Source organism: Arachis ipaensis, chromosome B8 (genome assembly GCF_059453495.1).
Source record: "Arachis ipaensis isolate K30076 ecotype BB chromosome B8, ASM5945349v1, whole genome shotgun sequence".
Taxonomy (NCBI): domain Eukaryota; kingdom Viridiplantae; phylum Streptophyta; class Magnoliopsida; order Fabales; family Fabaceae; genus Arachis; species Arachis ipaensis.
In genome coordinates, this window is record NC_142443.1 from 92,931,883 (window position 1) to 93,003,971 (window position 72,089).

Sequence of the window (72,089 nt, forward strand, 5' to 3'; positions counted from 1 at the left end):
CACACCCCTGATAAGCATGTTCACATAATAAATGGTGGATTCGCAGGAGGAGGGATCTCTAAGTCATCCCGTAAAAGACACCTCAAAGAGGTATACCATGTTGGAGGAGGGGACAGGTCATCCGACCTTCCCACTATTACTTTTACCCCAGAAGACGCCACAGGCATCATCCCAAGGCATAATGATCTCATGGTCATTACCATCATACTCACCAATGCTAATCTCCACTGAACATTGGTAGACCAACGAAGCTCCGCAGACATCTTGTTCAAATCCACCTTCGACAAGCCCGGCCTGCAAGATAAAGAGTTCAGAGCATATCCAAATAGCTTCTTCGGACTTGGAAACACCCCAATTCAACCACTAGGATACGTCTCACAGCATACAACCTTTGGAAAAGAAACTAGGTCAAGGACACTAAACATAGACTACGTCGTAGTCAACATGAGCTCAGCTTATAACGCCCTTATAGGTCGAATAACGCTGAACCAGCTCGTCGCAGTAGTCTCCACTCCACATATGTGCATGAAGTTCCCAACTCCAGAAGGGATCGCCACGATAAAAGGAGACCAAATTTTGTGCGACGCTACTACAACAAAAGTCTGAACCTCAAAGGCAACCCCAGAGGAGAGGAAATCAACACCATCGAACTCGGGAGAGTTCGAGCTCGCAAAGAACTTCATCCACAACCTGAGGGTGAGACCAAAGAAGTCCAGATCGGGGATGCCCAGGATAAAATAACAAATATAGGGGCAACCTTAAAGGAAGACTTAAGGAGCCACTGATACAGTTCCTAAAGGATAATGCCGATCTCTTTGCATGGAAGGCTGCAGACATGCCCGGCATAGATCCCAAGTTAACGTGCCATAAGCTGGCTGTGTATCCTGGATCTCGGCAAGTGCAACAGAAGCACAGGAAGCTTGGCTCAGAAAGGTCCAAAGCTGTGGAAGAGCAGGTACAAGCCTTACTGGAGGCAGGGTTCATAAGGGAGATCGAGTACCCATTATGGCTAGCCAATGTCGTCTTGGTAAAGAAGTCAAATCGAAAGTGGCGAATGTGTACCGACTACACCGACCTCAATAAGGCTTGCCCTAAGGACCCCTATGGTGCACGAAATTGTGATCATCACTGGCGCCAACAACTTGGTACGCACAATTGTAATCTCAACTCTTTGTCACAACTCCACACAACTAACCAGCAAGTGCACTGGGTCGTCCAAGTAATAAACCTTACGTGAGTAAGGGTCGATCCCACAGAGATTGTCGGCTTGAAGCAAGCTATGGTCATCTTGTAAATCTCAGTCAGGCAGATTCAAATGATTATGGAGAATTGATAATTAAAATATGAATAAAATATAATATAAGATAGAGATACTTATGTAATTCATTGGTGAAAATTTCAGATAAGCATATGAAGATGCTTTGTTCCTCCTGAACTTCTACTTTCCTATTGTCTTTATCCAATCATTCATACTCCTTTCCATGGCAAGCTTTATGTTGGGTTTCTCTGTTGTCAATGGCTACCTCCCATCCTCTTAGTGAAAATGGTCCAAATGCACTGTCACCGCACGGCTGATCATCTGTCGATTCTCGATCATGTTGGAATAGGATCCATTGATCCTTTTGCGTTTGTCACTATGCCCAACACTCGCGAGTTTGAAGCTCGTCACAGTCATCCCTTCCCAGATCCTACTCGGAATACCACAGACAAGGTTTAGACTTTCCAGATCTCAAGAATGGCCGCCAATAGTTCTAGCCTATACCACGAAGGTTCTAATATGAGATTAGAAACCCAAGAGATACAGATCCAAGCTTGTTTGCATGTAGAACGGAAGTGGTTGTCAGGCACGCATTCATAGGTGAGAATGGTGATGAGTGTCACAAAATCATAACATTCATCATGTTCTTGAGTGCAAATGAATATCTTGGAGAAGAAATAGGCTTGAGTTGAATAGAAAAACAATAGTACTTTGCATTAATTCATGAGGAACAGCAGAGCTCCACACCTTAATCTATGGTGTGTAGAAACTCCACCGTTGAAAATACATAAGAACAAAAGGTCTAGGCATGGCCGAATGGCCAGCCTCCCAAAGAGGGTTCAATCATCAAAACATGATTAAAAGATAGATTGAAAGATAAAAATACAATAGCAAAAGGTCCTATTTATAGAAAACTAGTAGCTTAGGGTTTACAGAAATAGGTAATTAATGCAGAAATCTTCTTCCGGGACCACTTGGTGTGTGCTTGGGCTGAGCATTAAAGCTTTCACGTGTAGAGATTTTTCATGGAGTTAAACGCTAGCTTTGGTGACAGTTTGGGCGTTTAACTCCAGCTTTTATGCCAGTTCTGGTGTTTTTGACGCCAAAAATTTTATGCTGACTTGGAACGCCGATTGGGGCCATCAAATCTCGGGCAAAATATGGACTATTATATATTGCTGGAAAGCCCAGGATGTCTACTTTCCAACGCAATTGAGAGCGCACCAATTGGCCTTCTGTAGCTCCGGAAAATCCACTTCGAGTGCAGGGAGGTCAGAATCCAACAGCATCTGCATTCCTTTTTCAGCCTCTGAATCAGATTTTTGCTCAGGTCCCTCAATTTCAGCCAGAAAATATCTGAAATCATAGAAAAACACAAAAACTCATAGTAAAGTCCAGAAATGTGATTTTTATTTTAAAAATAATAAAAATATAATAAAAACTAACTAAAATATACTAAAAGCAATGCAAAAAAGCGTATAAATTATCCGCTCATCACAACACCAAACTTAAATTGTTGCTTGTCCCCAAGCAACTAAAAACAAAATAGGATAAAAAGAAGAGAATATACAATAAATTTCGAAAACATCTATGAAGATCAGTCTTAATTAGATGAGCGGGGCTATTAGCTTTTTGCTTCTGAACAGTTTTGGCATCTCACTTTATCCCTTGAAGTTCAGAATGATTAGCTTCTATAGGAACTCAGAATTCAGATAGTGTTATTAATTCTACTAGTTTAGTATGTTGATTCTTGAACACAGCTACTTTATGAGTCTTGGCCGTGACCCTAAGCATTTTGTTTTCCAGTATTACCACCGGATACATAAATGCCACAGACACATAACTGGGTGAACCTTTTCAGATTGTGACTCAGCTTTGCTAGAGACCCCAATTAGAGGTGTCCAGAGCTCTTAAGCACACTCTTTTTTGCTTTTGGACCACGACTTTAACCGCTCAGTCTCAAACTTTTTACTTGACATCTTCACGCCACAAGCACATGGTTAGGGACAGCTTGGTTTAGTCGCTCAGGCCAGGATTTTATTCCTGTGGGCCCTCCTATCCACTGATGCTCAAAGCCTTGGATCCTTTTTATTTTACCCTTACCTTTTGGTTTAAAGGGCTATTGGCTTTTTCTGCTTGCTTTTTCTTTTTTTTTTGCCTCTTTTTTTTTCTTCGCATATATATTTTTTCTGCAAGCTTTTCACTGCTTTTTTCTTGCTTCAAGAATCAATTTTTTTATTTTTCAGATTATCAATAGCATTTCTCCTTTTTTCATCATTCTTTCAAGAGCCAACAATTTTAACATTCATGAACAACAAATTCAAAAATATGCACTGTTCAAGCATTCATTCAGAAAAACAAAAAGTATTGCCACCACATCTAAATAATTAATCTGTCTTAAAATTCGAAATTCATGTACTTCTTTTTCTTTTTGCAATTAAAAACACTTTTTATTTAAGAAAGGTGATGGATTTATAGGACATTCATAGCTTTAAGGCATAGACACTTAGACACTAATGATCATGTAATAAAGACACAAACATAGATAGAACATAAAGCATTAGGAACAAAAAACAGAAAAAAAAAAGAACAAGGAAATTAAAGAATGGGTCCACCTTACTGATGGCGGCTTGTTCTTCCTGTTGAAGGTCCAATGGAACGCTTGAGCTCGTCAATGTCTCTTCCTTGCCTTTGTTGCTCCTTCCTCATGGCTCTTTGGTCTTCTCTAATTTCATGGAGGAGGATGGAATGCTCTTGGTGCTCCACCCTTAGTTGTCCCATGTTGGAACTTAATTCTCCTAGGGAGGTGTTAATTTGCTCCCAATAGTTTTGTGGAGGAAAATACATCCCTTGAGGCATCTCAGAGATTTCATGATGAGGAATTTCCTCATGCTTTTGTCTATGAGTGGGCTCTCTTGTTTACTCCATCCTTTTCTTAGTGATGGGCTTGTCTTCATCAATGAGGATGTCTTCCTCTATGTCAATTCCAGCTGAATTGCAGAGGTGACAAATGAGATGAGAGAAGGCTAACCTTGCCAAAGTAGAGAAATTGTCCGCCACCATGTAGAGTTCTAGGGATATAATCTCATGAACTTCTACTTCCTCTCCAATCATGATGCTATGGATCATGATAGCCCGGTCTATAGTAGCTTCAGACCTGTTGCTAGTAGGAATGATTGATCGTTGGATGAACTCCAACCATCCCCTAGCCACGGGCTTGAGGTCGTGCCTTCTTACTTGAACCGGCTTCCCTCTTGAATCTCTCTTCCATTGAGTGCCCTCTTCACAAATGTCTATGAGGACTTGGTCCAACCTTTGATCAAAGTTGACCCTTCTAGTGTAGGGGCGTGCATCTCCTTACATCATGGGCAAGTTGAATGCCAACCTTACATTTTTCGGACTGAAATCTAAGCATTTCCCCCGGACCATTGTAAGCCAATTCTTTAGGTTCGGGTTCACACTTTGATCATGGTTCTTGGTGATCCATGCATTGGCATAAAACTCTTGAACCATTAAGATTCCGACTTGTTGAATGGGGTTGGTGAGAACTAACCAACCTCTTCTTCGAATCTCATGTCGGATCTCCGGATATTCACCCTTTTTGAGTTTGAAAGGGACCTCAGGGATCACCTTCTTCTTGGCCACAACTTCATAGAAGTGGTCTTGATGCACCCTTGAGATGAATCTCTCCATCTCCCATGACTCGGAGATGGAAGCTTTTGCCTTCCCTTTCCTCTTTCTTGAGGTTTCTCCGGCCTTTGGTGCCATAAATGGTTATGGAAAAACAAAAAGTAACGCTTTTTACCACACCAAACATAGAAGGTTTACTCGTCCTCGAGCAAAAGAAGAAAGAAAAGAGTAGAAGAAGAAAATGGAGGATATGTAAGGGGTTTTGTGGTTCGGCCGAGAAGTAGTGTGTATGATGTGTAAAAATGAATGAGTGAAGATGGGTTTATACAGGAGTGGAGAGAGGGGTAGGGTTCGGCCATGTATGGGTGGGTTTGGGAGGGAAAGTGGTTTGAATTTGAATGGTGAGGTAGGTGGGGTTTTATGATGGATGGATGTGGATTGGTGAAGAGATTATGGAGAAGAGGGTAGGATTTGATAGGTGAGGGGATTTTTTGGGGAAGAGGTATTCAGGTGATTGGTGAAGGATATTTGGGGAATGTATGAAGAAGAGAGAGAGGATGAGGTAGGTGGGGATCCTGTGGGATCCACAGATCCCGAGGTGTCAAGGATTTCTCATCCCTGCACCATGTTGGCGTGTAAACACCCCCTTGATTGCTAATCCTGGCGTTAAACGCCAGGTTGCTGCCCATTTCAGGCGTTTAACGCCAGCTTTTCTCCCCTTTCTGGCATTTAAACGCCATCTTTTCTCCCTTTTCTGGCGTTAAACAGTAGTCTGGTGCCCATTTCTGGCATTAAACGCCCAGAATGGTGCCAGACTAGGCGTTTAACGCCCATTCTGCTACCCTTACTGGCGTTTAAACGCTAGTAAGTTTCTCCTCCAAGGTGTGCTATTTTTAATACTATTTTTCATTCTATTTTTGCTTTTTCAGTTATTTTTGTGGCTTCACATGATCATCAACCTACAGAAAATATAAAATAACAATAAGAAATAGATGTAATAAAATTGGGTTGCCTCCCAACAAGCACTTCTTTAATGTCAATAGCTTGACAGTGGGCTCTCATGGAGCCTCACAGATACTCAGAGCATGATGATGGCCTCCCAACACCAAACTTAGAGTTTGAATGTGGGGGCTCTATTTGACTCTGCATTGAGAGAAGCTTTTCATGCTTCCTCTCCATGGTTACAGAGGGAGATCCTTGAGCTTTAAACACAAGGGAGTCATCATTCACTTCAAGGACCAATTCTCCTCTGTCAACATCAATCACAGCTTTTGTTGTGGCTAGGAAGCGTCTACCAAGGATGATGGATTCATCCATACACTTCCCAGTGTCTAGAATTATGAAATCAGCAGGGATGTAGTAGCCTTCAACCTTTACCAAGACATCCTCTACAAGTCCATAAGCCTATTTTCTTGAATTGTCTGCCATCTCTAGTGAGATTTTTGTAGCTTGTACCTCAAGGATCCCTAGCTTCTCCATTATAGAGAGTGGCATGAGGTTTATACTTGACCCCAGGTCACACAGAGCCTTCTCAAAGATCGTGGTGCCTATGGTACAAGGTATTGAGAACTTTCCAGGATCCTGTCTCTTCTGAGGTAATCTCTGCCTAGTCAAGTCATTAAGTTCTTTAGTGACCAAGGGGGGTTCATCCTCCCAAGTCTCATTACAAAATAACTTGGCATTTAGCTTCATGATTGCTCCAAGGTACTTAGCAACTTGCTCTTCAGTAACATCTTCATCCTTTTCAGAGGAAGAATACTCATCAGAGCTCATGAATGGCAGAAGTAAATTCAATGAAATCTCTATGTCTCAGTGGGAGCCTCAGATTCCCATGGTTCCTCATTAGGGAACTCCTTGGAGGCCAGTGGACGTCCATTGAGGTCTTCCTGAGTGGAAATAACTGCCTTTTCTTCCTCTCCAGGTTCGGCCGTGTGGGTTATGTTGATGGCCTTGCACTCTCTTTTTGGGTTCTCTTCTGTATTACTTGGGAGAGTACTAGGAGGGAGTTCAGTAATTTTCTTACTCAGTTGACCCACTTGTGCCTCTAAATTTCTAATGGAGGACCTTGTTTCAGTCATGAAACTTTGAGTGGTTTTAATTAGATCAGAGACTATGGTTGCTAAGTCAGAGTGGCTCTGCTTAGAATTCTCTGTCTGTTGCTGAGAAGATGATGGAAAAGTTTTGCTATTGCTAAACCTATTTCTTCCACCATTACTGTTGTTGAAGCCTTGTTGAGGCCTCTATTGGTCCTTCCATGAGAGATTTGGATGATTTTCCCATGAAGGATTATAGGTGTTTCCATAGGGTTCTCCCATGTAATTCACCTTTTCCATTGCTGGGTTCTCAGGATCATAAGCTTCTTTTTCAGATGAAGCTTCTTTGGTACTGCCTGTTGCTGCTTGCATTCCAGATAGACTCTGAGAAATCATATTGACTTGCTGAGTCAATATTCTGAGCCAATATGGCATTCAGAGTATCAATCCCAAGAACTCCTTTCTTCTGATTTGTCTCATTATTCACAGGATTCCTTTCAGAAGTGTACATGAATTGGTTATTTGCAACCATCTCAATGAGTTCCTGAGCTTCTGTAGGCGTCTTCTTCAGATGAAGAGATCCTCCAGCAGAGCTGTCCAATGACATCTTGGACAGTTCAGACAGACCATCATAGAAGATACCTATGATGCTCCATTCTGAAAGCATGTCAGAAGGACACCTTTCTAATCAGTTGCTTGTATCTTTCCCAAGCCTCATAGAGGGATTCACCTTCCTTTTGTCTGAAGGTCTGGACTTCCACTCTAAGCTTACTCAATTTTTGAGGTGGAAAGAATTTGGCCAGAAAAGCACTGACCAGCTTTTCCCAAGAGTTTAGGCTTTCCTTAGGTTGTGAATCCAACCATATTCTAGCTCTGTCTCTTATAGCAAAGGGAAAAAGCATAAGCCTATAGACCTCGGGATCAACCCCATTGGTCTTGACAGTGTCACAGATTTGCAAGAATTCAGCTAAGAACTGATGAGGATCTTCCAATGAAAGTCCATGAAACTTGCAATTCTGTTACATTAGAGAAACTAATTGAGGCTTAAGCTCAAAGTTGTTTGCTCCAATGGCAGGAATTGAGATGCTTCTTCCATAGAAATTGGAAGTTGGTGTAGTGAAATCACCAAGCACCTTCCTTGGATTGTTGTTATTGTTGTTATTTTCGGCTGCCATGTCTTCTTCTTGTTTGAAAATTTATGTTAGGTCCTCTACAGAGAGTTGTGCTTTAGCTTCTCTTAGCTTTCTCTTTAAGGTCCTTTTAGGTTCAGGATCAGCTTAAACAAGAATGCCTTTGTCCTTGCTCCTGCTCATATGAAAGAGAGGAGAAGAAAGTATGGAATCCTCTATGTCACAGTATAGAGATTCCTTGAGGTGTCAGAGGAAAAGAAGAATAGAAGGAGAATGTAGAGATGAGAATTCGAACTTATAGAGAGAGAGTCCGAATTATTGATAGTGGAGGAGTGTTAGTTCTTAAATAGAAGAATGTGAAAAGAGGGGAAGAATTTTCGAAATTAAATTTAAAAAGATTTTGAAATAATTAAAAGAAATTTTAAAAAAATTGATTGATGATTTTCGAAAATAAAAATTGAGAAAGTAATTAAGTGATTTTGAAAAAGATTTTGAAATTTGAAATAAAAAAGATATGATTGAAATAATTTTTGAAAAAGATGTGATTGAGAAGATATGATTGAAAATCAATTTAAAAAAAGAAGTTTTTAAAATTAAAGTTGATTACTTGACTAACAAAAAATTAAAAGATATGATTCTAGAATTTAAAATTTGATCATTTCTTAATAGGCAAGTAACAACTTGAAAATTTTGAATTAAATCATTAATTGTAGCAAGGATTTTCGAAAATAAAATAAGAAAAAATGGAAAGGATTTAATTTTGAAAAGATATGATTGAAAAGATATAACTTAAAAAAGATTTGATTTTGAAAAATTATGAAAATTTAAAAAATATTTGATTTAAAAACAAAATCTTCCCTCTTGTGCCATCCTGGCGTTAAACGCCCAGAATGGTATCCATTCTGGCGTTTAACGCCCAAAATACTACCCTTTTGGGTGTTTAACGCCCAGCCAAGTACCCTGGCTGGCTTTTAAATGCCAGTTTTCCTTCCTCACTGGGCGTTTTGAACGCCCAGCTTTTTCTCTGTAATTCCTCTACTGAATGTTCTGAATCTTCAATTCTCTGTATTAATAACTTGAAAAGACACAATTTTGAAATTTTTTTTTGAATTTTTAATGACGAAAAACAACAAAATAAAACTAATCATGTAAAACTAAGATCAAATAAACAATGCATGCAGGACACCAAACTTAGAAATTTTTATATTAGATACACTAACAAATTGAGAATGCATATGAAAAATAACAAAACACACAAAACAAGAGAAATTAAAGATCAGAGCAAGGAAATCATCAAGAACAACTTGAAGATTAATAAAGAACAAAATTCATACATTCGAAAAATGTAGGGAATTAAATAAAATATGCAGGACACCAAACTTAAAAATTGACACTAGACTTAAACAAGAAACACAAATTATTTTTGGTTTTATGATTTTATTAATTTTTTTTTGCAATTTTTCGAAAATTAATTTGGAAAAAGAAAAATAAGGATTTCAAAATTTTTAACAAGAATTCCAGGAATCATGCAATGCTAGTCTAAAACTCCGGTCCAGGAATTAAACATGGCTTACTAGCCAGCCAAGCATTCAGTGAAATTAAGCTTCGGTCCAAAACACTAGACATGGCCAATGGCCAGCCAAGCTTTAGCAGATCATTACTTTCAACAGCAAGATTGATAGAAATCAACAAGCTCTTGTGATGATAAGTTGAAACCTCGGTCCAAAAATTTAGACATGGTTTCACAACCAGCCAGACTTCAACAGATCATCATGAAACTCTAGAATTCATTCTTAAAAACTCTGAAGAACAGAATAGAAATATTTTTCTTTTGAAATTTTTTCGAAAATAAAAAGTAAAAAGCTTAAACATAAAATAAAATTACCTAATCTGAGGAACAAGATGAACCGTCAGTTGTCCAAACTCGAACAATCCCCGGCAACGGCACCAAAAACTTGGTGCACGAAATTGTGATCATCAATGGCGCCAACAACTTGGTACACACAATTGTAATCTCAATTCTTTGTCACAACACCGCACAACTAACCAGCAAGTGCACTGGGTCGTCCAAGTAATAAACCTTACGTGAGTAAGGGTCGATCCCACGGAGATTATCGGCTTAAAGCAAGCTATGGTCATCTTGTAAATCTCAGTCAGGCGGATTCAAATGGTTATGGAGAATCGATAATTAAAATATGAATAAAATATAAAATAAGATAGAGATACTTATGTAATTCATTGGTGAGAATTTCAGATAAGCGTATGAAGATGCTTTGTTCCTTCTGAACTTCTGCTTTCCTATTGCCTTCATCCAATCATTCATACTCCTTTCCATGGCAAGTTTTATGTTGGGTTTTACCGTTGTCAATGGCTACCTCCCATCCTCTCAGTGAAAAAGGTCCAAATGCGTTGTCACCACACGGCTAATCATCTATCGGTTCTTGATCATGTTGGAATGGGATCCATTGATCCTTTTGCGTCTGTCACTACGCCCAACACTCGCGAGTTTGAAGCTCGTCACAGTCATTCCTTGCCAGATCCTACTCGGAATACCACAGACAAGGTTTAGACTTTCTGGATCTTAGGAATGGCCGCCAATAGTTCTAGCCTATACCACGAAGGTTCTAATCTGAGATTAGAAACCCAAGAGATACATATTCAAGCTTATTTGCATGTAGAACGGAAGTGGTTGTCAGGCACGTGCTCATAGGTGAGAATGATGATGAGTGTCACATAATCATCACATTCATCATGTTCTTGGGCATAAGAACAAAAGGTCTAGGCATGGCCGAATAGCCAGCCTCCCAAAGAGGGTTCAATCATCAAAACATGATTAAAAGATAGATTAAAAGATAAAAATACAATAGCAAAAGGTCCTATTTATAGAAAACTAGTAGCCTAGGGTTTATAGAAATAGGTAATTAATGCAGAAATATTCTTCCGGGCCCACTTGGTGTGTGCTTGGGCTGAGCATTAAAGCTTTCACGTGTAGAGACTTTTCTTGGAGTTAAACGCCAGCTTTGGTGCCAGTTTGGGCATTTAACTCCAGCTTTTATGCCAGTTCTGGCGTTTTGACGCCAGAAATTTTATGCTGACTTGGAATGCCGGTTTGGGCCATCAAATCTCAAGCAAAGTATGGACTATTATATATTGCTGGAAAGCCCAGGATGTCTACTTTCCAACGCAATTGAGAGCGCGCCAAATGGGCTTCGAGTGCAGGGAGGTCAGAATCCAATAGCATCTGCAGTCCTTTTTCAGCCTCTGAATCAGATTTTTGCTCAGGTCCCTCAATTTCAGCCAGAAAATACCTGAAATCATAGAAAAACACAAAAAATCATAGTAAAGACCAGAAATGTGATTTTTATTTAAAAACTAATAAAAATATAATAAAAACTAACTAAAATATACTAAAAACATACTAAAAACAATGCAAAAAAGCGTATAAATTATCCGGTCATCACCCTACCCGCTCCCGAATATAGACACTCTAGTGGATGCCTCTTCCAGATACAAGTACCTCTCTTTCATGGATGTTTATTTGGGATACAACCAAAATCCAATGTATCCACCCGACCAAGAAAAGACCTCATTCCTAACTCCAAAGGCAAATTACTGTTACATAGACATGCCATTTGGACTCAAAAACGCAGGAGCTACATACCAAAGATTGATGAACAAAGTCTTTGCTGACCACATCGGGAAGCTAATGGAGGTTTATGTAGATGACATGCTGGTAAAAACACAAAGCGAGGAATTGTTGTTATCCGACCTCACTAAAGTGTTTGACACCATAAGAAAGCATGGCATGCGACTTAACCCCGCAAAGTGCACCTTCGCGGTAGAAGCCAGAAAATTCTTGGGTTTCATGGTCACCCAAAGAGGAATCGAGGTGAAACTGGATAAATGCCAGGCTATACTCAACATGAAAATTCTGACCTGCGTCAAAGAGGTACAACAGCTCAACGGAAGACTAGCAGCCCTATCCAGATTTCTAGCCGGATCAGCTATAAGATCTCTCCCTTTTTATGCAACATTAAGGAAGGAAAAGATGTTTGAATGGACTCCAGAGTGCGAACAAGCCTTCCAAGATTTCAGGAAATGTCTGGGGAAACCACCCATCCTTACCCGACCACGGGAAGGTGAAGAACTCATAATATATCTCGCTGTAGGAAGTCAGACAATAGCATCGGCACTAATCAGAGAAGACGAAAGTGGCCAACAACCCATATACTTCATTAGTAAGGCTCTACATGGGGCTGAAATAAACTATCAAAAGATAGAAAAATTTGCTTACGCCCTCATACTCACTTCTCGACTACTCCGCCCCTACTTCCAGGCTCACACTATCAGAGTACGCACCAACCAACCTATTAAACGCATCTTACAAAAAACAAATATGGATGGAAGAATCCTACAATGGGCAGTCGAGTTATCCAAGTTCAACCTCAAATATGAAGCACAGACAGCTATTAAATCACAGTACCTGGCCGACTTCATCGCAGAGTATATTGACACCTCGGGTACCCCCTATAGAATGGAATCTATATGTAGATGGCTCCTCAAACAAAACCGAGAGTGGCGCAGGCATAATTATAGAGAGTGACCAGGGGACCCAAATTGAGCTCTCTTTAAAGTTTGAGTTCTCTGCCTCAAATAATCAAGCTGAATACGAGGCACTATTGGCTGGTTTAAGGCTGGCTAAGAAGGTAGGAGTTCAAAAGCTTAAAATCTTTAGTATTCATAAGTAGTCACCTAACAAATAGAAGGGAGTTACCAAGCTAAAGATCCCACCATGAAAAAAATACCTGGACAAAACCAGAAAATAGTTCGGACAATTCGGGGGATATGAGGTCCGACATATACCTCGGGAACATAATGTCCGAGCTGATGCACTTTCAAAACTAGCCATCACCAGACCAAGGGGAAATAATAGAAGCCTCATCCAAGAAATACTGCAAAGCCCATCAATCTCGGAAGAAGAAAAGATCCTAACCATATCAGGTCAGGATCAAGGATAGATGACTCTCATAATCAACTACCTCAAGTCTGAGACATTTCCCACAGATAAAAAGGAGGCAAAAAGGCTAGTACGAGAAGCATAGTACTACACCATAGTGGGCAACATCCTATATAGGAGAGGGATTTCAACACCCCTCCTAAAATGTGTGCCGACCTCCAACACAGGGGAAGTCCTGGAAGAAGTACACAGTGGTATGTGTGGCAACCACCTTGGGGCGCGAGCTCTTTATAAGAAGGTACTCCGAGCCGGCTTTTACCGGCCGACCTTGCAAAAGGAAGCAACAGAGTTTGTCAAAAAAAAGCACCATGTTAGAAACACGCCAATTTCCATGTGGGACCACCTGAAGAGCTCATCTACGTTACATCACCCTAGCCATTCACAAAGTGGGGACTCGATCTCCTCGGACCCTTCCCCTAGGGTTCAGGGCAAGTCAAGTTCCTCATCGTAGGCATAGACTACTTCACGAAGTGGATTGAAGCAGAGCCATGATGGGTGGAAATCTGATTTCCACACCAAACTCACCGGCAAGTGTACCAGGTCGCATCAAGTAGTAACAACTCACAAGAGTGAGGTCGATACCACAGAGATTGATGGATCAAGCAACTTTAGTGAGTGATTAGTCTAGTCAAGCTAACATTGGTAAATTGGATGAAATGTAGCCAACAGAAGGTAAATGATAAGAAATTTAAAGTTGCAGAAAGTAAATGACAGAAGCTTAGAGAGTAAGGAATGTAAATTGGCAAAATCTTAAATGACAAGAAAGGTAAATTGCATGAAATGTAAAGAGGGCTGGGTGTTGGAAAATTAAATGAAAGCAGTAAAGCAAGCAATTGAAGAGATCTTGAGAACAAGTGACAGGAAATTTAAAGTGCAGCAAAATTAAATTCAGATCACAGTACCTCAAATGTAAAGTGCAGAGGAACAAAAGTTCAGGAAAATAAATTTGGAGCAACAGGAACAGAAAGTAAAAATCACAGAGAAGGAAATTGTAGCAGAAAAGTAAATCAGCAAGAAGACTTAGATCAATTCTAAAATCTCAAAGAGAAATTAACAATTTCAATGAAATAGCAAAAACAGAAAGAGAGCCAAAAGCTCAATGCTCTCTCGATCAAAATAGAAAGGAAATTGTAGAGGAAGGGAAATGAAACAAAAAAGAAAGGAAATCCCAAATCTCAGTTTCAATTCTCAAGTTCACAAAGGAAAATTTAAACAAAGAGGTCTCTATTCTACTCCTACTCCTATTGCTCTCTAGCAGAGCCAACCTTTCTTTGAAAATGAAACAGATGCCTTTATATAGGCTTCACAAAAAAATGAAATTAAAATTGAAAACAAATTACAATTAAATGAAATTCCTAATCTAACTGATCCTTATGCCTTTGAGTGATGTCAATTGGGCCTTGCTTGCTTTGGATTTGAATGAGAATGGATCCTGATTGCTTGGTTCAAGTGGCATGGGTCAGGGTGCATTTGGTTGAATTTTGGTTGGAGGCATGCTCCAGTGGAGCGCTCCATTGAGTTAGTGAACTTAGCATTCACTCTTTACATGCTTTCCTTGTCCCAGGTTCCTTGGTGTAGCGCTCAGTGAAGAGATGCGAATGTAGCGCTTCCTTGGTGCGTGGTTCCCTCTTCGAGCCTTGGTTGCTCCCCTTTATGGGTTTCCTTGTATAGCGCTCAGTTGGAAGTTTGAACGCTATGCCTTTGATTGAGCGCTTGGTCTTTGTTTCTTTGATAAAGAAGCCCGAAAGTGCTCAAATTATTGAGCGTAGCGTTCCATTTAATGAGTGCTCATTGTTCCTTGTTTTAATGTAGCTCTCCCTTGCATTAATGAACGCTGGGCCAATTGGGCATTACTAAGTAAATTTCATGCATGCTTTCATTGGTTTAATTAATTAGTAATGCCAATTAATTCATTTAACGCCTTGGTTCATTCATTGGCATTACTAATTAAATGTTTCATGCATGCATGCTTATATTTATTTTATTATACTTACTTAGTAATGCATTAATGTAGCTTGATTTGCCAATTGGCATTAGTAATGAAACTTTCATGCATGCATGCTTTATTACTTTATTAGTAATGCCAGGTAATGTAGCATTCATTCATTCTTAATTGGCATAGTAATTAAATGCATGCATAAGGCAATCATGCATGCTGTATCATGCCATGGCTTCATGGTCATGGGCCACGCTTTTAAAAGTGTGGCCTAAGGTTTCAAAGCGTGCCAAATCTTCAAAGTGTGCCCAAAATTTTTCTTTTCTTCTTTTTAGCTTATTTTGTGCTTTTTTTGCTTCTTTTTCTTCTTATTTCCTACAAAGTTTATAAAATCAAAAGATCAAGGAAATATACCATTTAAGCCCAAAAGAATGCAATATTTAAGCACTAATCATCAATTTCTTGTATGAAAAAGCATATAAAAATATGACATGATGACATGTCATCACAACACCAAACTTGAACCTTGCTTGTCCCCAAGCAAGAAAAGAATCATGCAATAAAGATTGACAATCCAAGGTAAGAAGAATAGCAACTCAATGTTCTTGGTTGGCTAGTTTTCTATGCACGCTACAATCACAAAAGAAATGTAAATGACTGATGCTTCTATCAAGGTCAATTTATGACTGATCCAGGCATAGGAAATAGAGACATTGTGATTGTAAACCTAAGAGGGTGTGCATGATACATGGCATAAAAGATAAGTGGCACACTGATAAACCCATTTTTTATGACATATATTGTGCTCAATTCAAGAGATTTATTCAATCCTTCACTCACTTATTCATGTAAATTGCATGGTTTTACTTTCCCTTCCTTATTATGTGATATATGTAAAATACATGTTTTCTATGCTTTGAAATTATTTATTTCAATTACCATTTATTACCATTCGATGCCGTGACTTGTGTGTTGAGAAGTTTCAGATCCTTTTAGGCAGGAATGAGTTAAAAGATGGAAAGCAAACATACAAAAATGGAAGAAAGGCACAAAATAGAGTTTTTGAAGAAACTGGCAGCGACGCGAACGCATGGACGACGCGGCCGCATGCCCAGCGCGAAAAGGCAGCGACGCGAACGCATGACTGACGCGGACGCGCGCCTTAAGCAGAACACAGATGACGCGGATGCATGACCGAAGGGAACGCGTGACAAGGAAAACTCCAGATAACGCGACCGCGTGACCCACGCGGACGCGTGACAGACGCCACGCACCAGAAATTACAGAAAACGCTCCCAGCAATTTTTGAAGCCCTTTAATTTGGCCCAGATCCAAGTCCAGAAAGCACAGATTAGAGGTTATAAACTGGGGGAATGCATCCATTCAGAGGAGGTCTTCAATTATTCATTTTTTATGGTTTAGATGTCGTTTTTAGAGAGAGAGGTTCTCTCCTCTCTCTCTTAGGTTTTAGGATTAGGATTTCTTATTATTTCAGGTTAAGTATTCCAACTCTTTATCAGGTTTAATATTCCCTTTTATTATTTTCTCAAATTTAATTTATGAATTCTTCCATGTTACATATAATTCTCTTAATTAATGTTATTTGAAGTATTTCAGTTTATGATTGCTTTCTTTTATATTTATGTTACTATTGCTTCCAATCTGAAGACATTTTTATTCGAGTAAGTTTATTTTTTCCCTTTTGGCTTTGGTTAAGTAATTGGTAACTCTTGAGTTATCAAACTCATCGTGATTGATAATTGTTATTTTTGCTAATAGAATCGAATTCTAATAACTCTAGTCTTTCCTTAAAAATTGACTAGGACCTGAGGATCAAACTGATTAGTCCACTTGACTTTCTTTTGTTTAGTAAAGGTTAACTAAGTGAGATTAAACTCAATTCTCATCACCATTGATAAGGATAACTAGGATAGGACTTCCAAATTGTCACACCTTGCCAAGAGTTTATTTTATAGTTATTTATTTATTTTACTTGTCATTTAATTTACTTGTTCCTTACTTTTAAAACCCCCAATTTACAAAACTCATAACCAATAATAAGAACATACTTCCCTGCAGTTCCTTGAGAAGACGACCCGAGGTTTGAATACTTCAGTTATCAATTTATTTAGGGGTTTGTTACTTGTGACAACCAAAACATTTGCACGAAGGGATTTCTGTTGGGTAGAAACTACATCTACAATGCGACTATTTTTATAAAATTCTTTACTAGCAAAAGTCCTAACGTCACACACCAAACTTAGTGTGACACTTTTACTTGGAATTGATGCAAGTATCCAGTAAAGATTGGAAGCAAATTTTTGTTGCATAGCAACACCAAACTTAGAATGCAATCCTATGTCAATTTATTTGAACTAAAACTAAGCAAATGAAACTGTTATATGTTAAGTACAATCACTGAGCCAAGAATCTGTCATGAATAAGGATCTCTTGGTGATGTATTAACAAAAACAGTTAATAAGAGAAAGCATTATAAACAAGTAAATGACTAAAACAAAGAGAAAACTAAAATTGTCTAACTAAAAGAAAGATAATACTGCAAAGGGCATTATGATTATGCAGACAAGTGGTGTTGCTTAATGAATTGCATAGAGAATTAAGTGGCACACCAAACTTAGTATCTTAGTGTGACACTTTCAATTAGAATTGATGCAATCATCCAGAGGGATTGAAAATAATTTGTTGCAGGGCAACACCAAACTTAGAATGTAATCATATGCCAATTTATTGAAATTTAAACAAAGCAAAGAAAGAAAATAAACCAAGCAGAGAAATCAAATGTTACCTAAGGTTGGGTTGCCTCCCAACAAGTACTTTTTTAGTGTCATTAGCTTGACATGTTGTTCTTCACTTTCTTCCTCTTCTTCCAGTTTGTTAAGAGGAATGACCTCGAGAGGGAAGAAGACTCAGCTATTGTCCCTTGTATTGGCCTCTCCTCAGCAAGCTTCCTTTTGTAAATGGCTTGATTGAGCTTGCTTGCTGGATCAGGGACAGGATTGGTGCTTTTGTTAGTTGCCTTCACTTCTTGGATATCAATACTTGACGATTGTGTGATGGTTGGAGCATTATCTTCATCAAACGCCCTTTGGATTGGTGGTTCAATGAGCCCTTCATCTATGTAATTCCCTGCTTCACTTGAGTTTGGATTTTGTTGATTGTCTTCCTCACTTTCTTGTTCTTCCATTTCCTCTTTTTCATTCAACATTTGTGTTAATAGCACTTTCATAGAAGAGGTTTGTTGTTCTTCCCATGATTTCTTCATCTTCTCTTCATATCTTTCAATCATAGATTCAAGTGTTGAGCATCTTTGGTTCAGGGAAGTTTGTGAGGGTTGTGAGTTTTCATGTTTCCTTGTCATCTCAAGTGGCTTCCGTGGATATGCATGTTTAGGTTCAAATATTTCCACCACCTCTTCCTTCTTCACTAAAAATTCACTTGACATAGTAGCCTCTTCCTCTTGCTCTTCTACTTCCTCATTCACATCAACCCAGTAGTCTTCATCTTCCTTGCTTAGCAGTTTTGATTGTTTCCTTATTTTCTCTAAGTGCTCATCCATCTTCTTGCAGAGGGTTTTTTGTTCTTTCCAAGAGTCTATGGATGTTTGTAGGTATTGTTCAAATGCTAGCTCAAGGGATGAAGGTTGAGAGAGATTTTGTGGGCATGGATATGTTGTGGTGATGTTGTTTTGAGTGGTATGGAATAAATCTTGTGAGTTATGGAATGAATTTTGTGAATGTTGAAATGAGTCTTCTGTGTAGTGAAATGAATCTTGTGGTTGGTGAGGTGAGTTATATGGATCTTGAGGGAGGCTTTTTGTTGAGGTAAAATCAAGTGATGAAAATTTTTCAAGTGAAAAACTGGGAGGTGAGGTTGGACAATTTGGCATGAATGAATTGAAGGTTTGCTCAAGTGATGATGGCTCTTGATGAACAAAGTATGGATCATCAAGATTCCTTTGATTTTGCCACTCCCAGTCATAATATGAGTGGTTGTTATTGCAGTACGAGTCATCTTATGGCTCTGGGAGGTGTTCATACTCTTTCATTCCTTAGTGATACTCCCAGCCACCATTAGAATAATGATTTGAATCATTTTGTGGTGGTGGGAAGTATCCCATATGATTCTCTTGCTCATCTTATGGTTTTGAGACATATCTCCATGGATTGTAGTGCTCAGGATCTGTAATTTGTTGGTGATATTCCCAGCCATCATTAGAAATTGGTGATGGTGGGTAATATCCCATAAAATTTATTTGATCATAAGATGAGTTGAACTCCATTTGAATTTTTTAAACCACAACACCAATGAAAATTGAAATTCATATCTCAGAGAAGAATTTCTTAGTGAGATAATAACTCAAACACCTTGGTGTCAATTTAAAACAGAGAACAAAACAAAGAAAATGCTTAATCTAGACTTCTCACCCACTTAATCATTGTTGATCTAAATCAATCCCCGGCAACGGCGCCAAAAACTTGAAGGGTGGAAATCTGATTTCCACACCAAACTCACCGGCAAGTGTACCGGGTCGCATCAAGTAGTAATAACTCACAAGAGTGAGGTCAATCCCACAGGGATTGATGGATCAAGCAACTTAAGTGAGTGATTAGTCTAGTCAAGCTAACATTGGTGACTTGAATGAAATGTAGCCAACAGAAGGTAAATGACAAGAAATTTAAAGTTGTAGAACATAAATGGTAGAAGCTTAGAGAGCAAGGAATGTAAATTGGCAAAATCTTAAATGACAAGAAAGGTAAATTGCATGAAATGTAAAGGGGGCTGGGTGCTAGAAAATTAAATGAAAGCAGTAAAGCAAGCAATTGAAGAGATCTTGAGAACAAGTGACAGGAAATTTAAAGAGTAAGAAAATTAAATTCAGATCATAGTACCTCAAATGTAAAGTGCAGAGGAACAAAAGTTCAGGAAAATAAATTGGGAGCAATAGGAACAGAAAGTAAAAATCACAGAGAAGGAAATTGTAGCAGAAGAAGACTTAAATCAATTCTGAAATCTCAAAGAGAAATTAACAATTTCAATGGAATAGCAAAAACAAAAATAAAGCCAAAAGCTCAATGCTCTCTCTATCAAAACAGAAAGGAAATTGCAGAGGAAGGAAAATGAAACAGAAAAGAAAGGAAATCCCAAATCTCAGTTTCAATTCTCAAGTTCACAAAGGAAAATTTAAACAAAGAGCTCTCTATTCTACGCCTACTCCTATTGCTCTCTAGCAGAGCTAGCCTTTCTTTGAAAATGAAACAGATACCTTTATATAGGCTTCACAAAATAAAAATGAAATTGAAATTGAAAATAAATTACAATTAAATGAAATTCCTAATCTAACTGATCCTTGTGCCTTTGAGTGATATCAATTAGGCCTTGCTTGCTTTGGATTTGAATGAGAGTGGATCCGGATTGCTTGGTTCAAGTGGCATGGGTCAGGGTGCATTTGGTTGAATTTTGGTTGGATGCATGCTCTAGTGGAGCGCTCCGTTGAGTTAGTCAACTTAGCGTTCACTCTTTGCATGCTTTCCTTGTCCCAGGCTCCTTGGTGTAGCGCTCAGTGAAGAGATGTGAACGTAGCGCTTCCTTGGTGCGTGGTTCCCTCTTCGAGCCTTGGTTGCTCCCCTTTGTGGGTTTCCTTGTATAGCGCTCAGTTGGAAGTTTGAACGCTATGCCTTTGATTGAGCGCTTGTTCTTTGTTTCTTTGATAAAGAAGCCCGAAAACGCTCAAATTATTGAGCGTAGCATTCCATTTAATGAGCGCTCATTGTTCCTTGTTTTAATGTAGCTCTCCCTTACATTAATGAACGCTGGGCCAATTGGGCATTACTAAGTAAATTTCATGCATGCTTTCATTGGTTTAATTAATTAGTAATGCTAATTAATTCATTTAACGCCTTGGTTCATTCATTGGCATTACTAATTAAATGTTTCGTGCATGCATGCTTATATTTATTTTATTATACTTAGTAATGCATTAACGTAGCTTAATTTGCCAATTGGCATTAGTAATGAAACTTTCATGCATGCATGCTTTATTACTTTATTAATAATGCCAAGTAATGTAGCGTTCATTCATTCTTAATTGGCATAGTAATTAAATGCATGCATAAGGCAATCATGCGTGCTGTATCATGCCATGGCTTCATGGTCATGGGCCACGCTTTTAAGGTTCCAAAGCGTTCCCAATCTTCAAAGTGTGCCTAAAATTCCTCTTTTCTTCTTTTTAGCTTATTTTGTGCTTTTTTTGCTTCTTTTTCTTCTTATTTCCTACGAAGTTATAAATCAAAAGATCAAGGAAATATACCATTTAAGCACAAAAGAATGCAATATTTAAGCACTAATCATCAATTTCTTATATGAAAAAGCATAGAAAAACATGACATGATGACATGTCATCAAGCCACTAGCTACTGCTACCACCCAAATAAGTCGGAGATTTCTATATAGAAACATTATCACAAGGTTTGTGGTTCTTTACTCCATTACCACAGATAATGGTACTCAGTTCATCGATACAGGTTTCAGGAACTTGGTAGTTGACCTGAAAATAAAGCACTAATTCACATCTGTAGAACACCCACAAGCCAACAGACAGGCAGAAGCTGCCAATAAAGTCATACTGGCTGGGTTAAAACGGAGGCCACAGGACGCAAAGGGAGCTTGCCTAGATGAGTTATAAGTTTTAGAGTATGGATCATTAGCTTGCCTAGATGAGTTTTCAAGGTAATTAGCTTCCTCCCAGTTAACTCCTTCTTCAATGTCCAAATTTCCTTGAGGTGATGATTGAGTGTGGTAGCTGCAGCCTGATTCTTCTCCATTTGCTTGGTCAATTCAGCCAGTTGCTTCGTGATCATCTTATTTTGGGCCAGGATTGCATCCATATGGTTTAATTCCAAGACTCCCTTGTTATTGCTTCTGTCTGAGGCATAAAAATACTCATTGTCAGCCACTGTCTCTATAACATCAATGACTTCTTCAATGGTCTTCTTCTTGTTTAAAGAACCTCCAGATGAGTGGTCTACAACTTTCCTTGATTCACAATTCAGCCCTTCATAAAAGATATGAAGTTGCACCCACTCATTAAACATATCAGGGGGGCATTTCCTTGTCAAATCTTTGAATCTCTCCCAGGCTTCATAAAGAGTCTCACCATCCTGCTGTCTGAATGTCTGCACTTCAGTTCTTAGCCTGTTTACTTTTTGTGGAGGGTAGAACCTTGTTAAGAATCTATTCACTACATCCTCCCAGATGGTCAAGCTTTCCTTGGAAAATGATTCTAGCCATTTTGATGCTTTGTCCCTCAAAGAAAATGGGAACAATAGCAATCTATAGGTGTCAGGATGCACACCATTAGATTTAACAGTGTCACATATCTCTTGGAATTTGGTGAGATGCTCATTAGGATCCTCTTGGACACTTCCTCCAAAAGAACAATTGTTTTGCACAAGAGTTATGAGCTGAGGCTTCAATTCAAAATTCTTAGCATGGATAATTGGCTTTTGAATGCTGTTGCCACAATTTCCTAGATTTGGATTTATGTATGATCCCAAAACTCTCCTCTCTTCTCCAGCAGGGTTGGCTCCACTTCTTCTGGCATGATTGTTCATCTCTCCTTCATGATGGTTTTCCATATCATCCTCCATGGCTATATCCAAGTCTTCCTCCTCTTCTTCTGCACCAATAGCCCTCTTTCCTCTTGCTTCCCTCCTTAATCTCAAGAAGGTTCTCTCCGGTTCACTCTCAAAAGAGGTTGAAACCTCTCTTCTACATGTCATACAAGTAGCACAACAAGTAGTAACCAGCAAGTGAAGAATTTCACAATTAATGAAAGAGTGTGGTTAGAGCAATTGAGGCAATTAATCAAACAGTTAATGAGTTAGTGGGTTAGTTTTGCTGGAAAGTAAAGAAGTAAGAGAAATTAAAGAAAAATAACTAAAAAAAGTTGTAGAGAACAAAAATGAATAACTGAAAGTAAAGTTGAATTAATCAAACGAAAAGAAAAGTGCTCAATCTAGTTATCCTCTAATTTAATAATTGTCAATACAAAACCAATCCCCAGCAATGGCGCCATAAACTTGATTCATGAAAATTGCCTCTCAACAAATTTCCTACCGGCAAGTGTACCAGATTGTCGTCAAGTAAAAACTCACTATTGAGTGAGGTCGAAACCCACAGGGATTGGTTGGTTGATCAATGTTAATTGGAGAATTATACTAGTTGAGCGAAATCAGAATTTAATTAGGATTGCAGAAAGTAAATTGGCGGGAGACTTAAATTGCAAGAAAGTAAATGAACAGAAATTAAATTACTGGAAATTAAATGACAGAAGCTTAACTTGCAAGAAATTAAATGGGAATGGGGATTAAGCATGAAATTAAAGAAGCGGAATATAAACAGAATGGGTAGATCAGAGATGGGGATTCATTGGGCTTTGGGAGATATTGAACTCTGCGGATCAAATCAATTTCATCTCTTCCTCAATCAATGCATTCATTGACATTGCTTGGCCATCTTAGATGATTGGATCCCAATGTCTTGGCTCACCAATCTCTCTAAGCATGAACATTTGCCCAATGTTTTGATTTAATTGCTCATGGGAAGAGTTGAAGTTCGGTCACTAACTATACCACACAAATTCATAGATCAAAGTATTGGTAGGATTACATGTCACTATATCCATCCAACCCCCAATCTAATCCAATGTGAGAAAGCAATTCTAGCATGAATTCTTCATCCCTCTCTCAAAGATCTGAAGAATTCCAATTATGAATAGCTTCTTTGTCAAGACAACTATCCAATTGAATTAAAATCAAAAGCTTTCTAACAAAAATCAAGAGAAAAGAAAGAAGAAGAAGATGAAAACTACTATTGATCCATTGAATTACAATAGAGCTCCCTAACCCAATGAATGGGGTTTAGTTATTCATAGCTCTCAAAATGGAAATTCGAATTGAAAGATACATTCTGGAATTTGAAATGAAAGCCAAAAATGAAGTAAAAAGTCTTCCGTGAGAAAAAAGGGGTTTTTTCTAACTTAAATTCTAAGCTATTTATATACTTTCTTCCATTGATCCTCAATCTCTAAACTGGGCTTTTGGCCTTGATGGAATTGGATTGAAATAGCTCCAATTGGTTTCCCTTGCTGTTGAGAAGAGATCTGTTTGAATTGCAAGTTCTGGTACTTCAAGTTGGAGTCAATGTTTGATGGCCAATGTTGACTCAAACGCCTTCTTAAAAACCAGATGAAGTTGCTGTCATTGGCGTTTGACTCAACATTAGAAAGCCAACATTTTTCTATCCACGCGTACGTGTGCCTGGCGTGTTTGCGCCCATGGGGTAAAAATGCTCATCCACGCGTGTGCGTGCTGCACGCGTGCGTGTGGATGCAAAAATATCATTTTCCAGTTTGAAACAATAGTAGAAGGGTATTGGCCTCAGTGTTGGACTGGCAATGTTCCCTCCAACATTGGCCAATCCACGCGTGTGCGTGCTGCACGCGTGCGTGTGGATTCTTTAAAAGCTATGCCTACGCGTTGCGCGTTTTTAGTTTCAAAATTTTGAGATCAACATTGCGGACGTTGTCCAAGAATGTTGGAGGTAGCGTTTGGGGTCCAACGTCACCCACCCACGCGTGCGCGTCAGCTGCGCGTGCGCGTGGATTGTCAAAATTTCAAATCCACGTGTGCGCGTACAGCACGCGTACGTGTCGCTACAGTTTTTCAGAATTTCCAGAAAGCTCATTTGTTCACAACGTTGGGGGTAACATTGGATGTCCAACGCTCCCTCCAACGTGAGCATCAGCAAATTATGCAGACAATTGCTCTGCCTCCCCTTCAACGTTTGAGGCAATCTTGGTGGTTCAACTTGGCCACCAACGTTGTTTCTTCTTCATCTTTTCCAGGCTCCTTCTTCAACTTTCCTCCAAGCCTTCCTTCACCTGTCATGAACCAATACATACACCAAAATCTTGCTAAAGTCATGAGAATTCTCATCATTCTTAGCACACAAGTAATTATAGCAGAATTCTCATGAAATTGCATCAAATTAACCATGGTTAGATGAATCTAGGTATGTATGAATTTTCACCCAATTTGCTTACTTATAGCTCAAGAAAGTGCATAAAACCTATTAAAAACTCAGAAAAAGGATAGTGAAACTAGCCTAAGATGCCCTGGCATCATAACACCAAACTTAAATCGTGCTTGTCCCTAAGCAAGTACTGAATTATTTGAGAAGAAAGGATGAAACAAAAAATGATGTTTATATCAGCAAGTCATTATTAGTAGCTCATGGGGTTTTATGAAGACAATGCAGCAGCTCACTTTTTATTGATCCTTAGGACTAGAATGTCTCCTTTAAGCATCAACTAATATACTGCTATGACCTGTTATTATTCACTCATCCTTGGTAATTGCTTTTCTTTATTTTTCTTTTCCTGTGAGCTTATTTCTCACTTGTAGCTTAGTGTCATGTGTTGTAGCTACTTCTTAGCTCATTTTCACTTAACACATACTCACTGCAGACACTTAGCTCATAATTCTTCTTAAGACATTGATGCCCAGCACCTCTTTGGGTTACTAAATGCCTTGTAACTAAGTTGCTCTTGATAATGGATTTTCGGTTGATAATTCCGGGTTAGTTAACCTAAGTTACCAAGTGTTAAAGCACTCCATAGAACCTAATCATCCAAGCAAATCCTAGTACAAAAACACCACAGGCATATGTCCTAAGGTCCAAGCTATTGCTGTCTAGCCTTATTCTTTTGCTTTCTTCTGTTTTTGTTGCCACTTTTGGCTTTTCTTTTTCTTTATTTCTATTTGTTTTTCTTTCAGCCAAGGACTTTTATTAGCTAAGATTCATAGACAGCATGCTAGTTTACACTAAAAGGGGAGCAGATTATCCTTTTATTCACTATAAGTGAGCTACTACATAATCAAACATATATACCACCACTTACTGTTATTTCAATTCTTGCTAAAAAGGAACTATTCCACTTATGTTCAACCATTACTTTTACTCAAATTGAAAAGACTCAGGGGACAACACAAGCATTTAAACAAGTGAAAGTGAACACACACACCTAGGCTACACACTTTATTGCAAAATTAAACACAACGGAATGCAAAATGACTTAAACTAAAGGTTAACTATCAATAGGGGCACCCTCAGACTTCCTATTTGCACATTCCAAAATAGAAATAGTTAAGTAACAATACAACCTCTTAAAGTCCAGTTGCTTCCTCTCTGTCATCACCATCTTTGGTTTTTGAGTCCTTCTTTTTCTTCTTATCTGATGGTGTGTATTCCTTCCAAGAGATTGGTTGAATTCCTGCAAGTGATTGGAAGTTGCTTGTTCCCCAAGCACTTGAGAGATTGTTAGCATGTATGCATGTTTGTAGGCTTTTGAATTTAGATTGGTGTGTGAACACCAAACTTAGTTTCTTGCCTACTTCTATATGCAGCAGAGTAAATTCATGCATAGAACCTCATGTGCTTTTATTAAGAAAACAACTATGAACTAGAAATACAAACTATGAACTAGTAATTAAACTATTGTTAAGTAATTTCCCTGCTTGGTTGGAGCTAGTGACTAGTCATGCTGAGGGTTACGATGTGTTCTTTAATTAAATCTTTGGTGGAACACCAAACTTAGAATTACACATTCACCTTTGGATTGTTTTGGTGTGGAACACCAAACTTAGCTCCTTGTAATACAGAGAATCTACTTAACTCTTTTATTGAATTTAACTTGGGAAAGAGAACTACCTTTGGTTGGGTTGCCTCCCAACACGCGCTCTTTTAACGTCACTAGCTTAACGGTTAACTCTCTCAGTCGAGTCTGTATTTTGTCTTAGGCTTTTCCTTCATATCACCCAAATAGTGCTTGAGCCTTTGTCCATTTACAGTCAAGGTCTCCTGTGATTTTTCTTCCATAATTTCTATATGTCCATAAGGAGAAACCTTGGTGATAAGAAAAGGGCCTGACCACCTTGATCTTAATTTCCCAGGGAAAAGTTTCAATCTGGAGTTGTAAAGCAGCACTTTCTGTCCTTTCTCAAAGCTTCTTGGTGCCCTCTTGAGGTCATGTTTTTCCTTTGCCTTCTCCTTCTACATTTTGACATTTTCATAGGCTTGGGATCTGAATTCTTCCAATTCTTTCAGTTGCAAGAGCCTCCTTTCACCAGCAGCTTGGCTATCAAAATTCAACAACTAGAGAGCCCAGAAAGCTTTGTGTTCAAGCTCTAATGGCAGGTGACAAGCCTTACCATACACCAGCTGATATGGAGACATCCCAATTAGTGTCTGATGAGCGGATAATTTATACCCCTTTTGGCATTATTTTTACATAGTTTTTAGTATGTTTTAATTACTTTTTATTATATTTTTATTAGTTTTTATGCAAAAATCACATTTCTAGACTTTACTATGAGTTTGTGAATTTTTCTGTAATTTCAGGTATTTTCTGGCTGAAATTGAGGGACCTGAGCAAAAATCTTATTCAGAGGCTGAGAAAGGACTGCAGATGCTGTTGGATTCTGACCCTCCTGCACTCGAAGCAGATTTTCTGGAGCTACAGAAGCCCAATTGGCGCGCTCTTAATTGCATTGGATAGTATACATCTTGGGCTTTCTAGAAATATATAATAGTCCATACTTTGCCCAAGATTTGATGGCCCAAACTGGCGTTCAAACGTCCACCAGAGACCCTTTTCTGGCGTAAAATGCCAGAACTGACACCAGAACTAGAGTTAAACGCCCAAACTGACATCCAAGCTGGTGTTTAACTCTAGAAAAGGCCTATACACGTGTAAAGCTCAATGTTCAGCCCAAGCACACACCAAGTGGCCCCGGAAGTGGATTTCTGCACTATCTGCACTTAGTTACTTATTTTCTGTAATCCCTAGTAACTAGTTTAGTACAAATAGCACTTTTTACTATTGTATTAGGGAGCTTATGCCATTTTTCACATTTTGAGAGGCTGGCCATTCGGCCATGCCTAGACCTTTTTCTCTTATGTATTTTCTACGGTGGAGTTTCTACACCTCATAGATTAAGGTGCGGAGCTCTGCTGTTCATCATGAATTAATGCAAGTACTATTGTTTCTTTTTCAATCCACGCTTACTTCTTCTCCAAGATATAATCTCGTACTTAATTCAGTTAAGTCAGAATGAAGGGGTAACCCGTGACAATCACCCTCTATCTTCATTACTCGCTTAGCCAAGATCCGCGTGCCTGACAACCACAAGTGGTCTACATGATGTTCAACGTAGTCATTGGACGACAGCCGGAGTATATTCTCTTGGGTCTCTAATCCACAAACTGAGTTCGTGAGATTAGGATCTTCGTGGTATAGGCTAGAACCAATTGGCAGCATTCCTGAGATCCGGAAAGTCTAAACCTTGTCTGTGGTATTCTAAGTAGGATCTGGGAAGGGATGACTGTAATGAGCTTCAAACTCATGAATGTTGAACACAGTGACAGCGTGCAAAAGGATAGAGAGATCCTATTCCAACGCTAGTGAGAACCGACAGATGATTAGCCGTGCAGTAGCTGTACCAGGTATTTTTCATCCGAGACGAGCAATTCGACAGTTGATTATCCGTGCAGAAACCGTACCTGGTATTTTTCATCCGAGAGGATCATACAGCTTGCCATGGAAGGGAGCACGCATGGTTGGAATAAGACAATAGGAAAGCAGAGGTTCAGAAGCAACAAAGCATCTCCAAACGCTTATCTGAAATTTCCACCAATGAATCACATAAGTATCTTTATTTTATTTTATGTTTTATTTATCTTTTAATTATCAAAACTCATAACCAATTGAATCCACCTGACTAAGATTTATAAGATGACCATAGCTTGCTTCATGCCGACAATATCCGTGGGATCGACCCTTACTCACGTAAGGTATTACTTGCACGACCCAGTGCACTTGCTGGTTAGTTGTGTGGAGTTGTGAAAAGTGTGATCACAATTTTGTGCACCAGTGTCTTAAAGGCTGTCCTATATGCCCAAAGAGCATCATCCAACTTCTTCGACCAGTCTTTTCTTGAAGCTCCCACCATCTTCTCCAGGATCTTTTTAGCTTTCTGTTGGATACTTCTGTCTGGCCACTTGTTTGGGGGTGATAGGGTGTGGCAACCTTGTGCTTCACCCCATATCTCAGGAGGAGGGTTTCTAATGGCTAGTTGCAAAAATGGCTTCCTCCATCACTGATGAGTGCTCTGGGAACTCCAAACTGGCTAAAGATATTCTTTCTGAGGAAGTTCAGGACCACCTTGTTGTCATTTTTAGGGGTTGCAATGGCCTCCACCCATTTGGACACATAGTCTACTGCCACCAAAATGTAGTTGTTTGAGTATGAGGTTGGGAATGGTCCCATGAAATCAATCCCCCATACGTCAAACAACTCAAGTTCCAAGATGAATTGCTGTGGCATCTCATTTTTCTTGGGCAGATTTCTAGCCTGCTGATATTCATTACAGTTCTTCACTAGCTCTCGTGCATCTTTGAAGATGGTGAGCCAAAAGAACCCGCACTGCAAGACTTTTCCTGTGGTTCTTTCTCCTCCAAAATGGCCTCTATAGTAAGAACCATGACAATTCCATAAAACTTCCCTTCCTTCCTCCTCTGAAATATATCTTCTGAGCAATCTATCCGAGCATTTTTTGAATAAGTATGGCTCATCCTAAATAAAATACTTTGCATCATTGATGAGTTTCCTCCTTTTATGCTTGTTGATCATTGAAGGAACTTTCCCGACAGCCTTAAAATTAGCAATATCCGCAAACCAAGGTGCCTTATGAACCAGCATTAGTTGCTCATCAGGGAAGAATTCATTGACACTTGATTTGTGGGTGCTACCTTCTTCACAGGGAATTCTGGACAAATGATCTGCTACTTTGTTCTCCACTCCCTTCTTGTCTTTAATCTCAATGTTGAATTCCTGCAATAGCAAAATCCACCTTATCAGTCTTGGTTTTGACTCTTATTTTGCAAGTAAATATTTTAGTGCTGCATGATTAGTAAAAATAATAACTTTAGATCCAATGAGATATGATTTAAACTTGTCAAATGCAAACACTATTGCCAGTAGTTCCTTCTCAGTAGTGGTATAATGATGAGCGGATAATTTATACGCTTTTTGGCATTGTTTTTAGTATGTTTTTAGTAGAATCTAGTTGCTTTTAGGGATGTTTTCATTAGTTTTTATGCTAAATTCACATTTCTAGACTTTACTATGAGTTTGTGTGTTTTTCTGTGATTTCAGGTATTTTCTGGCTGAAATTTAGGGACTTGAGCAAAAATCAGATTCAGAGGTTGAAGAAGGACTGCTGATGTTGTTGGATTCTGACCTCCCTGCACTCAAAGTGGATTTTATGGAGCTACAGAACTCAAAATGGCGCACTTCGAATTGCGTTGGAAAGTAGACATCCAGAGCTTTCCAAAAATATATAATAGTCCATACTTTGCCCAAGTTTAGATGACGCAAACTGGCGTTCAACGCCAGCTCTCTACCCAATTCTGGCGTCCAGCGCCAGAAACAAGTTGCTAAGTGGAGTTCAACGCCCAAACTGGCACAAAAACTGGCGTTCAACTCCAAGAATGACCTCTCCACGTGTAGACTTCAAGCTCAGCCCAAGAACACACCAAGTGGGCCCCGGAAGTGGATTTATGCATCAATTACTTACTTCTGTAAACCCAAGTAACTAGTTTATTATAAATAGGACTTTCTACTATTGTATTAGATATCTTTGAATCCAGGATTGTATCTTTGGATCATCTTTGGATGCCTAGTTCTTAGATTAGAGGGGCTGGCCATTCGGCCATGCCTGAACCTTTCACTTATTTATTTTTAACGGTAGAGTTTCTACACTCCATAGATTAAGGTGTGGAGCTCTGCTTTTCCTCATGAATTAATGCAAAGTACTACTGTTTTTCTATTCAATTCAACTTATTCCACTTCTAAGATATTCATTCGCACTTCAACCTGAATGTGATGAACGTGACAATCATCATCATTCCCTATGAACGCGTGCCTGACAACCACTTCCGTTCTACCTTCGATTGAATGATTATCTCTTGGATCTCTTAATAAGAATCTTCGTGGTGTAAGCTAGATAGATGGCGGCATTCATGAGAATCCGAAAAGTCTAAACCTTGTCTGTGGTATTCCGAGTAGGATTCTGGGATTGAATGACTGCGACGAACTTCAAACTCGCGAGTGTTGGGCGTAGTGACAGACGCAAAAGGAGGGTGAATCCTATTCCAGTATGATCGAGAACCTCAGATGATTAGCCGTGTTGTGACAGAGCATTTGGACCATTTTCACAAGAGAATGGGATGTAGCCATTGACAACGGTGATGCCCTTACATAAAGCCAGCCATAGAAAGGAGTAAGACTGATTGGATGAAGACAGCAGGAAAGCAGAGGTTCAGAGGAACGATTGCATCTCCATGCGCTTATCTGAAATTCTTACCAATGATTTACATAAGTATTTCTATCCTTATTTTCTTATCTATTTTCGAAAACTCCATAACTATTTTATATCCGCCTGACTGAGATTTACAAGGTGACCATAGCTTGCTTCATACCAACAATCTCCGTGGGATCGACCCTTACTCACGTAAGGTTTATTACTTGGACGACCCAGTGCACTTGCTGGTTAGTTGTATCGAAGTTGTGACAAATTATGAATTAAGATTAGAGCACCAAGTTCTTGGGGCCATTACCAGGGATCACAATTTCGTGCACCAAGTTTTTGGCGCCGTTGCCGGGGATTGTTCGAGTTTGGACAACTGACGGTTCATCTTGTTGCTCAGATTAGGTAATTTTCTTTTTGTTTTATTTTCAAAAATTTTTCAAAAAACTTTTCAAAAATTTCTCCTTTGTTTTCGAAAAAAAAAATTTCTTTTCAAAAAAAAATTTTAAATTATTCTATGGCTTCAAAACTTTCAAGAATGAATTCTAGAGTTTCATGGTAACATGTTAAATCCTATCTGGCTGTAAAGCCATACCCAAACTGCTTTGGGATTGGTCTTCAACTAATCACCACAATGCATGTAATTCCATCCTAAGCTGACTGGCTATTAAACCATGTCCAACCCTTTGATTGGAGCTTTGGGCTAATATTGAAAGATTCCTGGAATTCTTCTTAAAGATTTTGGAATCCTTATTTTTTCTTTTCCACACTAATTTTCGAAAAATATAAAATAAAAATACAAAAAAAAATTAAAAAATCATAAAAAATCAAAAATATTTTGTGTTTCTTGTTTGAGTCTTGAGTCAAGTTGAAAGTTTGGTGTCAATTGCATATACATCTTGCATTTTTCGAAAAATTCATGCATTTATAGTGTTCTTCATGATCTTCAAGTTGTTCTTGGTAAGTCTTCTTGTTTGATCTTGATGTTTTCATGTTTTGTGTCTTTTCTTGTTTTTCATATGCATTCTTGCATTCATAGTGTTTATACATGAAAAATTTCTAAGTTTGGTGTCTTGCATGTTTTCTATGCATATAAAAATTTTTAAAAATAAGTTCTTGATGTTCATCTTGACATTCAAAGTGTTCTTGGTGTTCATCTTGACATTCATAGTGTTCTTGCATCCATCACATACTTTGATCCAAAATTCTCATGCATTGCATCATTTTTCATGTTTTCATCTCTCATCATTAAAAATTCAAAAAAATCAAAAAAATATCTTTCCCTTTTTCTTCTCATAAATTCGAAAATTTGGATTGACTCTTTCAAAAAATTTTAAAATCTAGTTGTTTTTATGAGTCAAATCAAATTTTCAATTTAAAAATCTTATCTTTTTCAAAATCTTTTTCAAAAATCAAATCTTTTTCATTTTTCTTAGTTATTTTCGAAAATTTTAAAAATATTTTTCAAAAATCTTTTTCTTAATTTTATATCATAATTTTCGAAAATAACATCATCAATTAATGTTTTGATTCAAAAATTTCAAGTTTGTTACTTACTTGTTAAGAAAGATTCAAACTTTAAGTTCTAGAATCATATCTTGTGATTTCTTGTGAATCAAGTCATTAATTGTGATTTTAAAAATCAAATCTTTTTCAAAACTAATTTCAATCATATTTTTTCAAAAATATCTTCTTATCTTATCTTTTTCAAAAATTTGATTTTAAAATATCTTTTCTAACTTCCTAACTTCCTATCTTTTCAAAATTTGTTTCAACTAACTAACTAACTTTTTGTTTGTTTCTTATCTTTTTCAAAATCACCTAACTAACTCTCTCTCTCTAATTTTCGAAAATATCTCCCCTCTTTTTCAAAATTTCTTTTTAATGAACTAATTATTTTAATTTTTTATTTTAATTTTCAAAAACTACTACCCTTTTTCAAAAATAATTTTTGAAAATCCTTCTCCCTCATCTCCTTCTAATTATTTATTCATCTACTAACACTTCTCTTCATCTCACATCACTGCTCCTATCCTTACCCTTGTGTTTGGATTCTTCATTCTTCTTCACCCCTATTCCTTTTCTTCTTCTACTATCAATAAGGAACCTCTTTATTGTGACATAGAGGATTCCTCTTCTTTTCTTGTTCTCTTCTCTTTCTTATGAGCAGGAACAAGGAAAAAGGCATTCTTGTTGAAGCTGATCCAGAACCTGAAAGGACTCTGAAGAGGAAACTAAGAGAAGCTAAAATACAACAATCCAGAGACAATCTTATTAAAAATTTCGAACAAGTAAAGGAGATGGCAGCCGAACCCAACAACAATAATGCAAGGAGGATGCTTGGTGACTTTACTGCACCAAATTCCAATTTACATGGAAGAAGCATCTCCATTCCTGCCATTGGAGCAAACAACTTTGAGCTGAAACCTCAGCTAGTTTCTCTGATGCAGCAGAACTGCAAGTTTCATGGACTTCCATCTGAAGATCTTTTTCAGTTCTTTACTGAATTCTTGCAGATATGTGATACTGTTAAGACTAATGGAGTAGATCCTGAAGTCTACAGGCTCATACTTTTTCCTTTTGCTGTAAGAGACAGAGCTAGAATATGGTTGGACTCTCAACCTAAGGATAGCCTGAACTCTTGGGATAAGCTGGTCAAGGCTTTCTTAGCCAAGTTCTTTCCTCCTCAAAAGCTAAGCAAGCTTAGAGTGGATGTTCAAACCTTCAGACAGAAAGAAGGTGAATCCCTCTATGAAGCTTGGGAGAGATACAAGGAACTGACCAAAAAGTGTCCTTCTGACATGCTTTCAGAATGGACCTTCTTGGATATATTCTATGATGGTCTGTCTGAATTAGCTAAGATGTCATTGGATACTTCTGCAGGTGGATCCATTCACCTAAAGAAAATGCCTGCAGAAGCTCAAGAACTCATTGACATGGTTGCTAATAACCAGTTCATGTACACTTCTGAAAGGAATCTTGTGAATAATGGGACGCCTATGAAGAAGGGAGTTCTTGAAATTGATACTCTGAATGCTATATTAGCTCAGAATAAAATATTAACTCAGTAAGTCAATATGATTTCTCAGAGTCTGAATGGAATGCAAGCTGCATCCAACAGTACTCAAGAGGCATCTTCTGAAGAAGAAGCTTATGATTCTGAAAACCCTGCAATAGCAGAGGTAAATTATATGGGTGAACCTTATGGAAACACATATAATTCATCATGGAAAAATCATCCAAATTTCTCATGGAAGGATCAAAAGCCTCAACAAGGCTTTAATAATGGTGGAAGAAATAGGTTTAACAATAGTAAATATTTTCCATCATCCACTCAGCAACAGACAGAGATCTCTGAACAAAGTACCTCTAATTTAGCAAACTTAGTCTCTGATCTGTCCAAGGCCACTGTAAGTTTCATGAATGAAACAAGGTCATCCATTAGAAATTTGGAGGCACAAGTGGGCCAGCTGAGTAAAAGGATCACTGAAATCCCTCCTAGTACTCTCCCAAGCAATACAGAAGAGAATTCAAAAGGAGAGTGCAAGGCCATTGAATTAATTACCATGGCCGAACCTGTGAAGGAAGGAGAGGACGTGAATCCCAAGGAGGAAGACCTCCTGGGATGTCCAGTGATCAATAAGGAGCTTCCCTTTGAGGAACCAAAGGAATCTGAGACTCATCTAGAGACCATAGAGATTCCATTAAACCTCCTTATGCCATTCATGAGCTCTGATGAGTATTCCTCTTCTGAAGAGAATGAGGATGTTACTGAAGAGCAAATTACCAAGTACCTTGGTGCAATCATGAAGCTGAATGCCAAATTATTTGGTATTGAGACTTGGGAAGATGAACCTCCCTTGTTCACCAATGAACTAAGTGATCTGGATCAACTGAGATTGCCTCAGAAGAAACAGGATCCTGGAAAGTTCGTAATACCTTGTACCATAGGCAACATGATCTTTGAAAAGGCTCTGTGTGACCTTGGTTCAAGGATAAACCTCATGCCCCTCTCTGTAATAGAGAAACTGGGAATCTATGGGGTGCAAGCCACTAAAATCTCATTAGAGATGGCAGACAATTCAAGAAAATAGGCTTATGGACAAGTAGAGGACGTGTTAGTAAAGGTTGAAGGCCTTTACATCCCTGCTGATTTCATAGTCCTAGATACTGGGAAGGATGAGGATGAATCCATCATCCTTGGAAGACCCTTCCTAGCCACAGCAAGAGCTGTGATTGATATGGACAGAGGAGAATTGATCCTTCAATTAAATGAGGACAACCTTGTGTTTAAAACTCAAAGATCTCTCTCTGTACCCATGGAGAGGAAGCACAGTAAGCTTCTCTCATTGCAGAGTCAACCAGAGCCCCCACAGTCAAACTCTAAGTTTGGTGTTGGGAGGCCACAACCAAACTCTAAGTTTGGTGTTGAAATCCCATATCCAAACTCTAAGTTTGGTGTTGGAGAGTCTCAACAATGCTCTGAACATCTGTGAGGCTCCATGAGAGCCCACTGTCAAGCTATTGACATTAAAGAAGCGCTTGTTGGGAGGTAACCCAATTTTTATCTAATCTCTATTTTTATTGTTTTTCATGTTTTATTAGGTTCATGATCATGTGGAGTCACAAAATAAATCAAAAAAATTGAGAACGGAATCAAAAATAGCAGAAGAAAAATCACACCCTGGAGGAAGACCTTACTAGCGTTTAAACGCCAGTAAGAAGCACCTGGTTGGCGTTCAACGCCAGAACAGAGCATGGTTCTGGTGCTGAACGCCCAAAATGGGCAGCATCTGGGCGTTTGAACGCCAGAAATGCACCCTGGAGAAGAGCTGGCGCTGAACGCCCAGAACAAGCATGGTTCTGGCGTTCAACGCCAGAAATGAGCAACAAATGGGCGTTCAACGCCCAGAACAAGCACCAATCTGGCGCTGAACGCCCAGAGTTGTGTGCAAGGGTATTTTGCATGCCTAATTGGGTGCAGGGATGTAAATCCTTGACACCTCAGGATCTGTGGACACCACAGGATCATCTCAGGATCTGTGAATCCCACAGGATCCCCACCCACCTCACCCTCTCCCTCTCCATTCATGGTCATCCCTTCTGTTTTCCATTCACCACTCACATCCATACACATATCCCTCCATCTCTTCCATATCTTCTTCTTTTACTATTCTTTCTTCTTTTGCTCGAGGACGAGCAACATTCTAAGTTTGGTGTGGTAAAAGCATTAGCTTTTTATTTTTCCATTACCATTGATGGCACCTAAGGCCAGAGAAACCTCAAGAAAGAGGAAAGGGAAGGCAATTGCTTCTACCTCTGAGCCATGGGAGATGAAAAGATTCATCTCACAAGCCCATCACTAAGAAAAGGATGGAGCAAGCAAGAGAGCCCATTCATGGAGCTCAAGAAACACATGGGGAAGCTCATCATCAAGAAATCCCTGAGATACCTCAAGGGATGCACTTTCCTCCACAGAATTTTTGGGAGCAAATCAACACCTCCCTAGGAGAATTAAGTTCCAACATGGGACAATTAAGGGAGGAACATCAAGAGCACTCCATCATCCTTCATGAAATAAGAGAAGATCAAAAAGCAATGAGGGAGGAGCAACAAAGACAAGGAAGAGACATAGAAGAGCTCAAGGACATCATTGGTTCCTCAAGAAGGAAACGCCACCATCACTAAGGTGGACTCATTCCTTGTTCTTATTTTCTGTTTTTTGTTTTCTATGTTAAGTGCTTATCTACGTTTGTGTCTTCATTACATGATCATTAGTATTTAGTAACTATGTCTTAAAGTTATGAATGTCCTATGAATCCATCACCTCTCTTAAATGAAAAATATTTTAATTCAAAAGAACAAGAAGTACATGAGTTTCGAATTTATCCTTGAACTTAGTTTAATTATATTGATGTGGTGACAATGCTTCTTGTTTTCTGAATGTATGCTTGAATAGTGCATATGTCTTTTGAAGTTGTTGTTCATAAATGTTAAATATGTTGGCTCTTGAAAGAATGATGACAAGGAGACATGTTATTTGATAATCTGAAAAATCATAAAAATGATTCTTGAAGCAAGAAAAAGCAGCAAAGAACAAAGCTTGCAGAAAAAAACATAGGCGAAAAAAAATAGAAAGAAAAAGAAAAAGCAAGCAGAAAAAGCCAAAAGCTCTTAAAACCAAGAGGCAAGAGCAAAAAGCCAATAATCCTTAAAACCAAAAGGCAAGGGCAAATAAAAAGGATCCCAAGGCTTTGAGCATCAGTGGATAGGAGGGCCTAAAGGAATAAAATCCTGGCCTAAGCGGCTAAACCAAGCTGTCCCTAACCATGTGCTTGTGGCGTGAAGGTGTCAAGTGAAAACTTGAGACTGAGCGGTTAAAGTCAAGGTCCAAAGCAAAAAAAAGAGTGTGCTTAAGAACCCTGGACACCTCTAACTGGGGACTTTAGCAAAGCTGAGTCACAATCTGAAAAGGTTCACCCAATTATGTGTCTGTGGCATTTATGTATCCGGTGGTAATACTGGAAAACAAAGTGCTTAGGGCCACGGCCAAGACTCATAAAGAAGCTATGTTCAAGAATCATCATACTGAACTAGGAGAATCAATAACACTATCTGAACTCTGAGTTCCTATAGAAGCCAATCATTCTGAACTTCAATGGATAAAGTGAGATGCCAAAACAATTCAAGAGGCAAAAAGCTACAAGTCCCGCTCATCTGATTGAAGCTATGTTTCATTGATAGTTTGGAATTTATAGTACATTCTCTTCTTTTTATCCTATTTGATTTTCAATTGTTTGGGGACAAGCAACAATTTAAGTTTGGTGTTGTGATGAGCGGATAATTTATACGCTTTTTGGCATTGTTTTTAGTATGTTTATAGTAGAATCTAGTTGCTTTTAGGGACGTTTTCATTAGTTTTTATGCTAACTTCACATTTCTGGACTTTACTATGAGTTTGTGTGTTTTTCTGTGATTTCAGGTATTTTCTGGCTGAAATTGAGGGACTTGAGCAAAAATCAGATTCAGAGGTTGAAGAAGGACTGCTGATGCTGTTGGATTCTGACCTCCCTGCACTCAAAGCAGATTTTCTGGAGTTACAGAACTTAAAATGGCGCACTTCTAATTGCTTTAGAAAGTAGACATCAAGGGCTTTCTAGAAATATATAATAGTCCATACTTTGCTCAAGTTTAGATGACGCAAACTAGCGTTCAACGCCAGTTCTCTGCCCAATTCTGGCGTCCAGCACCAGAAACAAGTTGCAAAGTGGAGTTCAATGCCCAAACTGGCACAAAAACTGGCGTTCAACTCCAAGAATGACCTCTCCACGTGTAGACTTCAAGCTCAGCCCAAGCACACACCAAGTGGGCCCGAAGTGGATTTATGCATCAATTACTTACTTCTGTAAACCCTAGTAACTAGTTTATTATAAATAGGACTTTCTACTACTGTATTAGATATCTTTGAATCCGGGATTGTATCTTTAGATCATCTTTGGATGCCTAGTTCTTAGATCAGAGGGGCTGACCATTCGGCCATGCCTGAACCCTTCACTTATGTATTTTTAACGGTAGAGTTTCTACACTCCATAGATTAAGGTGTGGAGCTCTGCTGTTCCTCGTGAATTAATGCAAAGTACTACTGTTTTTCTATTCAATTCAACTTATTCCACTTCTAAGATATTCATTCGCACTTCAACCTGAATGTGATGAACGTGACAATCATCATCATTCCCTATGAACGTGTGCCTGACAACCACTTCCATTCTACCTTCGATTGAACGATTATCTCTTGGATCTCTTAATCAAAATCTTCGTGGTGTAAGCTAGATAGATGGCGGCATTCATGAGAATCTGAAAAGTCTAAACCTTGTCTGTGGTATTCCGAGTAGGATTCTGGGATTGAATAACTGTGACGAACTTCAAACTCGCGAGTGCTGGGCGTAGTGACAGACGCAAAAGGAGGGTGAATCCTTTTCCAGTATGATCGAGAACCTTAGATGATTAGCCGTGCTGTGACAGAGCATTTGGACCATTTTCACAAGAGGATGGGATGTAGCCATTGACAACGGTGATGCCCTTACATAAAGCCAGCCATAGAAAGGAGTAAGACTGATTGGATGAAGACAGCAGGAAAGCAGAGGTTCAGAGGAACGATTGCATCTCCATGCGCTTATCTGAAATTCTTACCAATGATTTACATAAGTATTTCTATCCTTATTTTCTTATCTATTTTCGAAAACTCCATAACTATTTTATATCCGCCTGACTGAGATTTACAAGGTGACCATAACTTGCTTCATACCAACAATCTCCGTGGGATCGACCCTTACTCACGTAAGGTTTATTACTTGGACGACCCAGTGCACTTGCTGGTTAGTTGTATCGAAGTTGTGACAAATTATGAATTAAGATAGAGTACCAAGTTCTTGGGGCCATTACCAGGGATCACAATTTTGTGCACCATATAATTCCTTTGAGTTTCATTCAAAACCTTGCTGGCATAATATATAACATGCACTAAATTGCCTTTCCTTTGTCTAAGCACTGCCCCAACAGCAAAGTCTGATGCATCACACATCAGTTCAAAAGGCAAATTCCAATTAGGTGGGGCAATGATAGGTGCTGAGAAAAGTTCTCTTTTCAGTGTTTCAAATGCTAGTGTGTATTTTTGATCAAACACAAAAGGTGTATTAGAGACTAATAGGTTGCTCAAAGGCTTTGCAATTTTAGAAAAATCTTTAATAAACCTTCTGTAGAAAGCAGTATGGCCTAAAAAACTCCTAATTGCCTTGACATTACTAGGTGGAGATAATTTCTCAATTAATTCCACCTTGGCTTTGTCTACCTCTATGCCTTTTTCTGAAATTTTATGGCCAAGGACAATCCCCTCTGTCACTATAAAGTGGAATTTCTTCCAGTTTAGAACTAGGTGCATCTCTTGGCACCTTTTTAACACTAAGGCAAGATGATTAAGGCAATTGGGAAAGGAATCTCCAAAAACTAAAAAATCGTCCATGAAGACTTTAATGAATTTTTCAATCATGTCTGAGAAAATAGACAACATGCATCTTTGGAAAGTTGCAGGGCAATTGCACAATCCAAAAGGCATGCGCCTGTAAGCGAAAACTCCATATGGACAGGTGAATGATGTTTTTTCTTGATCTCTTGGATCAACCACTATTTGATTATAACCCGAATATCCATCAAGAAAACAGTAGTATGTATGTCCTGCCAATCTTTCCAACATCTGATCCATGAAAGTGAGTGGAAAATGATATTTTCTAGTTGCCTCATTGAGTTTTCTATAGTCAATGCACATCCTCCAGCCTGTTACTGTTCTTGTGGGGATGAGTTCGTTCTTCTCATTGGGTACAACTCTGATCCCTCCTTTCTTTGGAACCACATGGACAGGGATCACCCATGGGCTGTCTGAAATGGGATATATTAATCCTGCCTGCCATAGCTTCATAACCTCTTTTTGGACCACTTCCTTCATGACAGGATTCAATCTTCTTTGGGCTTGAATGGAGGGTTTGGCATCATCTTCCAGCAAGATCTTATGCATGCATATGGATGAGTTTATCCCTTTTAAGTCAGCAAGGGTCCATCCAATGGCATCTTGGTGCTTTTGCAACACCTTGATTAATTCCTCTTCCTGTTCTTGACTAAGGGCAGAATTGATGATCACTGGGTAACTTCTATCACTTCCCAAGTATGCATACTTGAGAGTAGGAGGTAGTACTTTTAGCTCCAGTTTGGGTGCATCTTTCTCCTTTTTCCTCTCCTCCAATGTGCTTGGAATAGACATTTCAGCTGAGTTGGCATCAGCAACCTCAACACTTAACATGGAATCACCCTCTGTCAATCCTTCAAGTGCTTCTTCAAAGGTTTCTTGCACCACAGTTCCCACTGTATCTAGCCTCATACACTCCCCTAGTGACTCTGGTGGATAGCTCATGGCTTTGAATACATTAAATACCATTCTCTCCTCATGTAGCCTAAGGGCAAGTTCACCCTTTTGGACATCAATGATGGGTCCAGCAGTAGCTAAAAATGGCCTCCCTAAAATTATTGAAGCCTTAGCTTTTTCCTCCATATCCAACACCACAAAATCAGTAGGGAAGATGAAGTCTCCCATATTCACTAACAAATCTTCCACTATTCCATGAGAGAATTTGAATGATCGATCTGCCAATTGAAGGGCCATTCTTGTTGGTTTGGCTTCCTCAATATTCATTCTTTTCATCATAGTTAACGACATCAAATATATACTAGCTCCCAAGTCACATAAGGCTTTTTCAACTGTTATTTCCCCTATGATGCAGGGAATTTAGAAGCTTCCTGGGTCCTTCAATTTTTAAGGCAGCTTGTGTTGAATGATAGCACTATATTTCTCAGTTAATACCATAATTTCATCATTCCTCCAGCTTCACTTCTTGGTCATCAATTCCTTCAGAAACTTAGCATAAAGTAGCATTTGCTCTAGTGCTTCTGCAAAGGGAATGTTGATCTGAAGTTTCATAAAAATCTCCAAGAATTTGAAGAATTGGCTGTCCTTTGCATTCTTCATTACGCGCTGAGGGTAAAGAGCCTTTGGGACATATGGCTTTAGCACTTCTTTTTCTTTTGATGAAGTGGGAGCAGGTGTTTGTGCTTCTTCCTTGTCATCTAAACTATCCTCTGCTTTCTTCTCTTGAGTCTACTTTGAATTTTCTATCAATTCCCTTCTAGTTCTGAGGGTAATAGCTTTGCATTCCTCTCTTGAAGTTGTTTTGGTGGCATTACCTGAACTGTAGCCAGGAGCTTGCTTTGACACATATCCAATTTGTGCTTCAAGTTTTTGAGTAGCAGCATCTTGGTTTTGTAAATTGGATATCACTTCCTCTTGGAATTTCTTCATGTCTTTAAACTCCTTGCAAAGGTTTGCAAGCATAGCTTCCATTTTGGCCATTCTGTCTTCATCATGTGGTGATAATTGGTTGAAATTGGAGTGTTGAGAGTGGTTATTGTGGCTTTGGTATAGTGGCTGTGAATAAGTATTTTGTGTGGTCTGGTATGGTTTTTGGTTGGAGTTTTGGTGAGTGGAGTTGTTATACTGGTTAGGATTATGGGGTCTGTGGTCTTGGCCTTGGTTTTGTTGGTTCCCCCACCCAAAGTTTAGGTGGTTCCTCCAACCAGAGTTATAAGTTTTAGAGTATGGATCATTAGCCTGCCTAGATGAGTTTCCAAGGTAATTAGCTTCCTCCCAGTTAACTCCTTCTTCTATGTCCAAATCTCCTTGAGGTGATGATTGAGTGTGGATATTTGTAGCTTTATTCTTCTCCATTTGCTTGGTCAATTCAGCCAGTTTCTTGGTGATCATCTTATTCTGGGCCAGGATTGCATCCATATGGTTTAATTCCAAGACTCCCCTGTTGTTGCTTCTGTCTGAGGCATAAAAATACTCATTGTCAGCCACTGTCTCTATAACATCAATGACTTCTTCAATGGTCTTCTTCTTGTTTAAAGAACCTCCAAATGAGTGGTCTACAGCTTTCCTTGATTCACAATTCAGTCCTTCATAAAAGATATGAAGTTGCACCCACTCATTAAACATATCAGGGGGCATTTCCTTGTCAAATCTTCGAATCTCTCCCAGGCTTCATAAAGAGTCTCACCATCCTACTGTCTGAATGTCTGCACTTCAGTTCTTAGCCTGTTTACTTTTTGTGGAGGGTAGAACCTTGTAAAGAATCTATTCACTACATCCTCCCAGGTGGTCAAGCTTTCCTTGAGAAATGATTCTAGCCATTTTGATGCTTTGTCCTTCAAAGAAAATGTGAACAGTAGCAATCTATAGGTGTCAGGATGTACACCATTAGATTTAACTGTGTCACATATCCTTTGGAATTTGGTGAGATGCTCATTAGGATCCTCTTGGGCACTTTCTCCAAAAGAACAGTTGTTTTGCACAAGAGTTATGAGTTGAGGCTTCATTTCAAAATTATTAGCATGGATAATTGGCTTTTGAATGCTACTGCCACAATTTCCTGGATTCGGATTTATGTATGTTCCCAGAACTCTCCTCTCTTGTCCAGCAGGGTTGGCTCCACCTCTTCTGGCATCATTGTTCACCTCTCCTTCATGATGGTTTTCCATATCATCCTCCATTGCTATATCCAAGTCTTCCTCCTCTTCTTCTGCACCAACAGCCCTCTTTCCTTTTGCTTCCCTCCTTAATCTCAAGAAGGTTCTCTTCGGTTCACTGTCAAAAAAGGTTGAAACCTCTCTTCTACCTGTCATACAAGTAGCACAACAAGCAGTAACCAACAAGTGAAGAATTTCACAATTAATGAAAAAGTGTGGTTAGAGAAATTGAGGTAATTAATCAAATAGTTAATGAGTTAGTGGGTTAGTTTTGCTAGAAAGTAAAGAAGTAAGAGAAATTAAAGAAAAATAACCCAATGAATTACAATAGAGCTCTCTAACCCAATGAAAGGGGTTTAGTTGTTCATAGCTCTCAAAATAGAAATTCGAATTGAAAGATACATTCTGGAATTTGAAATGAAAGCCAAAAATGAAGTAAAAAGTCCTCCGTGAGAAAAAAAAAGGGTTTTTTCTAACATAAATTCTAAGCTATTTATACATTTTCTTCCATTGATCCTTAATCTCTGAATTGGGCTTTTGGCCTTGATATAATTGGGTTGAAATAGCTCCAATTGGTTTTCCTTGCTGTTGAGAAGAGATCTGTTTGAATTGCAAGTTCTGATTCTTCAAGTTGGAGTCAACGTTTGATGGCCAATGTTGACTCAAACTCCTTCTTAAAAACCAGATGAAGTTGCTGTCATTGGCGTTAACTCAACATTGGAGGGCCAACATTTTTCTACCCACGCGTGCCCGAGCTGCACGCGTGCGCGTGGATGCAAAAATATCATTTTCCAGTTTTAAACAAAGGTAGAAGGGCGTTGGCCTCAGCATTGGACTGGCAACGTTCCCTCCAACGTCTGCCAATCAACGCGTGCGCGTGCTACACGCGTGCGCGTGGATTCTTTAGAAGCTACGCCTGCGCGTACGCGCCATGGTCGCGCACGCGTCATTGCGCATTTTCAGTTTCAAAATTTTGAGATCAACATCGCGGACGTTGGCCAAAAACGTTGGAGGTAGCATTTGGGGTCTAACGTCACCCACCCACGCGAGCACGTCAGCTGCGCGTGCGCGTGGATTGTCAAAATTTCAAATCCACGCGTACACGTACAGCATGCGTGCGTATCGCTACAGTTTTTCAGAATTCCTAGAAAGCTCATTTGTTCACAACGTTGGGGGTAACGTTGGATGTCCAATGCTCCCTCCAACGTGAGCATCAGCAAATTATGCAGACAATTACTCTGCCTCCCTTTCAACGTTTGAGGCAACATTGGTGGTCCAACTTGGCCACCAACGTTGCTTCTTCTTTATCTTTTCCAGGCTCCTTCTTCAACTTTTCTCAAAGCCTTCATTCACCTGTCATCAACCAATACATGCATCAAAGCCTTGCTAAAGTCATGAGAATTCTCATCATTCTTAGCACACAGGTAATTATAGCAGAATTCTCATGAAATTGCATCAAATTAACCATGGTTAGATGAATCTAGGTATGCATGAATTTCCACCCAATTTGCTTACTTATAGCTCAAAAAAGTGCATAAAACCTATTAAAAACTCAGAAAAAGGATAGTGAAACTAGCCTAAGATGCCCTGGCATCACAGGTCGGCACCCAAAAGGACATAACCTAAAGGGACAAATACGACCTCGACAAGAACAAGTGAAACTCCAAAAAGGTTAAAAAATAACTTAAGGCTCAAAGGTGCTTAGCTAAAAGGGATACAACTTCGCTCAAAGAAAGCACGATCTCAAAATGAGGCTAAAAAGTCGTCCAAAGCAAACTAGAAAGGAACTATACCTAAAAAGTTATAAGGACTTGACTAAAAAGCCCGGACGGCAACCTAAGAGGCAAACTCAACTAAAGAGCCCGAACAGCTAGGAGTAAGATAGCTGACCAAAAGGATCAGACAAGTCAAACTTCCTCCAAGCAAAGGTTGCAAAACAACCTCCAAATATATACATCTCAACACAGATAAAAATCATCAATTAAAAACATTAAAAGACTCATGGGCCCTCCAAAAGGGAGCCCAAAGAGTTTAAAAGTGTCTTGTTTTTAAAATAAAAGTTGCTAGGAAGCAACTAAAGTGTCAAGGAAATCATCCACAGAAACTTACAAAACAATAAGTTTATCAAAAGTCCACAGATCGGACTGTACAAATACATGAACATAATAAAAAGTCATTAAGGATCCGAAGTCTCTTCGGCAGCTACATCTTTTGGAGAGGGAGGCCTAGTTGCAAGAGGGGTGGCATTGACAACTCCATCTGGGACATTTAGTATTTCCACATAAGGATCGGAGCCAGGCGAAACCACCTCGGCAGAAGGAGTCGAAGAGGCTGAAGCTGCAGAAGCCTTGGCTGGCGGCACAGGAGGATGACCCTCATCTTCATCATCTGGGGCAGGCACGATCTTGCCGTCCTCCACTACATTATCCAGACTGAATAAAGTGAGGTCGAGCTCAGGGGCAAGAACCCGGACCTAGGCCTTCAAATTTTCATATGCATCGGTCACACTGTCTACCATGTGACCCTGGAGCTCGACGTAATAAGCCTGGGCAGACTGAAGCCTCTCGTTAATTTCCAGTAGCTCGCCATATGTACAGGTGTAGCTCTCCTTGTATTTTTTCGCCGTTTTTCCAGTCAGGTTCGCAGTTGCCTCAGCAGCAGTAGCTCGGGATTTCACCTTCTCCACATCCAACTCCAATTTAGCCACTCTAGCATCCAGCTCATCCTTCAAACCCTTAATTCTATTAAACTCTGACTTGGCGTCTTCCATAAAGGCCTTAGTCGCATGAACTGGAGAATCCCGGACAACATGAAATAAGGCCGCACCCGGGTTGGCCATCCGAATACTATTGCTAGTAATAAAATCCAAATGATAAAGGATTGACACATCATCCAACGGAACTTTACCATGAGGAGATATCACCTCGGTGGCAAAACCCATGCCGTCAAAATCCTTGCTATTCAGATCATAAGTACCAATAGTTTTTTGCCGCTTTGGAGGAGGACCAGCAGCAGTAGGAGAGGAGGCAGCAGCAGAGCTCGGTTGAACAGGGTCAAATGGAATCGTCCAAACTTGTGGTGTCGGAATGATCTTCCTCGGGCCCGAAGTATCAGAAGTCGGCTTCTTCATGGGCACCTGAGAAGACTCTTCTCCCGAGGTCTTCACCGTCAAGTTTTGTGCAGCCGTCGCCTTCTTAGCCCTACGGAAGGCCTTCATAGAGTCTGTACATTTCACTATTTCTGAAAAAAGAATCCAGGAAAACAAGTTACAAATAAGAAAGTGATAAATTGGCAAATAATAGAAGAAAGCCATCAAAAAAGAAGTCGGACGCTACCCAGTTCAGCACGGAGGAGGGAAGGATCTCCCAGAAACCTCTTAGTATCCAAATGAGGAGGTTCCCTCCAGTGCTCTTCCAAAACACCCACAAAAGCTTGTTCTACCTCGTTTAAACTCTCCCAAGGATACTTAACTACCACCGTATCCTTCTGCCACCACAAAGGGAAGGTGGGTTCATTATTCTCATCTAAAAAGAAAGGCCGAGCATCCTCAACAGCTCGGACCTTGAAATAGTAGTTCTTGAAATCACGAAAAGTCTCGTCAAATATCGAAAACACCTTTCTCCCTTGAGTAGCTCGGAAGGAAATTCAAGAGGCCTTCTTCTTGGCTACCCCAGGCTTGGTCAAAACAAACAAGTAAAGGAAGAGAGCTAGGGCAGGTCCAGCTCCTGACACAACAGCTGAAAAATCTTTATAAAATCCCAAGAATTCGGATGAAGCTGAGAAGGGGCCACATTACAGGTCCACAAGAGGTCGGTCTCGAAAGCAGTAAAAGGAAGGGTAACACCTAGCTGGCTGAAGAAATAGTCATAAGCGTAGAAGAAAGGACGTTCTCCCCGAGTTAAGGGAGGGAAACTAACCCTCTCCTCAGGATTAGGAGACACCAGCTCGTAATTCTTCTCGTCCTCCCTATTACTACACACCTGATGGAACCTCCTAAGCCTCTCACAGTACTTAGGATCGGCCACAGTCACACACATTAGGACAATCGAATCTAACCAATCGGCCATACCAGCAGGAACCTTGGTGGATATCTCGACAATGCTTTTTACGAAGAGATACACAACAAACTACACCTACAGCAAAAGAAAATAACAAAGGGTCACTACCAAAACAACTCGGACAGAAACAAAAAAAAAGAGGGAGAAGCAACTGACAAGCAACGGGTATGGTAAACAAAGGGCTCCCCAGGGCTCACCAAATCCCAGAGGCACCCTTTGGAGGCAACGGAGCAGAATGCAGAAAAAGAAATGACGCAAAAAACACTCGCCCTAGCCCGCTCAAGCAAAAGAAATTACGAAGAGGCAAATAGAAATCCAGACAGCAACACTTCTTTACAAAGATAGCAAAACAAAAAAACACAACTTTGAAGGGATCAAGGACATGCAATCTTTCCAGAAAGCCTCAACCTTTTTAAAGAAAGCTCAACAAAAGATCGAAACTTTGTGCGGAAAAGAAAAGCATGCAAACAGTAAAGTACAAAAGAAAGATGACTATTAAAAGAAGAGTACCAACCTACGATGAAGAAGGAGTAAGCGCGATGAGCAAATCCACACCAATGAGCGCCTCAGAAAGGAAAGTAGGAAGCTTAGGGCAAGAGATCAGAGGAGCAAGAGCCAAAGAAGAGAAATTCTTTCAAGTATGAGACAATGGAAACAAGATAAAAGCAAAGAAATGGAAAAACAAGGTTTAAACCCCTTTTTTTGAAATCAAAAGTGAGGGAATAAAACAGTAGAAAAGAATTAAAAAATTAAAGAAACTCTTTAAAGCGGTCGCACGTTTCTAGGGAAACGCTCTCGGAAATCATGCCGTAGTTAAAGAAGCTAAAAAACGCTTCGCATTCAAGCAGAATAAACGCCAGACTCGCGCGGAAATGAGCTACTCAAAACTAATGCTTGAGCACAACTTCCTCTAAGGGGTCGAAGTTTAAAAACACGACCTCAAGGGAAGATCGAAGCTCAAGCAGGGGCACTGTTCAGACCTTGGCTCGAGCTATGCGATCTGGGTTGGACGAAGACCAAAACGACCGACCTCTTAGAAGGCTGGCTCGTCACTGACCTCTTTCTAAAGAGCTCGGCCAAATCACCATGTAGGCCCAAAGCATGCCCAAAGCAAAGGATCACCGCTCACCAAAAGGCGGTGTACTAAAAGATAAATATCTCCTCCATAAAAGAAAAGATAAGATAACAAACTTATCTCAAGGAAGGTCACTCCCCACTACTATAAATACGCTAGAGCACCCAGGTATAGCACACACTTTGATTTTACACAAAAAACCTGCCTAAAGTCCGTGCTAACTTAAGCATCAGAGTCTCTTGTAGGTACCACCACCCTCCGGTGATCAAGGATCAGCAGCATTTCAAGATTCAGCAAGTCGGACCCAACAACTCCGATTACACCCGAAGATCTCATCCGAGATCGACTTTCAGTTTTAGGTAACCCTCGGAACAATACCTATATCTAAAAAGGGCACCACCGTCAGTCCATTCCCTAGGAAACAAAAGAGCACAAAATTCTACACTAAAGTATATAAAAAATATAAGACATATTAAAACAATGGTACCCTACTATTTTCCTACTACTGCTATGGAGAGCAAACCTTCGAAAAGAAGAAACAAAACCAAAGCAATGTACGAAATGGAAGAACAAGGTAAAAAACACCAACCTATTCTCAGAAGTCGAACCCCAACGGTGGAGCAACAACAGACGCTGGAAATGTGGTACCACGGACCCTTGAAGAAACCCCAAACACCAAGCCAACGTGCAGCACCAAAGTTAGCAAAAAGCATCTGGAGTGAGATAAGAATAGTAAAAATATGGAGGGACAAGGGGTGAGAACAGAAAAAAAGAGAAAAGCCCTTTTCTCTCCCACTACGCATCATTATGGCGTCTTGGAAAACATAACAGACAAGACCCACTATTAGAAAATGCAACGGACAAATGCAGAAATAACCTACACTCTGACTACGGTCAGACGACCTTCTGAACTTCAAGTAAACCGAACTCATCATCCAACGATGAGACCAAGTGTACATTTGCTCTCATGCTGCGGGGGCAACTATTCCGGACCCCAGTGTCTGGAGTCCCAAACGGCCCAACGACGACCTAGTCCCCAATCCCACGACATTCTTATGGCCCAAACTGGCCAAGAAGCCGAGAACCAATAACTAACATTCAAATTCAAATACCTCCCTTATCTTAACCAACAAGATAAGTTAAGAAAACAAGACAAACTATAAAAAAAGGAGCCAAGGGCTCCTTCTAGTACGTTTTCACACTCATAACTTCTACTTTTTAGATCCATTCTGACTTAAGCGTTGGAATGTCTTTGCAGATACCACCCCCACCGCTCTAGAGGTCCAATCTCGCCCATCATCACCAAGACTGGCGAGTCTCCGATCCTTCTCTCACCCATACCAGCCAAGTCTTGTACAATATGCATTTTTTCAAATGTATGAATTTATAATAAAACGATTAACAATTTCTTAAATTTCATTAAAAATTATGCTTTGCCTCGTTAAGGTTTAGGATTTTGGATTTATAATTTATTTTGTATTTACTTTTCAACATCAAGATCTTGATAATAATTATTTAGATGCTAATATCAAAGGATAATTTTTAATAAATTTTAAGAAATCGTTAATCGTCCTGTTATTTATAAGTTTGTTAAATGCAAATTTTCTAAATTTGAACTTAAACACAAATTTTAAATTTCTATTCTTATTTAATTTAATTTTTTATATTTTATTTGAATTAAAATAGAAGTATTTCTTTACTATATAGAGCTATTTTTTTTTCTTTCTAGCTTCGCTAGCAATACCAGGTAAATTGCATTATTAGCCCATTTTGCTGTCAAGTTTCACAAAGTTGTACTAGTTGTAAAACTAAAAATACTATATGTAAAAGTAAATGATAAAAATAGAATATTTTATTTAGGGTAAGGTATATTTTTTGTACCTGAAGTTTGACAAAAATTTTAAAAATACCCTTAAGTTTTATTTTGTTTCAATTTTGTCCCAAAAGTTTTCGATTTGCATCAAATATACCCTCGATGGCTAAATTTTTCAAAAAATTTAAGACCAATCTAATAATAATGCATGAAAATTATGCTTAATTTTCTTGTGTTAAAAGTTATTCTTATGAAATTGTTGTTAAATTGGTCTTAAATTTTTTGAAAAATTAACTATCAAGGATATATTTGATGCAAATCGAAAATTTTTGGGACAAAATTAAAATAAAATAAAACTTAAGTATATTTTTAAAACTTTTGTCAAACTTTAGAGATAAAAAATATACTTTACTTTTTTATTTATTAAAAAAAAACACATAAAAATAAATTTATAATTATAAAAGAGAAAGAAGATTCTGTTTGTCTTTTCATTGTTTTTCCTCTCTCCCAAATCCCAATACAACGCACAAATTGAAAAATAATGAGCCAGAGCCAAGAATAAAGTTGGGCCCATATCCGTGTCTGCTTCCGGTCCAATATTTTTTGCAATCATTTAAATTAATCGCAGAAATTCTATTCTCCGAAATCACGAACCTTCCATAAACTTCAATCCAAGAAATATTCTTGACCATGACCAAAAAAGTAAAAAGAAATATTCTTGCCCACGGAAAAATCCCAAACATAATTGAAAAAGGGTACGGAAACATCTAGGGCATAAAAATTCAATCTAATCCAAGCTAAAATCTTTAATACAAATTGAATTGAGTTATATATCTCAAATTTATCAATCTGCACATACAAATTGGCTTGAGTTTCAAATATTTTTGGCAAACAGATTCAATCCAATTTAAACCATATTAAAGATATTTTTATATATAGTGAGAATTAGGGAAAAGTTTGATGTATAAATATACCTTTCGTTATCTATAAAAGAATGTATTTTGATATTACTAAAGCTTGAATCCAAAACTCTTTAATTAAATTGCAAAGTATTTACCATCTTGACTAATTTAATATTTGTAATATTATATATTTAATAAATAAAAAAGATAGATGAATACACTAGTAATATTATTATTTAATATATTTAACTTATTATATAATTTATTTTTATTTATGTATTATTTTAATTATATAATATTTCTTTTATTGACTTTATTTATTTTAATTTAATTTATTTTTATCAAAATAATTAATCCAATCTAAAATAAAAATATTTAAATTAGATTAGATTAAGAAAATTACTACGGTGCCTATGTTGTTTCAGTAGACACACATATAAGGACTAAATTAAAATATTTAAATAGATAACAAAGATATTTTTAATTAATAATTAAATAATTAAATAAAATCAAATCATATATACCGACTTAAAATTAAACTGTTTGAATTAAGAACTAAATCAAAATAAGATAATTTTTTACTTATTCAAATTGAATGCAATAAATATAAATTAATTTAGTTACATAATTATTGTCTTTTGATCTTCTATATATAGATGACCAAATAAAACTATAAAAATTATCACTTTTATTTCTCTTCTTATTTCAGCTCTTCTTTTTTTCTCTGTTTTTACTGTTTTATGTCTATTTTTTTTTGTATTTTAATTTATATATAATATTTGTTCATACCCTGACCTAAAATATAAAGCCAGAACCAACAAAGACAAAAAGGCCCACCCAAAAAGGGTGGCCTCTACTATTCACTCGACCTCTTAAAAGAAGTCGGACACAGCGATAATACTAGCGTTACTTATCCAAATAACTAGCTACCTCTTCGAATCTCCAGTACTATCTCTATCTCTCCTAAAAGATACATACCAACAAACTCTCAAAGATAAAGGAAACAGTTATCCATCAATTAAAGATGGAACTACTCCAAAAAAAAAAGTGGTAACCAAACTCTAATATAAATACACTGACACCCCTTCAGGTATACACACGTTCTATTCTACTAAAACCTTGCTTAAAGCCCTTGCTAACTTAAGCATCGGAGTCTCTTGTAGGTACCACCCCTCATCTCCTCGCGAGAAAATCGGACGATGGCACCTCGATTTAAGAACAAGCCGGACGATGCCTCATAAGGAGTCTGGACCTCACATTCAGGCCCAAATGAATGTTTTAGGTAACCCTCGGAACATTGGCACCATTGCCGGGGACTTGTAATTCAACCCTTGATAATGAAGGATGATCAATACAAAGACGGTCACACAGCATCTGAATCAGAACCAGAACTCCACCGCGATGATCTCACACTACTAATATCTCCTCCTCGGGAAAGAAAGCACATCCCCCACAGAGAAGGGACTTCAAAAAACCCCAACCAAGGTGGATCCAATAAGAGATCCATCCGCTAGAGGATGAAGAACCTCCCCATCTAACGGAGATACTCGGTTTAGTCTATGAAAACCGTGGATGACTGGAGTAACTTGAGTTAGAAGCTAAACGACAATGAGAAGCAGAACAGAAACTGCGAAGGAAGGTACGACGACAAAAAGAGATGGAAGAAAAGCTTTTAAGATTGGAAGCTGACATCCGAAGAAAGAGCAATAGCGCGGATCGGGAAGAAAGCCCCTTGGGAGGTGAGGATCCGTTCGTTGAAGAAATCATGCGGGCCAAAGTACCAAGAAATTTCAAAACCCCCGACATGGATCTCTATCATGGAACGACCGACATGAGGTATCATCTTAGCAATTTCAAAAGTCAGATATACCTAGCCGATGCCTCTGATGCTACTTGTTGCAAAGCCTTCCTGACAACCCTAACAAATGCCACGATGAAGTGGTTTGATAACTTACTTCCTAGGCCGGTAACTTGTTTTGATGACTTGGCAAAGAAGTTTCTTACTAGATTCTCAATTCAGAAAGACAAGGTGAAACATGCCCCGAGCTTTCTAGGAGTTAAGAAAGAAGTCGGAGAAATATTCCAGGATTACATGAAAAGATTCAACAAAACATGCTTGGAAATACAAAGCTTACCTACTAAACAGTTATAATGGGACTAGTTAATGGCCTTAAAGAAGGGTCGTTCTCTTCGTCCATATCCAAGCGACATCTGGCTTCCTTGTATAAAGTACAAGAGCAAGCAAAGAAATATATCAACATGAGGAGAATTTGTGACTAAGAGATCCCCTCCCGAGGCCCAACCTGTCCTACCCACCTCAGAAAAAAGGAGAAAGAAGCCAAGAAAAAAGAAGAGTACAACTGAGAAAAACCTTAAAGGTACCACTCTGAGTTTCTCTTGTAGATGTATAGAGGGAGATATGTCACACCAAGAAGCTTCCACCTACTCTCCTATTCAAACACAAAAAGGAAGGAAGTCGGATGGAATACTGCCAATACCACAAGCTTTACAGACACTCTATCAATGAGTGTTATGACTTAAAGAATGTCATAGAGAAGCTAGCCAGGAAAGGTTGGCTAGACAGGTACTTAGCTGATAAGTCAGATGACTATAGGAAAAGAAAGTGAGATGAAGATGGAGGTCGACAAGAGTGTCCACCTCAAACTCCAGAACGACACATACACCTGAAAAATGGAGGATTTGTTGGAGTAGGAATTTTGAAATCATCACAAAAGAGGCATTTTAAAGAAGTGTATCAAGTCAGAAAAGATGACAGAACTCCTGATATGCCAACCATTGCGTTCTCTAAAGAAGATGCTCAGAGGGTAACACCTAGCCATGATGACCTAGTAGTGATAACAATGATCCTTGCCAACGCAAACCTCCATAGAACCCTAGTGGATCGAGAAAGTTCGGCAGATATATTGTTTAAACCCGCTTTTGGCAAACTCGGATTGGAAGAGAAGGATCTAAAGGCGTACTCAGATAACCTCTTCGAACTGGGAGACACGCCGATCCAACCTCTTGGGTTTATCTCCCTGTACACTACTTTTGGAAAGGGAACGAAGTTAAAGACGTTACGCATCGATTACATCGTGGTTGACGTCACTTCAGCATATAACGCCCTAATAGGTTGGACAACCTTAAAATAACTTACAACAGTTTTCTCCACACCTCACATGTGCATGAAGTTTCCCACTGTAGAGGAGGATGTGTGTAGATTATATATAGACCTCAACAAAGCTTGCCCTAAGGATCCATACCCTCTCGCTAGTATTGACGCTTTGGTCGACTCAGCCTCCGGTTATCGGTACCTTTCCTTTATGAGATGTATAAACCGGACCAAGAAAAGACCACTTTCATCACATCAAAGGCTAACTATTATTATGTAGTAATGCCTTTTGGATTAAGCAATGCCGAAGCAACATACCAGCGACTGATGTACAAGGTGTTTTCTCCTCACCTAGGGAAACTCATGGAAGTCTATGTGGACAACATGCTCGTCAAAACTAAAGAAAACTTAGACCTCTTGTCTGACCTATCTGAGGTATTCTCCATAATCAGAAAATATGAAATGATACTAAATCCCTCAAAATGCACCTTCACAGTAGAAGTTGGAGAGTTCCTAGGTTTCATGCTCACTCAAAGAGACATAGAAGCAAACCTAAACAAGTACTCAGCCATACTAGATGGAAGAGCCCGACTTGTCTCACGAAAGTCCAATAGCTAAATGGAAGGCTGGCGGCACTATCCAGATTTTTGGTAGGGTCAGCATTGAAGTCTCTACCCTTATCTTCAAACTTTAGAAAGGGGAAGCAATTTGAATAATTCCATGAGTACTAGTCACGGGAGAAGAGCTCATCCTCTACCTGGCAGTGGGAAGCCGAGCTATAGATTCATCCTTGGTCTGAGAAGATGACACTGGGAAACAACCTATCTACTTTGATAGCAAAGCCTTACAAGGGGCAGAGCTGAACTAACAAAAGATAGAAAAGTTCACATATGCCTATATCCTTACCTCCCGAAGGCTCTGACCTTACTTTCAAGCTCACACTATAGAGGTCTGATGAGTCCATATTTGATGATATATTTTAGCTTGAATTGGATGGATTTCATCACATAAACTCACACTTATTCACCAAAATAGCATACTTTTGTGTTTGATCCCTAAATGTGAAAACATGCATTTTTGTGCTTAAATTGAGCAATTTAATCCCACTTTTATTCCATTTGATTCCATGATATGTTTGTTGAGTGATTTCAGGTCGTAGAGACAAGAATGGATTGGTAGAAGTGGAAAAAAGTATGCAAAAAGGAAGAAAACATGAAGAAAACAGAAAAAAGTATTTCAGCTTGTGCCCATGCACACCTTCTGTGCCCACGCACATGGGTCAAAATTAGGACCTGTGCCCATGCTCAGGACAGAATGGATATCAGGACCTGTGCGTCCGCACAGGGCTGTGCCCACGCACAGGAGGAAAATCAGCAAGTGTGCCCATGCACAGACCTGTGCGTCCGCATAGGTACCAGCGTGTGCCTCTATTAAAATTGCACGTGGACTCACGTTTTGGGGGCTTTTTAGCCCATTTTTGAAGGCTTTGGAGCATATTTGAAGGGGGAAGCAACTATATATCATACCATACATTACCATACTTCATAGAAGAGTTTTTAGGAGTAGTTTTAGAGTAGTTTAGTTTAGGTTTTCTCTGGGTTTTAATTAGGATTTCAATGTAGCATTTTATACTTCAATTTTGTTCTTGGATTTTGCTATCTTATTGTAAGTATTTCTTTAATTCTCTCTTTTATGACATTACTTGTTCTACACTTTCTCATATTTTCATTTCTCTTGCCAATTTATATAGTTTTCTAATTTTGGATTTCTAGTTGTTTAAATTGATGTTTAATGGCTTTTATATATTTGTTTAAGTTACCTTTATTAATTTTGATCATTTATGATTCATAGATTTTATCAATTTCCCAATTTTGCCATGTTTTATGTTTATGCCCACTATGTGTTTGATGAAATGCTAATTTTGATTTTGGGGTAATTTCAACCCCTTGGCTTGGGGGAAATGAGTGTATGGATTACTAGAGCCATAATGTGCAACATTTAGTGATAATTCTTGGGTTGTTAATTGTTCTTGTTCCCACTAACGCTAATTTGTTACTAAGGTAATTAGCAAGCAAGCTAGGAATTGTGGGTTAAGAACACTTATGCTCATTTAACTTACTCACCGATGTGAGGGTTGACTTAGTGAGATTAATCCATCATAATTATCATAGTTGTGGTTATGGTAAGGAAGGGATTCCATAACTCATTCCAATTCAAGGTTTCATTTATGTTTTAAACTACTTTTCCATTACTTTTTAGCCTTACTTGTTTATATTACATACATAGTTTTTTTATTCCTTTATTAGTTTATTAATTACAATTTTATCTAGTTCTTTTATCTCTTTATTTGTTTGCTTCCTTATCATTGAAAACTCCCTTGCTACTCACAACTAAAATTGTGTGCATTCATTGGCATTAGTTCCTAGGGAGAAAGACCCGAGAGTCTAAATACTCTCGGTTATAATTGTGTTTTGAATTGTGACAATCTTTAGAATGATAATTTGATTGATGATCAATGGTTGGGTTTGAACTATACTTGCAACGTCAATCCTATTTTTAGTACAAAAATCCAAACCCATGCTTTTGGTCGTCGTCAAATTTTGGCGCCGTTGACGGGGAACTAGCATCATGAGTGCTATATTTTGGTTGTTGTAAATATGTCCATAGTGTGAATAGATACTTTTTGGTTGCTTGTTTTCTTTTGTTGGTAATTATCATTTTGTTTATTTTGTTAATTGATGTCTTTAGTTGTTATTTTCAATTTTCTCTATGAGTTATCACCCTCTTGGTTTGGAGTTTGGTTGTGCTTATTTTGTAGGGCTTGATAACCTCAATTTTGGATTACATCATGGGATTGGAGCATCAATTTTGGAAAGAGCCACCTCCTCTATATTACAATAAGCCATACCCTTCCCAATGCACATACCCAAGCCAAGGATATGGTGGATTTCACTGTGATTATGCACCTCCACCACCATATGCCTATGACCCATACACCAAATATAACCCTCAATCACCACATTTTCAAACACCACACCAATACCAACATCCACCTTCTTACATACCACCTCTAAATACTTGCCAACATGAGTCACCTCCTACAAATACAACCTTTCTCCCAAACTATGAATCTCAATTTTCACCCTAATGTGAAGCTTTTCCACCCTTGGCCCAAGACCAACAAGACCTTCAAGCCTTTCTCCAAGAGCAAGAAGGATTCCAAAGCACACAAGGGTAATTCATGGATACCATAGCCGAAGCGGTGAACCACTTGGTTCTACTACGCTCATCCGATCAAGGCACTCCTCTTGAAGAGATTGAAGGAGCATGATGAGCGGATAATTTATACGCTTTTTGGCATTGTTTTTAGGTAGTTTTTAGTATGTTTTAGTTATTTTTTATTATAATTTTATTATTTTTTATGAAAAAATCACATTTTTGGACTTTACTATGAGTTTGTGTGTTTTTTTGTAATGTCAGGTATTTTCTGGCTGAAATTGAGAGACCTGAACAAAGGTCTGATTCAGAGGCTGACAAAGGACTGCAGATGCTGTTGGATTCTGACCCTCCTACACTCGAAGTGGAATTTCTGGAGCTACAGAAGCCCAATTGGTACGCTCTCAATTGTGGTGGAAAGTAGACATCTTGGGCTTTCCAGCAACGGATAATAGTCCATACTTTGCTTGAGATTTGATGGCCCAAACTGGCGTTTAAATGCCAGCCAAAGACCCTTTTCTGGCGTAAAAAGCCGGAACTGGCACCAGAACTGGAGTTAAACACCCAAACTGGCATCCAAGCTGGTGTTTAACTCTAGAAAAGGCCTATGCACATGTAAAGCTCAATGCTCAGCCCAAGCACACACCAAGTGGGCCCCGGAAGTGAATTTCTGCACTATCTGCACTTAATTACTTAATTTCTGTAATCCTTAGTAACTAGTTTAGCATAAATACTAGTCTTTCCTATTGTATTCGAAGACTTTTATCATCTTATGCCATTTTTCACATTGGGAAGCTGGCCATTCTGCCATACCTAGACCTTTTTCTCTTATGTATTTTCCAACGGTGGAGTTTCTACACCTAAAAGATTAAGGCGCGGAGCTCTGCTGTTCTTCATGAATTAACGCAAGTACTATTATTTCTCTTTCAATTCACGCTTACTTCTTCTCCAAGATATACTCTCGTACTTAATTCAGTTAAGTCAGAATAAAGGGGTGACCCGTGACAATCACCCACTATCTTCGTTACTCGCTTAGCCAAGATCCGTGTGCCTGACAACCACAACCGGTCTACATGATGTTCAACGTAGTCATTGGATGACAGCCATAGTATAGTCTCTTGGGTCTCTGATCCACAGATTTGACTTGCCTCTCCTGACAATAGAGCATTCGAATCCGTGAGATTAGAACCCTCGTGGTAGAGGCTAGAACCAATTGGCAGCATTCCTGAGATCCGGAAAGTCTAAACCTTGTCTGTGGTATTCCGAGTAGGATCTGGGACGGGATTACTGTGACGAGCTTCAAACTCACGAATGTTGGGCGTAGTGCCAGTGTGCAAAAGGATAGAGAGATCCTATTCTGACACAAGTGAGAACCGACAGATAATTAGCCATGCAGTAGCTGTGCCTGGTATTTTTCATCCGAGACGAGAGATCCGACAGTTGATTAGCCGTACAGAAATCGTACCTGGACTATTTTCACTGAGAGGACAGATGGTAGCCATTGACAACGGTGATCCACTAACATACAGGTTGCCATGGAAGGGAGCACGCATGATTGGATGAAAATAATAGGAAAGCAGAGGTTCAGAAGCAATAAAGCATCTCCAAACGCTTATCTGAAATTCCCACCAATGAATTACATAAGTATCTTTATTTTATTTTATGTTTTATTTATCTTTTAATTATCAAAACATCATAACCATTTGAACCGCCTGACTAAGATTTACAGGATGACCATAGCTTGCTTTAAGCCGGCAATCTCCGTGGGATCGACCATTACTTGCGTAAGGTTTTATTATTTGGACGACCCAGTGCACTTGCTGGTTAGTTATACCGGAGTTGCAAACGTGTGATTACAATTCCGTGCACCAAGTTTTTGGCACCGTTGCTGGGGATTGTTCGAGTTTGGATAACTGACGGTTCATCTTGTTGCTTAGATTAGGTAACCTTCTTTCTTGTTTCAACCTTTATTTTCTTTTCAAAAAGTTTATAAAAATATTTCAAAAAAAAAGTTTTCGAAAAAAATGTTCTTAAAAAATTTTAATAATGAATTCCACCTTAGAGCTCCATGATGATATGTTGAAGCTTGGCTGGCTATTAAGCCTTGTCTAATTCCTTTGGACTGAAGCTTCCACTTATCATTGCAGCTATTGGAGGAGCCTTTGGATTCTCATTTATAATACTGTGCTAAAGCTTGGCTGGCCATTTGGCCATGTCTAATTCTTTTGGACCGAAGCTTTAGACTAACATTGCATGAATCCTGGAATTCTTATTAAAATTTTTGAATTTCTTTATTTTCTTTTTCTAAAATAATTTCGAAAAAAAACAAAAAAATTTAATAAAATCATAAAACCAAAAAAACTTTTTATGTTTCTTGTTTGAGTCTTGTGTCAAATTTTAAGTTTGGTGTTAATTGCATATTTTTAATTTTTCTTAAATTTTTGAAAATTCATCATGTGTTCTTTCTTGGTCTTCACGTTGTTCTTGATGATTTTCTTTGTTTAATATTGTGATTTTCTTGTTTTGTGTTTTTTTGTTGTTTTTCATATGCATTTTCGAGTTCATAGTGTCTAAACATTAAAAATTTCTAAGTTTGGTGTCTTACATATCTTTCTTTTCTTAAAAATTTTTAAAAATATGTTCTTGATGTTCATCATGGTCTTCAAAGTATTCTTGGTGTTCATCTTGATATTCAAAGTATTCTTGCATGCATTATTTGTTTTGATCTTAAATTTTTATGTTTTGTTTCATTTTGTTGTTTTCTCTCTCCTCATTAAAAATTCAAAGGTAAAAAAAATATCTTCTCCGTATTCTTCTCATAATTTTTGAAATTTTGAGTTGACTTGGTCAAAAATTTTTAAAATTTAGTTGTTTCTTGTTAGTCAAGTCAAATTTTCAATTTAAAAACTTTATCTTTTCAAATCTTTTTCAAAATCAATTCTTTTTCATTTTTTTATGATTTTCGAATTTCATTCTTAAAATTTTTCAAAATCTTTTTTATTTTTCTTTTAATGTTTTCAAAAATTTTAAAACTAATTTTTCAAAATCTTTTTCTTAATTTTATTTCATATTTTCGAAAATCCTTGCTAACAATTAATGTTTTGATTCAAAAATTTCAAGTTTGTTACTTTCTTGTTAAGAAAGGTTCAATCTTTAAATTCTAGAATCATATCTTTTAGTTTCTTGTTAGTCAAGCTGTAACATCCCTTCCAGCAAAATACCTTGCTTAAGTCAGCGTATTTCTACTAGAAAGAACATTACGTAACCTTTTCTAGTATTAACTACTTAATTATCGAGCCTTTGTATTGAGATCGCATTTCAGTTTTAAGAAAATGCCAGAAAATTCTGTTTTTATTTATTAAGGACATGTATCAAGGATAAATATTGCAAATAATAATAACAATCACATAAGTATTATTAATAATAATTCTTATACATAAGAAGTCATATAAACCCAAATACAACACCTACCCCTCTGTTAAAATAAAAGCTCAAAGGACAAGAGCGAGGGGACTCTATGAAAGCAATTAAAACCATAAAGAAAGCCTACTAATCGCTTGCAGCTTCATATTGCATCTTCAAACCTGTGTCACTGAAAGGGTGAAAAATTTGGGGGTGAGAACCAAACCACATGTTCTCAGTAGAGGTCGAGAATGCTGCAAAAGTATAGAATAAAGCGCAAATAGTTAATTTCATTCAGAGACATCTAAAAGAAAATTAACCTTCTTTAAAAGCATTAGTTAATTATTCAAAATCCTAGACCCACATTTTCTTTATAAAACTCTTAAAAGTTTTCCTAGACTGTATGAATGACCAACCTGTTCCAAGCATACGTTCATTAAGTCTATGCTGAACCAGTTTGATTTTTCATACTTTACTAGACCATAACGTAAAAGAAGTTACCTACGCGGTATAAATGATCATCCTGCTCCAAGCATAGGTTCATTAAGTCTATGCTAAACCAGTCAGATACTTTATACAAAACTAGACCTCAAACGTACCAGTCACGGCCTCAGGCCCAAACAACTCAATCAACATCCAATCACCACAATCCAAACAATCAGTTACAAACACAGGTAATGAGGTTCAAACACAATTAAGAGCAATTACATCAAGTATATCAATTAGCAATTAAACAGAATTATTCACTTAGGCAAACCAATTATAATATACACACCCAAACAATGTCACGTAGATGCATATGATGAATGTCTAGTCCTAGTGCAGGCCATGAGCTCATGTGTCGGTTAGCAACTGCATTCCCGACATTTATACGGTCACAAGTTCACGATTTACCGAATACGATTTTCTATTCAAATAAATGTGCATATAATTATTAGCAGCTCTATTGAGATAGCCTCTGCTTTCTACTCGCAGGAAATATACTCTTGAGAACGGAAAATTACTCTTGGGTTGTCTCAGGGCAACAGATAAATAAACAAACATCTCTTGGGTTGCATTAAGCAACAAATATATATATATATATATATATAATATCTCTTGGGTTGTATTTAAGCAACAAATAAGCAAACAATATCTCTTAGGTTGCCTCAAGCAACAAACAAACATCTCTTGGGTTGCTTCAAACAACAAACAAATAAACAAATATCTCTTGGGTTGCCTCAAGCAACAGATAATCATACAGTAAGTACTTTACTCTTTCCTTTTTCTTTCATAATTGCAAATACGCAAGCGGGACAAGACCCACGCCCTTGCCAACAATCTCGTATACCAAATAATATTTTCTTAAAAGAATCATTGAAGTTATTATCATTAAATAAACCTTAAATATTGATTTTGATTAAGTCCTTATACTTTTATAAAAATTTCGACATAATCTCCTTTAAAAATACGACTTAGCCACCCTTACGGGTTCCTTCTTTCTCAACATTTCATCAGCCTCTTTCAGCAATTGCCACAACAATATATTCTCAAAAACATTTGATAATAGAATAGAAAATCTATTTCTTAAATTCCATATCCAAAATAATTACCGACACAACTTGGCAGCCTGATTTCCATTTTGTTTTTAAAATATCCAATGAAATCGGAATCACGCAAACTTTATATCCATGTGACCGTCTCGGATTAAGCTTTCTATTTAACCAAAAATCACAATTTTTCGCTGACTCTAGCTTCGGGAATATAAGCAAAACCGTGACTACTTTGCAATGTTTTAAAACCAGAAGACAGCAGCAGCATACAACATTCAAAATTTCATATAAAATCCAAATTAAATCCAACTACCTTCAAAATTAATGTGGTTAAACATAACTCATCCAAATTTCTTTCTCAATTCGTTCCAGGGTCATTCCATTTTTAATGAAGAAGTAACGTAGCTTTGAAGTTAGATAATTCTCTGCAGAATTCTGTTTTACAAATCATTGAACACAACCTCTTTCTAGTCCCATAACTCACTTATTAAAACATGGAAAACCCTGAAATTTAAATCACATATGCTAAACATACTTAATTTCACCTCCAATTGGTTGCATCTCAATGTCTATCAAGGATCAAAAGTTATAAACTCCCAAAGTTACTAATTTAGGAAAACAGAATCTGGCATTTTCTGCATAATGCATCATCTTTTAAAAATTCATATCTTTAAAACTACAAGTCCAATTGTTCCGAAATTTTACGGTATTAAAATAATAGAAATAAAGTTTTATTTAAAATTGGTTCCATTTCAAAATTCAAACTGAAAAATTTCCAATAGAAGAAGTGTAATACCCTAACTAACAAAGCTCACGCTTCCGGCTACGCAACTCTGATAGCTCGGACATTACGACGATACTTATAATATTTAATACTAAAAAATGAGCCTGTTCAATAACGCTCCCAAAATACTTTCGTTCGATAACATACATCCATACATACCATACAACTTACAAAATCTCATAAAGGATACATCCATATATATACATAGATCTATATATCATATTACAAGCATTAACCAATACAATTCCTATCCCTCTTACAAAATGTATCAAGATAAAGGCGAGGGAACAAAAATATACTAAAGCAATACAGAGCATCTCAACAACAACTAAATGAACTCTTCATAACTTCTACGCCATATCCTAAAAGGGGAAAAATGTAGGGGGGTGAGAACATCATCCTCGAAAGGGTTCTCAGTAGAGGGTTTTTGGGAATTACTGTAATAGGATATGTGAAGATAAACCGTACCAGTGATTAATAACCATCTTATGCCTCCTTTTCAAAAATAACGGTTTACAGTAAAAGTAAAGTCTGAAAATCTTTTCTGAAAGAAGAACCGTTCAATTCTCAAAAACTCAAAAGCCTTTCAAAATGGTTTATCTATGCTGAACCAAAACAGCCTTTCATATTTTATTCCAAACCAAAAACACAAAACCGAAATCAACCATCGGTTCATCTCATTTCAACCATGGCCCTAGGCCCAAACAATCCAACCATCAACCAATCACCACAGTCCAACAGAGTCCCAGTAGCAAACACAAATAGGAAGATGCAAGCACAAACAAACAATTATTGCAAGTAGGACAATTAGCAATTAGTCACATAGGCAAACCAAGTATAATATGCACACCCAAAAAATGTCACATAGATGCATATGATGCATGCCTGTCCCTAGTGACTGATGATATCATCTGTCGGTTATAAAGCCAACCCGACAAGTCCTGGTAGCTAACCATTGGACTGTCCCTCTGTCGCGCATCCCCAACTCGAGTTATACTCATCATAAACTTGATCATAATCATGATCCATATCCATCACCCTCACTGGTGAATATTTATGGGGGCGAGCTCATTCGGGCCTTTCACAGTGCCCGGCCACACTTACGACATAGGGTCACAAGAGCTTCGAGTCTCAACCTGGAGCACGTGGTGGCTAGCCACTGCTTCCTCCCAGGGAAACCCTCATCTCCGATGGTGGAAGTGCAAACATTCATAATTATCAATATCTCAGCATATATGCATTCATTCTCAGCCATGGATCAACATCCATCTCAGCCATCTGGCTCACGGTTCAATCCAGAACCAGCCAATATTCATAATCATACACAGCCATTCCGGCTCTCAACAAAACAACACTTCCACATTCAAAATCATCAAATTCATGAAATCGGCATTTAAGCCATAAATCATTTTCTCAATTCATTTCACTTTGAAATCAAGTTTCAACTCTTTAAAGATCTCATTTCTCAAATTATCTCAGGCTCATAAGCCACTTTTACTCAAGGAAAATTCCCCTTTTTAAAACAAGCCACTCTCGGCTTCCTCTTTCCAAAACTTTCAAAACCATGGAAAGTTAAAGATTCCTTTTGAAACATTCAAAATCACCCATCCAACAATGGGATTTTTGTAACAAAAGTTTCTCGGCAGAGTCCCAAGTCCTTAGGGGAGAATAGCAAAACTCATTTCGCCAAATTCATTTAAAATCATTAAGACCTTGGCTTTCCGATTTGAGTAATAAAATAAGATCTAAGCCAAACCGAGTCATGTAATCATTTACTTCCTTCAAAGCCGTTTCCTTTACTTAGGCAAAACCAGCTTCAACCCCCATGACAAATTCTAAAGCGTTTCAACTGTTCAAAATTGTTTGTCTTGCAAAAGTTCAGGATTCAAAGAGTACTTAAAACCTTTCTCAAAACATTTCAAAATGGAACTTGTCAATAGACATTTAGGTTCTTTCAAAGTCATTGAAACTCCTCTAATTGAAACCCTCGAGTCAAATTCAAAGGCATTGCCCTTGTCACATTTAAAACAACTTTAAAACATAAGTTTCACCTAATTAACTTTCTCCTGAAAGAGATACAATGCCTTTCTTACGAAGTAAGACTAAATCATAATTTCCTCTTTAATAATTCATTTCAAAAGCATTAACCATCCTTTTCTTGATAATTCAAATAAAATAGTAGAAGTCTTTAACTCATCATTTTTCCAAACAATATTTTAATAAAGACTCGGATTTTATAGAAATTCCGGCAGCATCTCCCCTAAAACTTGGACTTTGCAACCCGGTTCGGGTCCCAACAAAACCATTCCACAATCCTTTTCCAACAGCCCAAATTCCAAAATCAGTTCAAGGCAAGCCAAATCCAACAGTCATCTCAATTCCATATTTCAAGGAAACCGTTTCAAAAATCAAATCGTTATCAGCCGAATAAACTCATTTCCAAAGCTTTAAAGAAACGGTTCAATAACAATCATTTATCAAAAACCAGATCATTTAAAGCAAGCCAAGCTGAATTCAAGAGTGTATTCTATTTTTCACATCATCAAAATAATTGACTCAATTCAAACCAATCCTCAACGGATTAAACTCAGATTTCAAATCTTCTAAAGAATCAACTTCAAAACATTACATTTCACAAAGCCGCACAACAATTCAACCACACCAACATCCATAATCTCTCGAGTCAATCAAATAACACATAAGGCAGATACAATCACCAAATACACAATATCTCATATCAGTATCCGTATGTAATAATTCCAACAATAAACTATAGTTTTCGGAAAGCGCCCCTACCTAAACGCAAAACCATAGCCCAAAGGCGTCACAGAGTCCTTTCCGCCTCTACACAAATTGGCGGCAACCAACAACCCGGCTCCACTTGTTTTCTCAACAGTCTCAGCAACTCTAATCGCAACATACAACAACCGAAACTCAATCTTATAGCGATTAATGCCACAAACCTTAGTGTGAGATTACAGAACAGTAACGAAAAGGCTTTCAAATCGAAACGCATACCGAACCGAAGAAGGAACGGCTGAACCGAAACAGCGGCGGTCTTCAAACCGGTTTGGCGACAGCCCGACAGCTACCTCAAGCAGCAGCGGTGACCTGAACCATGTGCAGTGACAATGAGGTTCCCAGAAACTCAACGGAAAGGAGAACCAACTTAAAGTCCTTACCGATAGAATTTTCCGGCGACGGCAAAAGTAGCCAAAGGCTCCAGCGGTGCTCCCAGAAGTCGTAGAACCACTCCCGGCGATCAGAAACACAGAGACGCAGCTCCCTTTTTCCGGCAGCGACACCTACGGCGGTCGAAACCCCTTTCTGATGGTGGCAACTCCAGCAGAGGCAGCGCCGGCGACACAAACAGCGGCTGGACGCGGTGGTTGGACTCCCAGCTCAGCCTTAGATCTCTCTCGCCTGCTCTGCTCCCGAACTCTCTCTTTCTGGCTCTGCCATACATGACAGCGGCTGACCCTGTGGCGAGGATGACGGCAGCTTCCAGACACGGCGTCTTCTCTCCTCCGGCCATGGCTCGCATCTCTTCCCTCTCCGAATCACGATTTGAACGGCGGCGGCAAGGAGGATTCGACGGCGAAATACTGGCGAAGTCGGCGGCGCTGTGTCTCCCCCTCACCCGCGAGCTTGACGTTGGCTCCATGGTGGACTAGCGGCGGCACGGGCAACAGTGCGGCTTATAGGTGACAGCGACGTGGTGAGTTCCCCTTCTCCTCTCAGTGACACGGCGCGACTCATGGCTCCGTGGACGGGACGACCCTGGCGGAGCGGATTGGTAGCAGCGGCAGCAACGTGGCCTCCTTTCCCCTTTCTTTTCCGGTCTCCTCTACTCCCCCTCAGATCTCTCTTTCTCTTTGTTTCTTTCTTTCTTGGAGAACAAAGGAAATTGCGTGTGTTGTTGTTGTTGTTGTTGCTACGCAGCAAAGGCAGTGAGGAAAGGGGTTGGACTGCGCAGCGTGGAGGGAGGATGGAAGGGAATGGGTTTAGCAAAATTAGGGTTAGGGGCATTATAGTAATTTCAAACGAATTTGGGGAAAATATAGTAATTGAAACTCAATTTAAATCCAGCACTAATTATATATAGAAAAATACTATTTGCTCATCAATTTTACAATTTATTTTCAATAAAATGCCCATATCAAATAATTAGAAGTAATATACTTAATTTCTTCATTTTCCAAAATAGCAGTAATAATATTTAAAATATTACTTATCTAATCTAAATCATATAAAATCCTTATTATCTCATAACTATCAACCTTATACTTTAAATATAGAAAATAATCCAATAATTATAAAATTGGATAATAATCATAACTTATCTCAAGTTCAATAAATCAAAACTTGCGTTAATTACCTTTAATAAAATAATCTCTGAAATTAAGGCTATAAATAACTATATGATTTGAGACTTGATCATAATAAGACTTTTCAAAAGTTCTGGGTCTTACATTCTACCCACCTTATAAAAATTTTTGCCCTCAAAAATTGATACAAAATGAAAGAAATTCCATAACAGTTCATCCTTGAACACATTTAAGGAAGAAGCAAAAATATCTCAAAATATAATCATATATACGATTTTCAAATACTTTGATTGTCATAAGCATAAGGATGTAAAGGTAGGAGTGTGATTGCAAAGCAAACATTACAAGGTAGGCTCAATGCAAAATATAACATGGGTCAATCATGTGATAGAAGGGCAAAGCATCAAAGGCTATAAAACAGGATGGGGTTAAAACGACGTGCTCAACATTCGCACTCTAATCTCACATCAACCTCAATGCTTCAACTTTCCAACTCCATCAAGCACTTTACAATCCCCATACTCGATCACAAGCCTGACAACCGCAAACCCGTTCGCAAGGAACAAAACACCCATAACTTATAACGTCGCACACTACCGCTTCAACTTCCATATACACATATCACGTCTTAAAGAACTAACGCATCGCACTACTACGTCTACAAGTCGTATGTGATATCAAAACAATTCTCGAGTCTACTCAGAAGGATACCAGATTCGGAAAGGAAAGATATATGTCAAGAATAATAATCATAGATTTAGGGGAATGTATCCAATTTCCAGATAAACAAAGACGTTCAAGCAAGGAAGTTTGCTAGAAATAAATTGATTGACAACTTCAAAGATAACCCTTTGATCAAAGAAGTTCAATAGGATCAATAAGAAGAAAACCAGCGCATCAGTTTGAAACAAACTCAAGCCGAATCGAAGAAGTATAAGGTTTATGATGAGATATTTTGGTGAGAAACGAATCTCTCCCAAAACACCCAAAACTAACCGGCAAGTGTACCGGGTCGTATCAAGTAATAAAAACTCACGGGAGTGAGGTCGATCCCACAGGGATTGAAGGATTGAGCAATTTTAGTTTAGTGGTTGATTTAGTCAAGCGAATCAAGTGTTGGTTGGGTGATTTGTGATTTGCAGAAAGCAAATTGCATGAAATTAAAGAGAGCGGGAAAGTAAATTGCTGAAACTTAAAGAACAAGAAATTAAATGGCAGAAACTTAAAGTGCAAGAAATGTAAATTGCAGAAACTTAAAGTGCAAGAAATGTAAATTGCTTGAAATGTAAAGGGGATTGGGATGTGGATTTGCAGAAATTAAACAAGGAAAAACTAAATTGCATCAAACAGAAGAGGGAAAGGGAATTGGGATTGAACCGGATCTTGAAGCAGTAAAGTAAATGAACAAAAAAAGCAATAAACAGGGAATTGAAATGAGAAATTCAGATCTCAGGACCCAGAGACTAGAAAACCAAGTCTAGATCTCAATGCCTTCCTAGATCCAACAAGATAATTGCAAGGGAATTGTAAATTGCAAAGAACAGAGATGAAGAACAATGAACCGGAAATGAAATTCAATTAACAGTAAAGAAAGCAGAGAGATCCAAGATTGAGATTGAAACAGAATTTCTTCAATTCTCCAATCTAAGATCCAAGACAAAAGTAAAATGAAATTGAAAGTAAAAGGAAACAAAGAAATTCAAGTTCACTCAGTAACAAAAGCTTCCCAAAAACTATTATCAAAATTCTAAAAGGAAAGCTCCTAAGGAAAACTCTCCCAGGAAAGCTATTATGAAAATTCTAAAAGGAAAGCTCCTAAGGAAAACTCTCCCAGGAAAGCTATTATGAAAATTCTAAAAGGAAAGCTCCCCGAATAACTTGAATTCTATCCTATTTATACACTTTCCAAAATGATCTTCAAGCCTTGAGTTGGGCCTTTGTTCTTGGTGGAATTGGGTTGAAAGAGGCCTTGGTTGATTGCTCTTTGAAGATTGAAGAAGAACCGAAGTGAACCAATTGAACCGGAAATGAAGTTAGCCAAAGTTGGTCTCAACGTTAGGGTCAAAGTTAGGGGTCTAACTTTGACCCTAACTTTTCATATCAGCAAGCTAAATTCCCTGGTTTGGACGTTGGTGCCAACGTTAGGGGTCTAACTTTGACCCTAACGTTGGCCTTCCTTATATGCTAGTGGTGCCAACGTTAGCCTCCAAGTTAGGGGGCTAACGTTGGCGCAAACGTTGGTGCCCCTCCCTTTGTGGTTCATGTGCCAACGTTAGCCTCCAAGTTAGGGGGCTAACGTTGGCGCAAACGTTGGTGCCCAGGGGAGAAACTCTCAAGTTCCAACGTTAGCCTCCAAGTTAGGGGGCTAACGTTGGAGCTAACGTTGGCCACCTCTTTTGCAATGTCATGTGCCAACGTTAGCCTCCAAGTTAGGGGGCTAACGTTGGCTCAAACGTGGGAGCCCAGGGAGTACTTCATGCCCAACGTTAGCCTCCAAGTTAGGGGGCTAACGTTGGGGCTAACTTCATGCCTCCAAGTTCACTTTCACTTATCCCTTTCTTCACTTCTAGCCATTCCTCTTTGCTTCAACCTTTCTCCAAGCCTTCTTCACCTATCATTGATCAACCAAACTAATCAAAGCTTTGCTCAAAATCATGAGGTATTCAATCTTCCACAATATGCAACAAATATAGCACAAAACCTCATGAAATGGCATGAATTCACATATGGTTGGTTCAATCAAGGGAAACATGAAAATCTACTCAATTAGCTTGCTTGTAGCTCAAGAAAGTGCATAATTCTAATGAAAACTAAAGAAAAAGACTAGCTAAAATGGGCTAGGATGACTTGTCATCACAACACCAAACTTAAAGCTTGCTTGTCCCCAAGCAAGAAATGAATTATTAAGAAGAAAGAATGAAATGGAAGAGGAAGTTCATGCTAGCAGAGTGTTATTGATGGTTCATGGGGTTTTATGTGGATATGCAAATGCTCACTTCTTATTGACTCCTAGGCCTAGAAAGTCTCCTTCAAGCTTCAAGTGACATACTGCTATGACCTCTCATTATTCCTTTATCCTTGGCTTTTACTTTATTCACAAGCTTTATTTGAGTGTCATGTGTAGCAAGTTCATTTTCTTTTCTTTCTACTTGACACATTATTCACCATAGACACTTGGCTCACATTCCTTCTTAAAACATTGATGCCCAGCACCTCTTTGGGCTACTAAATGCTTTGTAGTTAGGTTGCTCTTGATAGTGGATTTTCAGCTGATGATCCCGGGTTAGTTAACCCAAGTCATCAAGTGTTGAGGCACTCCTAAGAGCTTATTAATCCAAGCAGATCCTAGTACAAAAACATCACAGGCATATATTTCAGAGTTCAAGCTATTGGTGTCCAGCTTTGTTTCTTTTTGTTTTTCTTTTGTTTTGCCACTTTTTAGCTTTCTTTGTTCTTTCTTTCTTTTTGTTTTTCTTTCTAACCAAGGAATTCTATTCAATTGAGATTCATAGACAGTAGGCCACTCTCTACTTAGAAGGAGATATCCTAGCTCTTTATTCACTAAAAGTGAGCTATTATACAATCACACACATACCACCACTTACTTTTATTCCACTTCTAACTAACAGAGACTATTATTCTTCACATTCAAACTGTTCTTTTATTGAATTAAAAGATGCAGGGGATAACATATGCTTCTTGTTAAGTGAAAATGAACACACAAGTACACACATAAACTAGCCTATTTATTTTAAAAGAGACACACATAATGCAAAGATTTTAAAATGGACTACTTAGAAATGCAAAGACAATTTAGAACAGATAGAATGCATGCTTTTTCTTTGAACAAGGAGCAAGTCCACCTTTCATTTGTCATGCCTCTTCTTCCTCCTTTCATACACTTGGCTGCTAGTGTTCCCACCATCCTTGTTTGGTGGTTCTTGATCTTGCCAAAAGCCAGCCTTATTCATAGCCTCTTCCACTCTATCTTCAAGTCTCATAGCCCTATTCACTTCCATCTCACTTCTCATTTTGAAAAATTCATCAAAAGTTGGGAATGCCGGATCCATGTTGTGCATATGTTCTCCGATATAGTTTAGTTTGATTTGGCTATTGACATTATAATCGGCTTGCACTTCATACCTTGCTTCTTGGAGTGTTGTGAACTCCTTGAAGGCCTTCAAACTTTCAGCTTGCATTTGTTCCAGCTTCCCAAAAGATTCATGAGATTGAAAGGCATGTTCTTCTTGCATCGCAAGAAATCTTGACTCAAATTCATTTTGTTT

General features: G+C 38.5%; 3 non-coding genes across 3 annotated transcripts; 2 read left to right on the top strand and 1 right to left on the bottom strand.

Moving 5' to 3' along the window:
- Window positions 1-22,110: 22,110 nt before the first annotated feature.
- LOC148548837 (small nucleolar RNA R71) lies at window positions 22,111-22,218 on the top strand. Its single transcript, XR_015898663.1, has one exon. It is a non-coding gene; the product is annotated as a small nucleolar RNA R71 (small nucleolar RNA).
- Window positions 22,219-34,151: 11,933 nt separating this feature from the next.
- On the bottom strand, window positions 34,152-34,259 carry LOC148548838 (small nucleolar RNA R71). The gene has a single exon (XR_015898736.1). It is a non-coding gene; the product is annotated as a small nucleolar RNA R71 (small nucleolar RNA).
- An 8,786-nt stretch (window positions 34,260-43,045) lies between these two features.
- Window positions 43,046-43,152, top strand: LOC148548839 (small nucleolar RNA R71). Its single transcript, XR_015897127.1, has one exon. It is a non-coding gene; the product is annotated as a small nucleolar RNA R71 (small nucleolar RNA).
- Window positions 43,153-72,089: the final 28,937 nt, after the last annotated feature.